The sequence below is a fragment of a genome, unplaced genomic scaffold (genome assembly GCF_019419815.1).
Source record: "Pyrus x bretschneideri cultivar Hongxiangsu unplaced genomic scaffold, Pyrus_bretschneideri_v1 Contig31, whole genome shotgun sequence".
NCBI lineage: Eukaryota > Viridiplantae > Streptophyta > Magnoliopsida > Rosales > Rosaceae > Pyrus > Pyrus x bretschneideri.
In genome coordinates, this window is record NW_025999624.1 from 3,883,964 (window position 1) to 3,945,000 (window position 61,037).

General features: G+C 36.8%; 4 protein-coding genes across 8 annotated transcripts in view; all 4 read right to left on the reverse strand.

The window, feature by feature from the left end:
- LOC103963789 (zinc finger CCCH domain-containing protein 55) overlaps nt 1–1,828 on the reverse strand; it is a 4,540-nt gene extending 2,712 nt beyond the window's left edge. Inside the window, exons 1-2 of one of the 2 annotated variants that reach the window (XM_009376639.3) lie at nt 670–1,828; nt 279–455 (exon numbers count right to left, since the gene is read on the reverse strand). In XM_009376639.3, coding sequence (XP_009374914.2) covers nt 279–455; nt 670–1,676 — 1,184 coding nt within the window. In that variant the 5' untranslated portion in view covers nt 1,677–1,828. The remainder of the gene's footprint in view (nt 1–278; nt 456–669) is intronic. The other variant, XM_009376638.3, reaches the window with a different exon arrangement.
- Nucleotides 1,829–15,299: 13,471 nt separating this feature from the next.
- LOC103963791 (zinc finger CCCH domain-containing protein 53) lies at nt 15,300–19,036 on the reverse strand. 4 transcript variants are annotated; one of them, XR_007260477.1, is made up of 9 exons: nt 18,173–19,036; nt 17,687–17,869; nt 17,429–17,608; nt 17,232–17,326; nt 16,873–17,142; nt 16,515–16,611; nt 16,198–16,418; nt 15,981–16,055; nt 15,300–15,726 (listed from the first exon to the last, which is right to left on the reverse strand). XR_007260477.1 is itself a non-coding variant. In XM_048590321.1 (9 exons), exons 1-8 carry the CDS (start codon nt 18,958–18,960, stop codon nt 15,997–15,999), a joined length of 1,869 nt encoding a protein of 622 aa, XP_048446278.1. In that variant the 5' UTR covers nt 18,961–19,036; the 3' UTR covers nt 15,300–15,726; nt 15,986–15,996. The 4 variants fall into 4 exon arrangements, 3 of the variants coding, with proteins under 3 accessions (XP_048446278.1, XP_048446277.1, XP_048446279.1); XM_048590321.1 differs by having other exon boundaries at nt 15,986–16,031; XM_048590320.1 differs by having other exon boundaries at nt 15,981–16,031.
- A 7,307-nt stretch (nt 19,037–26,343) lies between these two features.
- LOC103963792 (RNA-binding protein Y14) lies at nt 26,344–30,452 on the reverse strand. Its single transcript, XM_009376641.3, has 4 exons — nt 30,137–30,452; nt 28,559–28,695; nt 26,833–26,981; nt 26,344–26,718 (listed from the first exon to the last, which is right to left on the reverse strand). The coding sequence occupies exons 1-4, from the start codon at nt 30,411–30,413 to the stop codon at nt 26,673–26,675; spliced, it is 609 nt and encodes a 202-aa protein (XP_009374916.2). The 5' UTR covers nt 30,414–30,452; the 3' UTR covers nt 26,344–26,672.
- Nucleotides 30,453–54,261: 23,809 nt separating this feature from the next.
- On the reverse strand, nt 54,262–60,182 carry LOC103963818. Its single transcript, XM_018651513.2, has 10 exons — nt 59,315–60,182; nt 58,756–58,877; nt 58,559–58,621; nt 58,328–58,417; nt 57,959–58,127; nt 57,330–57,519; nt 56,045–56,889; nt 54,968–55,582; nt 54,825–54,890; nt 54,262–54,369 (listed from the first exon to the last, which is right to left on the reverse strand). The coding sequence occupies exons 1-10, from the start codon at nt 59,897–59,899 to the stop codon at nt 54,262–54,264; spliced, it is 2,853 nt and encodes a 950-aa protein (XP_018507029.2). The 5' UTR covers nt 59,900–60,182.
- Nucleotides 60,183–61,037: the final 855 nt, after the last annotated feature.

Below are 61,037 nucleotides of genomic sequence, written 5' to 3' on the forward strand. Positions count from 1 at the left end.
AATCCCTACTGATTTAGACTGTTGACAATGTATTCAAGTCAAACAATGCCAAAAAGCCCAAATTGCCTTCTCATACTAACTTAAGAAAACATATAGATTGTCATGCCACAAGATGAAATGCATACACCAGAATGCCATTATAGTTGACCGAAGTGCTAAGGAATGATCAATTCGAAAGAAACCAATTCCTATTTTGCCAATACTCAGGCATAACAACAGCTTCGAAGACTTGGCCCAACTAACAAATAATAAGGAAGTAATAGGATGTATAATTCTACCTGAAGTATTCTGAAACATCTTCATCTCTAAAAGTGCTCTCAGCTGGGAATGTCAAGTAGATCTGTCTTGAAGCTGAGTTCGCCTTTTCAACAGAAGCCATTGCCAGAAGTTCGTTTCTATCAGGTCGACACCGCCCAAACTTGAAAGGTTCTTCCCCCATCATCATGGCCGCAAATCTACAATGCAACAGATTCCACCGAGGAAACAAAAATGTTGAACCAAAAAAAGAGACAGAACCAGTAACCAAACCAAACCAAGAATGCACTTGTAGTCAACAACACTTCCACACAAAAGACATCAATCCATACAGAGCGAAATGAAAAATTTCAACATACTCTAAATAAATAACAAAGCAACAGAAAATAGCAAAATCGGCGACTTCCAATTTACCTCTGAGGGTCATTCTGCTGTTGCAATAGGAAATTCATGTACTTGTTGTACGAAGAAGGCGACCCTCCAACCATGAACTGAGAGGCAGCAGCCAATCTCTGTTGCTCAACTTTCAACCGCAACATCTCCTCCTGCTGTTCGAAACCAGTAAGATTACTGGGAGACCCCACAATAGCACCAGGAGCGTCCAGGGAATCAGCAAAACCGCCATGCACAAACTTGCAATTGCTTCCATTCTTGCAAAACCCTCTAGCAAAGTAAAGACAAGGCTTGAAGCCAACTCCCAAAGCAGGGTCCTCGGACCCCAGACAAGCATCGCTGGCCGAATAGCTCCTTTTGTGGAAATGGGTGTCACCATTGTTAACCGAATGAACCCAATCAGGAACCCCGGGACCCAATTCGAGCCTGGGATTAATGAAATCGCCCGGCCTCGAAGAGAAAGAGGACTCGTTGAGAAAGGAGAGGTACTCGCTGAGTTGATGCTCGTCGATGAGGTCACTTCCTGGCCACCCATCACCACCGCCCCCACCACCACCATCCTTACTGAACTGGTGCGAATGTACTGCAACGGAGAAGGACCCGGCCCGGATATTGTCATGAGAGAGTAAAGGGCTTGCCCTTGGGTTAATGGAGTTGTTTGGGAGGCCAGAAAGCGGCCAGGAATTCGAAGAGGGAGAAGAAGAGTTGTTCCCAAAGTCAAAGCCGTTTGGGGTTCTAGGAGAGGACTGAGAAAATGGGTTGGCGTTGGTTGGTCTGGCTATGGGATTTAGGGGTGAAGGAGAGGAAGGAGTGGAAGATGCGGACGAAGTGTTTGACGAAAGTCCCAACTGGATTTTAGCCCTCAGAATCAGCGAGTGCAAAAGGCTCTCGGGACCATACGCCAAACGAATCAAATCCTTCTCGGCAAGATCTTGAATGAGAAGATAACCCATGATTTTGATGGCATTTTCTGGGTCTAAGGTTTTGATCTTCGAAAAGAGTACATTTGTAAGTTCATATGAACCCATCAAGTTTTCTCTATCAGACCGGAGAAGGGGTGAGAAAATTGGTTTTTCAGTAAGGGTTTGAAGTGTATTTCAGTACACTGTGAAAAGCCTCTCTCTCCTACCTGTCTCTCTGTCTGTCTTTCTCTCTCATCCCTCTGGAATCTATCCTTTGAGGGAAGACCGGAAGGAGTGGTAGATTTCAGATCTACTTACTTCAAAGTTAATTGTCAAATACAACGCAACCACGCTGTGAATTATCAGTATTTCTCTTTATTTGTAAATAAGATATTAAAATATAATTTTTAAAATTATAATTAATTTTTAATTTTTGTTAAAAAAAATTTAAATTATATTATTATTAACATTCGCTTCTTAAAACAGATGTCATTTGCTATAAAAAGTCATACACAGACACTTCATCATAACCCTACTTCCAACGTTGTCCCACGCATCCAGGGTTTTTTTATATCTGTTTTAAGGATTAAAATTATTTTGAAAAAAGTCCTCAACTTTTTATCCAAAAATTCAAAATTTGAATATAAAAAGCAATTACGGTGCGAAACCCTGCAGAGTGCTAATTTCTAGGCTAATTTAAATAGGAATTAAATATTCTTAATTTATATTTTTCGTCTGGTGGGGTAATCGTGGATTATGAATCATATTATTATTCGTTAAAAAAAATCATATGATTATCTAGCTGGTGGGGTAATCGTGGATTATGAATCATATTATTATTCGTTAAAAAAAATCATATGATTATCTAGCTCACTTTAACTGTTTCTTGAATTTTCTTTTATCTTTATTGACAATTTCTTTACAAATTATTGCATTTATTCCTTTTTTCCGATGAAGAAAAAGAAACATTTTTACATTCGTTAATATTATCTTGAGTTTCAACGTTGTGTAGATTTACAGACAAAAATTATCCCAATATCAAAGTAAGGTACTTTTTACACCCGAATCCGTACGAGTCGTTACTCGTATAAATCAAAATAGCTTAAAATATTCTGAGAGAATGTTAAAGTTTCTTTGTATAAAAACTCGTTTGAATTTGCTTTTAAAATGATTGAAAGCGTTTTTAGTGAAAATATTTTTAGAACCAATTTTTAGTAAATATACAAGTAAATCCTGAAAAAACACTTAAAGTGCTTCCTGGAAAAAACACATAACTGGTGTTTTTTGCAGAAAACACGTAAAGTGCTTTTGGAACTCAAAAACATTTTTCTAAAAGCGCTTTCAGTCATTTTAAAAGCACATTCAAACAACAAGTTACAATTTTGCTGCACTTCTGAACCCTGACTTATTGTTTGTCATATGTAATGCCACCTATAAAATCATTATAGCAATTTTTTTTAACATACGATATTATCTACAGTAAGGTCAACTCCAACCGAACCGCCTAAAGGGTCATAGGCCAAAAAATAGCCCGTTTTGACATGAAAACCATCTCCAACCGAGGGCTAGGCCAAAGGGCTCGTGGGCCCTACCCGACCAAATATTGGAGAACCAGCCAAAGGGCTGGCCAAAAGCAGCCAACTAACCAACCCTATAGCCCCAGCCCAAATACATACCACCTAACATTATACTGACGTCAAGTTATTGTTGGATTTAACTTTTTTTTAGACGAAATTTTTTTTAAAAAAAATTCTAATTTTTTTCCTATAAATACCTAGGTCATTTCTACCCCATTTCTCACATCCTTTTCGTCATTCCATACTATCTTACCTCATTTTATTTCAAGTATTCACCAATTTTTCACATCCTTTTCATTATATAAAGATAAGAAATCCAGAGGCTTATTAATTTAGCGACAAGTGGCACTCAAAATATGCCTGAAAACCTTATTTTAATATGGTAGTTTAATTCAATTAACCATATGAATTCAATTAAAATAATAAATTATTGAGGGGGCTAAAAAATAGCCCCCTTCAGTTGGAGATCGGTTTTTTGTCAAAAGGCTATGTTTTGGCCTATGACCTTTTAATCCCCTTGGTTGGAGATGATATAAAATATGGCCTAACACTATTAATTAAAAAATAATTTCTTGCAGGACTATAGGGCTAAACTTGGCTCTTTGCCCTCCTTCGGTTGGAGATGGCCTAATGGGGAGGGGGTCAACTTAGCCTCAGAAAATGCTAGCAATAATGTGGTTCAAATTCACTCTTAATGAGAATCGAACCTAAAACCTCTCACTTACAAGTGAATGGGAATACTACTAGACCATATAGAGATTTTACTTTAACTCCATCTAGAGATTTTATTGTATATTGGCCTAAATCAACCCTTTATATATTGGAAAAATTTACATTGATGCAGTCCTGAAATTAGTTAGGAGTGATTCTATAAATACTTATGGGATTCAATAGTATCTTTTAGATAGTTTCTAGTTGTAATCTATTACTTGAAAGGTAAGGATTCTTCTTTTCTTGTGACTATAAATAAATGCACAATGGATAGGAAATCATTAATACAGAATCACCAAATTCTCTATCTCTCTCTATTTGCCACTGATCCTTCTCCCTCTCTTTGCCCTCAGTAAAATAGGCCTACAACACGTACACGTTCTTGCTACTGCTTTAAGGAAATAAAGGTTCTTGGAGGAGGTTCTTCTACAACTAGCATTCAAATACTTTCTTCGTCATCCAATTAAAAGTTCTTCTAAATCACATAATCGATATTTTATAAGCCTTAATAACATGAAAACATTCACCATGTTGCATGAACCCCCAATTTATCTATATTTTATATATTGCTTTATATATATAAGAAAATTGTAGCAATGGTCCCTCAACTTTAACCCAATTGGAGCGATGGTCCCTTAATCAAAAATTCATGACTATTGGTCCCTTAACTCATCAAAACCTGCAGCTATGGTCCTTTCGTCAACTCTATCAAAATTCCATCAAAATGACTATATTTGAAGGATCATTGCTACAATTGGGTTAAAGTTAAGGGACCCTTACTACAATTGGGTTAAAGTTCATGGACTATTTCTCCAATTGGGTTAAAGTTGAGGGACCATTTCTCCAATTGGGTTAAAGTTGAGGAACTATTGCTACAATTCTTTTCATTTAGCTTGCCATATTTACCCCTCGATTAAGCCTCATATGCGTGACACGTGACTTATTTTGACAGAAATTCTAACGAAGTTGACTTATTTTGATTTTGGATATGCAATATTATGATGTTGATTTTGCATATACAATATTATGTAGACCTGAAAATTTCTTACATAACATGTTAACACGACCCGAAATAACACGAAGATAATGGAGTTTGGGTCAACATGTTAACTAATCAGATTGTTATCAGGTCACACGTTAACAGGTTCTTAATAGTTTTGCCTGTGAATAACCCGTTTCAACCTAATAAGAAAAAAGTTAGTTTGATAATTTTAAACTACTAAAAAACCTTAATAAAATAGCCATCCATAAAAAATTCCAAAGTACATTAAAAATACCAAAGCAATTTAAAATTACTATAGCCCATTAAAAAAATCATAATAATTAAATTCTGGTGTGAAAAATATGTCAATGCTCATAATAAAAAATATATAATAATTAATGAAAATGTGTGAAAATGTGAAAAAAAATATATAAACGCTTGCGATTGCATTCTCTACACTTAAAAGATGTTTACATAGTCATTAAGATTTTTAAAACCCTCCAAACCCTCATGAATAGTGTTTTATTATTTGAGTGCAAATTAATAATTCATAAAGATCGGCATAGAAGTGTGAAAAATGAGAAAAGAATATACAAACACTTGTAATAACAAGCTTTACAACTTTTTTAAAGGAGTCATCTCTGAAATTTGGCACAAAACCCATAAATCCTAGATTTATATTTAACCGCTAGTGGTCGTTTACGCTCTATTCTTCTCATTGGATTTCATTTTTTAGATTTTCGTTTTGAAAACATAATCTTTTAGTAGATGCAAAAAAAAAACGGTTCGGATCGTTGATATCACATTTCGATGTTTACGATTAACTAAAATATGAGTCGATTATACATATATTCGAGGGACTTTAGAAACTCCAAGAAATATTTTCACTAACCGTAAAAATCTGAATGTGATATCAATGATCTGAACCGTTCATCTTTCTACTTCTGCTAAAATGTCATGTTTTTGAAAAAGAAAATCTAAAAAATGAAATTTAGTTAGAAGAATGGAGCAGAAACGTAAATGACAATCAATGGTTAAATTTAAATCTATGGTTTTATAGGATTATGATGGCGAATTTCAAAGTTGACATTTTCACAAAAATTGTAGAGCTTGTCATGAGTGTTTAAATATATATTTCTTCACACTTCTAGATTAATTAAAAAACCTTACTACAACAATAACCATAGGATTTAATCTCACTTATGTGAAATAAAATCCTTGCCGTTGGATTCTTTGATCTCACTTACGTTTTTAGTATTACGTTTTTCTTTTGATTATTTATTGGTTTAAAATATATTTTTCTTTGACGGGTAACGGGTCGAGTTCAAAGCGAGTCATGTTACCCGTTCATTTTAACAAGTGTTACACGACACGACCCATTAAGATATCAGGTACGTCATAAAAATGACATGAACACGGAACACACGATACGAATGCCAAGTCTAATATTATGTTTTATTATGCTATTAGATATTGCTAATGTGAGAGCATGATTTTCCAAAGCCGGAGTAAGGCGGACCGGAATTTGAATACTCATAAGTTTGGTCATGGACTCAATAGCCTCCGAAGCAAAGCTGAATAAATGGAGCATCAATGCCAAATCATTTTATTTTGGAATCAATGGGCGAAGTCTGACGACTTGCCAGAGATTGACCATGCTTATCCTGCAATATTTGCTTAATCCAACAAGGAATCATCAGGTTTTCTATAATCTTGGAGTCCTTACAATCTAAGGATTGGCATATGCCACAAGTAATCACACTTTTAAGAGGATGCAATATCTACATTCTAAATATCATCTAAGATTCTCTCAGTTTAATACAAATTCACTATCCTAAAATGTCTCATCCTTGAAGAGTATAAATATATCATTCTAGGGTTAATCTCTGGTAATGCAATTATTACCTACTTATGCTCTTACCCACTGCTTGAGTCTTGTATTGCTTACTAACTTGATCGTTGGAGAGGCTTTAATCAGCACACACCCCTGTTGTTTGGCTAATTCAAGTTTATGCCCGGTTTTACAAGTAAACATATTTGTGCATCTTCAACCTTCATGGTGGTGCGCAAATTTGGTTCCAACAATTGGTGATTTCATTAAGAGTTAATTCATATTCCTCATAATCAGACCACTTTCCCACAAACATGACTGAAAGCTCTATTAAAATCGTTAACATGGCACTGAGATACAGTTTAACCCCAAACGCACCCATTGCACTCATCGGGAATAACCATATTCCAGATGCCACCACCATTCTAAGGGCAAGCAACCAACCCCTGATGTTACAACCACCCCAGGGAGTAACGATGCTCTAATCGCAGGATCCCCTCCTATCATAGAACAAGTTTGAGAAACTTTGTTAAAGATTAACACCTCTGTTGATAAGTTGGAGAAAGCCTACATTGCTTATCTGCGGAAAGTCACACAAACTTCATGGACGTCAAGAAATATATGAAGGCTTTAGAAAACTCCAACGGGACCACTCCGCAGACCCAGATTCCTATCTTCTATTATGGTAGCATAAGTACCATAACCCCAGAAAGACAGCCATTTGTGCCAACTTCTACTCCGACCCCAGCAGACATTGCTAATCTGAGTACGTGACACAGCTTAATCCCAATATCCCCAAATACCAGGATAGGCATGTGCTGGCCAACACTTGAGGGTGGCGGTGCTATTTAAAACAGGGATGAAGCTAAAATATGTAAGTAGAAGGTGATATGCCAATGCAGAATCGTGTTCAGAGCATAAAATTACTCAAGAATAATGTGAAAGAATTATTATAAAAGGTATGAACAAAGGAATGGGTCATACCCTGAGAAGACTCGAAGATCACTACGTAGAAGTGCCCTGATGCCGAGATTATATGCCTCAATTCTAAATCCTGAAGAGGGCGCAAAACAAAAAAGGTGAATGGACCCAAGTTTATAATAATATTACTAATAATAAGAAAACCATTCACCTCATTGTTTTGAAAACATATATATATATATATATATATATATAAAATACTACATACTAGTTTTTTGAAAACTCTACATGCCATGAAAACATTCGTAAAACAAGTTCGAGTCAAACCATGCTCAATAATGTTGTTATCATCGCCCGAAGGCAAATCCATAAATCTCATTAATACTGTACTTTCTAGGGGTATCATAGTCGCCCGAAAGTAGTACCTTTCCATCACCCAAAGGTGAAGTTGTACGACACTGGGTTACGCTAGCAAAGAAACATGGTAGGCCCTATCACTTGAAGGTCAAGTTGTACGACTCTGGGTTACGCCAAAGAAGAAATATATAACATCACACACCGACACTAGCCCCAGGCTAGTGAAGCTGGGGGTATATCATCAATATCATCAACTCCTCATTTGCCCGAATGCAGTACCTGTCCATCACCCAAAGGTGAAGCTGTACGACACTGGGTTACGTAATGAAGAAACATGGTAAACCTCATCACCCGAAGGTGAAGCCATACGACTCCGAGTTGCACCAGAGAAGAAATATATACATATATATCCTCAATTGTGTCATATGGCCATAGACGTCTACATACCCGTGTTGTGTGGATGTATTGTATGATAACCTGCTAGATAAGTAGTGGATTAAATCAACTTCAGAGGGCAATTATTTATCCCTACAAGAAAAAGAGAAAGCAAGAAGATATTTGTTCCCCCTCCCTTAGCACCCTTCTTTGCTTACCCATACAAAGAACCTCCTTCTGTTGATTTCTTTGTCTTATCCGCCTGCACCAATGTAAGAAAAACTTAATGTTCTTTGTCTTCTTCTTGGGTGGTGCTGTCATGGGGCAGCCGTCGAGGTGGTGCGGTACGTCGGCTAGCAAGAGCCAGGAGTCTGCTTGGTATGGGCCGAGGAGGTGGTGTGGTAGGGGCAACAACTTGTATTGCTCGGCTTGACTGAAGCCAAAGGTTGGCTCGACATGGGTCGAGGAAGTCACATGCATGGGCCACAATTTGGGCTGCTTGCCAAGAATGAGGAAACTGTTTAAGTTTGATTTTTCAGCTGCCGTAGATGGAGAAATCAAGGACATAGTTGCCAAGATTGGAGTTGCTAAAGATAAAGTGTTGGATGAGCGAACTGTTGAGTACAAAGTGGTTGCTGCCCTCTGACCATTTGCTACTTCTCTGGTTTTCGAGTATTTGATCTTTAAAGCTGTGTGGCTTTCTCGCACTGGAGAGCAATTAGTTTATCCTCCCACACTAGAGAGTAAACCTAGATGGGTGTTGGGGAATTAGTTTACCATATCGCACTGAAGAACAATTAGTTTATCCTCTCGCATAGAAGAGTAAACCTAGATGGGGAATTAGTTTACCTTTACACATTGGAGAGTAATTAGTTTATCATCTCGCACCGGAAAGCAGACCCAAATAGGTGTCGGGAATTAGTTTACCCTCTTGCATTGGAGAGCAATTAGTTTATCATCTCGCACTGGAGAGCATACCAAGATGGGTGTCGGGGAATTGGTTTACCCTCTCGCACTAGAGATCAATTAGTTTATCCTCTCGCACTAGAGAGCAGACCTATATGGGTGTCGGGGAATTGGTTTACCTTATTGTACTGGAAAGCATGGAAATCGTTGTTGTGAGTGTAGCTGAGGAAAACTAGATTGTTAGACAACTGAAATAATCCTCAGCCTATAACGTCTTGTTCGGCGATCTGCTTGAGACTTCGAACTGCTTGTGGAACCCGCGTAAAGATGTACGTAGGAAGCGCAGTGATTTGCTTCCAGACTTTCTTCAAGTATTGCACCATCATTAGATGTTTCGTCGTGTGCCCTTTTAAGGCTTGGTTGGTGATCAGCTAAGAATCTGAATAAATTGTAAGCTTCTTCACCACTAAGTCTTTCGTTAGCAGAAGCTACTAATAAAGCATTTTCTTCTGCTCCATCGTTGAATACTTTGAAGTTTGGAGTGACATGGGTTTGGTCAGCATAAGCCACATGGAAAGATTGGCATGGCTGGGAGCAGTGGTGTAAGATTGGCACAGTTAGGAGCCATGGTGATAGATCAAAGGCTGTCGGGAGCCGTGGAGCAAGTAGGCATGGCTATGAGAGCAGAGCTAGGGCTGGCTTGGGCCAGGTTGTGCGCAATAGGAGGAATTGGACCACTAGGTCCGTGATGCTTGACTACTGGTGATTTGTTGTTTCAGTATTAAATCGTCTGGAATGTTGAGAACAAAGCATGCCGCCGGTTCTTAGTAGTTGGGCTGGTGTGTCCTTGTGGTGCTCGTTTGCCCCCGGTGCGCCATTAGGCTGAGTTGCTAGGTATTTTGATCACCTGACTCTTCCTTGATTGAGTCGTTATTGTCCGTTGCATCTGCATGTAAATACCGGTGTGCCTCGAGGGTAATTTTGTCCTTTTCACCCAAAAGTACATGTGTCACCTCCATAATTTTCTTGATTATTTTTTGCTCCACAGACATATCATACGATATCCTACACTAACCATAACTAGTGTAAGCTGGATAATATTATCATGTCATCACTAAGTAGTCTTGAAGTAATGACAAGCTAAATATAATAGTATAATCATGTTATTACGAAGTGATCTTGCCATATTGACAAGCTGAGAGTATATCTATATAATCATGTCATTACAGAGTAATCTTGACGTACTAACAAGTTGAGTATAACTAGATAATCATGCCATTACGGAGTAATCTCGACGTGACAAGCTGAGTATATAAGATACACATGTAAGTGAATGTCATGTAGTAGACAAGCTGAGTATATATCATACACGTGCAAGGTGAATGTTATGTCGGTAGACAATCTAAGTATATATATTGTACGAGTGTAAGCTAAATATGACAATCGTAAGTTGGTACAATACTCTAAACCTGTGTAAGGTATGTTTACCACAAGATAAGTAATAATAGAGAAATCAATATTTATATTTGACTAGGCACGCTTAAAATTTAATAAAGAAACATTTTTTAAAGTAAAAGTCTACTCACACCTTCGACTAGCTCTCTTCGGAGAGGCTTTGTCTTTGGTGAAGAATCTTCGATGCCAAAGTTAGAATTAAAGAGAGAAAGTGTTTAGGAATTTTTTGGAAGAGAATGAACTAGCATTTTAGTGGGCAAGCATGACTATTGATAAAAGAGTGACCGGCCCAATTTGGAGAATAGGGGCCGGCCACATATGGTCAAATTATGAGTGTAATTGCAAGATATTATGTGAAATAATATCTTGCAATTAACTTGGCAATTAATCCCAAATTGAATAGGAAAATTGGGAGTTACTTTTTGAGTGAGGATTTGATGAGGAGTGATGAAAGGGTTTTGAATAAATATCATTTTGATCATTTTTTACTCTTCTTTGATTGAGCCGTTATTGTCCGTTGCATGTGCATGTGAATACCGGTTTACCTTGAGGGTAATTTTGTCTTTTTCATCCAAAAGTACACGTGTCGCCTTCATAATTTTCTTGATTATTTTTTGCTTCACGGACATATCATACGATATCCTACACTAACTGTAACTAGTGTAAGCTGGATAATATTATCATGTCATCACTGAGTAGTCTCAAAGTAATGACAAGCTAAGTATAATAGTATAATCATGTTAATACGAAGTAATCTTGCCATATTGACAAGCTGAGAGTATATCTGTATAATCATGTCATTACAGAGTAATCTCGACGTACTAACAAGTTGAGTATAATTGTATAATCATGCCATTATGGAGTAATCTCGACGTGACAAGCTGAGTATATAACATACATGTGTAAGTGAATATCATGTAGTAGACAAGTTGAGTATATATCATACACGTGCAAGGTGAATGTTATGTCTGTAGACAAGCTAAGTATATATATTGTACGCGTGTAAGCTAAATATGACAATCGTAAGCTGGTACAATACTCTAAACCTGTGTAAGGTATATTTACCCCAAGATAAGTAATAATAGAGAAATCAATATTTATATTTGTCTAGGCACGCTTAACATTTAATAAAGAAAGATTTTTTAAAGTAAAAGTCTACTCGCACCTTCAACTAGCTCTCTTCGAAGGAGCTTTGTCTTTGCCAATTGGTAAAGTCATACCCAGCCCAATCACAAAAATGTCATGTCTTGAACTCCGAGATGTGGTATCAATTAATTTTTATTTAATATAATGGCTACATCTTTCGAGTTAGTCTGCCTACGTACTCTATGAATGGATCATGCTAATCGTAGTTCATCGTAGATACGAGAAATTCAACATACACTACATAAACGTTTGCATATCATACTTAGTAGAAACGAATGTTTCATCTCATCACAAGATAGAGTGACGATGGGTAGATTTTGCCCGCTGGGCTCTATTTGGCCTCTAGTGATGCTAACTTCAATATTTGAGATTCCAAAAATGTTGGCCACAAGTCAATCCTTGGTCAAAACGGTATCTGGTAAACCCCCCCTAACAATTAGTCTCATTTTGGAAGATCTGACATCAGATTTCCGATCTATAAGTTGTTTAAGGCAAACACATTACTTCTACAATAATATTATTACAATTTCATAATGATCTAATCGTCGGATCTCCACCTGCTACAAATTCAAGTGGTAGTCAATTATGGAACTGTGTTACGTTCCGTTTACGCGCACGCGTTCATATTGACGAGCATTATAATGTACTAAGATGTTATCATACATGTCATGACATTATGATCAACAAAAGTCAATTCTCTCCATTCTATGAGCATTTGGTCATTTCACACATTCAAAAGTATTTCTTTTAAATACCCTAAAGCATGTCACATAAACGACATGGAAACATCACCAATCTCCTAATTAGGTTGATTTGGACCCCACACTAGCCTAGCACAATATAAATCAAATTAATTAACACATCTAAATATATGCTAACAATGTTGAGTGAGAAGGGCAGCCATTTGAAAATTGTCAGAATGTGAGGGGCAAATGATGGAGACATCTTAACCACATTAGATTTAGAATTACATTAATGCAGTTATCCAACATGAATACCTTTTTGGTGGTCCTGCTGTGCTGTATCTCCACATGTTGGCCTAAACATCGGCAACGATTCCATCTTACAAATATGAACTTACTCGTACAAATTGGTCACTAATCCCCTTATGCTAAATACGTCCACGCATGGTACCACACTTCTTGCACTCAAGATCATAACGTTTGATTATCTCATTCTCTAATATCGTTTGTATAAATAAAACACTGATCCGTACCTAGAGAAAATTTTTAGACCGTATTTTTTTTTCTTTTATTTTTTTTTGTTATAATTTTGTTGTGAAACCCACAACATCCATATTGACTCTGTTTGGAGCACTATCGCACTGTCGTTTATAGAGAAGCAGTCCCCAAGAGTGGGACACAAATGCAAGACATACAACACTCACAAACAAAAATTTAAGCAAGAGCTCAAATCAAATCCACAATTTCAGGGGTAATTTTGAACTCACAAAATATTTTCACCATTAGAATTGAATTAAGTAACATTTTGTGTATTAAAAAAGAGCGTTGGACCATGGCACCTGGATGTCCAAAATGACCTAAATGCCCTCTATGTGTAATCATGTCAATTGCTTGACGTGCACAAATTTTGTTGAACTTGGATTATCTCCTCTCGCCTTCCCTCCTTTTCAATCTAGACTGTTCAAAAGAGATATGATGGCTTGAAATTGTCCCACATATTTAATGAGCTTAATTTTATTTTTTATTGCTTTTGTTCAACAATTCTTCCTCTTCTCCACTCATGTCCACACCACCATTTACTTTCCTTCTTATACATGCCAGGCATAATTGGCTCCTCAAGTCGATCTTGATGTTGTAGCAGAAATTAACCGTTATCTCGAAGGTCTCAAAGATATTAGGGATGTCGGAGGGACATCTTGAATTGCATTGTCGTTCTCATTGATTTGTTCAACAACCCTCACATGCGTTATACAACAAAACTAGATGTGAGGGAGAGAAATAGGAAGACAGAGAATGCTCCCCCAATTTAATTTCAACATATGTAAACGAAGACACATTACCCCTTGAAGAAAATTTTCAATTTATCAACCCACAAAAAATGTATTATGTTTCAACGTATCTTGTGAATCTAAATTCTCGACTACTAAATATTGGTCATTGAAACGACAATAAATTTCAAACTATGAGATCTACAACAACATACTGGAAATTTCTATCAAACCATGCCAAAACACGAGGACATCAAACCGAAAACAACTTACATAGAACGAGTTCAAAACCATCATAGTGTCTCCAAAAATACATTTTTATGTGAAGAAAACCTTACACATAACAATGTATCATTAAACCGTGACGTCACACAGCAGTGAACGCTTTCTATTTTACTCTCTCCATCAAACCCTATAAGTCAAAAACAAAAATTGAGAAGCAAATGTTAAAATCAGAAAGGGGTCAGAGAAGGAAGGTCCAAAAAAGTCACTGAAACTGAAGGGGAAAGGAGTGCGTGGTGCCCAGATCGGCATGGATACCATTCAAAGGGCTTTCAGAAGCCATGTGAGGGACTGACTCTGTGGCCCTTCCTTTATATATTAACCCTTGTTTAAAACAAAAATTACAAAATAAGACAAAAGAAAGAGTCCTCCAAAAGCAACCCCCTTTACTCGCATGAATGGACAACTACTTCTTTTCTTTCTTTTGTTATTATTTTTACCCCTCCTTTTTGTCATAATTTTCCAAATGCGCATAAAGTTTTCTTTTCTTTTATGTTCAGACAGCCTAGCTCATATAATGGAGAAGAGATCCTTTCAGGAACTCTTATACCAATGTTACCGGATCAAGTGGTCCAGACTTTCGAAATTTCATTCAACGGTTAAAAATTATTATAACTTTTAAATGGTCAAAACAGGTAGACCGTTGGATAAAATTTCAAAAACCCGAATGATTTGATCCGGTAACCTTGGTGAAAATGATCCGAAAATGAACCAAAGATAATTCGATTGCTTTAATAGAAAAGATCCGAATATGATCTCTTTTTCATATAATGTAATTCTAGATTAAGCCTCAAGATGGAGCCAGAGGGACTCAGCTTTTTACCCTCCCTCCACTGAGTCATCTCCTCTGCTGCTTTTTCCTTTTGGGGGCTCCATTTCAGTACAATTGTTATGCTTCTGCCACACTTGCTCACTACTTTATTGGCTATCCCCAACGAATATTCTTTTCCCTTCTAATTTATGTGCTTCGTGTTCTTTTTACTTGAATGGTTACATTAAATTCATATTAACATTTTATATTATTTTTTAACAAAAACACAAAAACAAAAATAAAAATATGAAAGAAGTAGAAGAAAGAAGAGAAGACAGAAGAGAAAAGAATCCTACTCCATCTACAACAATCACCTCTCAATCTGATCCAGAGTTTACGTCTCTCTGGCAAAAAAAGGGAGCCCCTTAAATCAAACATGTACGGTCTCACACTAATTGGTGACATTCTAATTTAATAATTTATCTTCATGCGGAAGAAAAAAACTTAAATATAAATTTATATTTATTTACTTAGCCATAAACCGGTTACATATAAGTCTGAAGTGGTAAAATAAAAAGATAAGTAACCCTAAATTAAAATATCATATGAAAGTTGATATGTTACATTGTTACAGCTTGCTTGCTGTGGTCCAGCCAGCACATACCTATGGAGATAGGGCAGAGAGTACTGAAATAGACCCCACTAAAATAAATCAGTCCATCTGTTTTTTTATGTATACAATTAGGTATTATTATTCTAAATAGTATACATACATACATACATACATACATACATATATATATATATATATTAATGACAATAGTGATCTTGCTGAGATCTTGTCTGCAAGTTTGCTTTGATATAGGTATATGCTTTTGGCTATATAGCTAGACGATCTTTTTCTTCCTTTTGTAATCCTTCTCAATTGTTTCTGCAAATTAAGAAAGTATACAAAATGTAATTACTACCAAGAACGAGGGATTTTTTATGGTGCTCTGGAGTGTTCTTTACTCTGAATTTTAAACTGTTAAGTTATTAGTTCAAGATATAATGATCAAGATTCTTGTTCTAGAGTATATAGATACTCCGAAGCACCATAAAATTTTCACATGAGTGATCACTTTGGCTAGAATTGTGTATAATAAGCTTATAAGAATCTTGCAAGAGATTGAAATGTATGCTTACCCTACCAGTAGCAAGGTCATTTCTCCCCCAATGCTGCCCATGCTTGACTTTCTTAATTACATTCCAAAAGAAAACCTAAAATGTTAAAATTAATAATTTGTTTATTTTTTATTTTTTGGTCTTTATATGGATCATAGCAGTGGTAAAGCAAAGCATATGTGTATGTGTGTGTTTTTGTTTGTATTTTGTTATATGGGGAAAGAAGAAGTGACAGTACCTGGACATTTGGAAAGAACAGATTTTGGGGAATCTGCATTTGGGGTAGAAGTGGTGGGCAGTAAATTATCATTAATATTGTTAGAAGAAATGGTGGTGGTTCTGGTGAAGCTTTCAGTATTGACTTGTGCAGAAGCAGTAGTTGAGAAGACATTTATTTGGTCTCCAGCAGCTGATTTCTTTGGAGATGCAAATAGGTTATCAGGGAGAATGTGCTCCATACTGCTTTTCAAATAAAAAAAATGAATTAACATTGATTCGAACATTATATATTTATTCAGAAATTAATTTGAAGGTTAAATTTATTCTGCTCAAAACCTTTCATGCAGGCTAAAATCATCGCCATTGTTATCTTCATTTTCATGATTAAAAGTTGGATTCATCTCCTGCTGCAGTTTTTCAGCTTCATCATATTCTGCAAGAACATGCAATGTGAACAAAGCATAAATGAACTAAGCACCACTAATTGGTAATGGAAACCGATTTCACCACACCCATTTTCTCTTTCTGCACACAGCTTATTCCCGACCATTGAGTCCCCTGTAATTTACTCAGTCCAATCATCAAAAATAAGCAGGGGTGTGCATGTGGATAAGAAGGGTGTGGAAATCACTTCCCTTGGTAATGCAACTATCTTTCTACATCAAGAACTCTAGAAACACATTGATTAGCAAACCTTGTGGGACTTCTTCATTATTGCCTCTAGGTGAAAAATTGAAGGATTGATTTTTGGATGCATGTGACAAAGTGGGTGAAGGAAATGGAGACCCTTCTGATAAACCATTGTAGTACTGATTCTGATGATGAAGATTGTTGGGTTTGATGCCTAGAAGTTGGAGGTTCATAAGTCTCCTTTCTTGGATTTCAATGGCTTGCTGCAACTTAGCCTGGTCCTCTAATTTCCTTCTCAAAAGCATGTCTTGTGTATTGTAAAACGTTCTTGATCCTACAAAGACATCAAAGAAAATAAGATTCATAGTGAATCCTCATTTTACATGAGCTGTTGTATACCATCAAAGGACCATGTTTTCTTACCAGGATTGAGATCATAATGCTCTCTTGAATCGATCGCGGACAGGCTTCTACACAGATGGTAGTCTTCCCTCTCAAATTGTTGGTGTTGTTGCTTCCTGGAATTGTCAATTCAAAGCAAAATTAACAATGTGGAAGGAGGAAGGCAAAAATTGTAAAAGCAAAAACGAAACCAGAAGACTCAAAAATGCACAACTTACTTGTCTGGGATTTTGCCTTTCTCCTTGTAAGGCTTCACAAGCACCCGAGAATCGCATACGAAATGAGGATTCCCTTTCGCCAAAATGATCTTCACAGTCTCGGAGTAGACGAATGTAACAAATCCAAACATCCTCTTTTGCTGGTATGGAATCCTCACATCTTGCACTGGTCCATAAATGCTTCAAAACCACACAAGTTCTCAGTTTTAAGTACTTCATCAGGTTGCTAGAAGGAGAAAAGAAAAACCATTTAATTACCTAAAATAATTAGAGACATCTTCTTCTCGAAATGTACTATCAGCTGGAAATGTCAAGTAGATCTGCCTTGAACTGTGATTGACATTTCCTCCCAAATTTAAAGTCGAAAAATCGTTTCGATCATGTTGGTATCTCCCAAACTTGTGAACTTCATCACCCATCATCAATGCAGATGCTGCTGACCTGAAAAAACACATGAAAAATCCAAACAAAATTCATTTAGAGGCAATAACTTTATGCAAAAGTTAAATTTAGTAAGAACCAAGCTTGAAGGACATTTTATTAGAGTGTGGTCAGTTTTTTTACTGAAAATTTGCAGCGGAAAGTATGGAAAGTTAAAGACGACTTGATCTGCTTTATTCGTAAAACTGAAGCGAAACACAAAGTAGATCGGAACATCATACCCCAAATGATTCCGGATAAACAACCAAAAACTGTAAATACATTTAACTACCACTTTAGTTAATATTACAAGTATATATATACCTTGGAGAGTCATTTTGTTGTTGCATAAGAAAATCCATGCACTTGTTGTATGGGAAGGAGGAAGCATCACCACCGCGGCCAGCCATGAAGTGTGACACTGCAGCCAGTTTCTGCTGCTGAGCAGCGGCATTGGATCTGATTATCTCCTGGCACTGTCCAATCACATTGGCATTGCCTGGAGAAACAACATTAACTGAGCTGCCGCCGTGGAGAAAACGGCAGGTGCTGCCGTTTTTACAGAACCCTCTTGAATAATACAAACATGGTTTCCATCCACCCCCAGAATTCAAATCTTCAGATCCATAAAACAAGTCATCAGTTTTTGGATCACTGAGAAAAGAAAGATTGCTCTGAAACTGGTATTTGTCAACAACTTCGCTACTAGAAGCACAGAGAGAAGTAGGGTTAGTGTTTTTGGTAAGAATACTGGCATAAGACGGAGAAGAAGCAGCAGAGGGGCTTACGGAATTGGAGAGGCTCCAAAGGTTTGAGGAAGAAGAGGAGGAGGAGGAGGAGAGGGACAAAGGGGTAGGCCTAGAGATGGGATTGAAAGTAGCAGAAGTAGTGGTATAAGTAGTAGTAGGGTTGTCGGAGGGAAGAAGGGAGAGTTGGGTTTTGGCGTTGAGGATGAGATTGTGCAGGAGAGTTTCTGGTCCAAATGCCAAGCGTATCATCTCCTTGTCGCCATGGTCTTGCAGCAGAAGGCACCCCATGATTTTTGAGGCATTTTCTGGATCCAAGCTTTGGATCCTTGAGAAAACAATCTTGGTAGCTTCATAAGAATCCATGGAGAAAAACAACACAAACAACTTGAATGTGTTTTCTATAGAGAGAGATTGAGGGGGGGGGGGAGAGAGAGAGAGAGAGAGAGAGAGCAGTGGATCAGTGGAGTGAAGCTGGCCCTTTTGTTTTTATATATACACATATACGTATATGTACATACAATAATAAAAAGAAGGGGAGCAATAATGGGGTGGATGATTATTTTAGTATAATGATTGTTATTGGGTATACAAAAAGGGAAAAGGGATTTTATCCGGATCCATTCTATTTAATCATTTTTATCAAATAATTTGGATTCTAAAATTTTGATCTAACGATTAAAAACACACACTCATTTTAAAAATTATAATAATTTTAACTATTAAATCAAATTTCAAAAATCTGAATTATTTAATAAGAATGATTAGATAAAAAGATCCGTCCCTGTCCGACAAAAGGAGAGGCAAATGTATGAGTGAGTAGGTGAAGCTTTATTTAAGGACTAGATTAAGCTGTGGTGGTTTCAACTTGAAGATGATTTGGTGGAACAAAAAAGAAAAGAGAAAGTATCAATTCAATTCAAGGGTGCCTTGATGACAGCACAAAAATCCTGCACAAGCTGCAGCCTTGGGAGAGTAAACTAGCTCTCACAGTCTCACTCACTCACTCACTCACTCACTCGTTACTTTCTCCATCCTCCATTCTCTCTCTCTCTCTCTCTCTCTCTCTCTTTCTTGAACATGGTAGTTTCTTCAAGGTTTTGTTGTCTTTACACAAAGAGACAAAACTAGACAAAGTGGGAGAACTGAAAATTGCTCCTCGTGGCAAAAAAATAGAAATTAAATCCTTGTGTTCAGATCTATTAGGAATCAAATTCAAAATTAAAAGTTTCGATAATTCTTTTGTTAATAGGTTGCACATGAGTCCTCACATGTGAGTTAAATCTGCCATTTTCTTGTACCTTTCAATTTTGTACTGAGAACAAAGAAAGAAAGAACTGAAACCTTCTCCACCGTCATGCGTCACCCCCAAGTTTTCCCAATCAAGATCGACGTACCCCACAGTCACAGCCAATTGTAGCTAGTTGATCCAACCAAGGAGACCAATCTTTTAAGATGCATCATGTTAAACCAATTATCAGTCGTATTTTTTGTTTTGCTGGTCCAACCAAGGAGACCAAACTTTTAAGATCCACCATATCAAACCAATTATCTGTCGTATTTTTGGTTTTGCAGGCGTTACTTGCTTTGGATTGGGATTGTTCATAAGAGGTCAGCCTAGTCGATTTCAGGTGGTAGAGAGAGAGAGTGTGTAAGATAAAACATATTTTTAGAAGTCGTGTTCTTCATTCATTCAACTAATGTATATGTAGTTACAAATACAGAGGGTTCAAACAAGATTACAACTCTTTTGAATACTATTTGATATGTATATCCGCAAATGACAAATATTTGAATTTAAGCTATAAAAAAGTCATAGACCCGATTTGGAAATAAGAGTGGAGGAGTAGTGACACGCCCTAATCCCGATGTCTGAAGGACAACGGTATGGCCATATGTTGGCCGACACCCGAGGGTGACACAAGCCATTTCATGAATGCATATGCTAAGAACATGTGAAACATGCATATAAATTTCGCACGTAACTACGCAATGTAATATTCAAATACAAACCTTACAAAATGATATAATAATATTCAACTGCCAAGTTAATAATAGTGATAATGCAAGACATGTTTAGAGCATACTACTAATTTAGAATACAAACAAAAGGTACAATAGAAGGTGCTATTACAAGAGATGTCCAACGCGGAGAAGAGGACACGAGTTCACTAATATGGGAATGCCTCGTAGCTCGGATGATATGCCTCGTTCTTAGGTCTTAAGGGGGCGCAAAACAAAACATGGGCGGACCAAGTTTATATATATAGTAATACTAAAACAGTTATTCATCAACGTACTAACCCTCAGTTTATGAAAACTCATATAGCATAATAAGTAATAGGTTTTCCGAAAACCCTAGCATGCTATAAAACCTTCATAAAACATAACTCATATATAGTGTGCTTAGTAGTGGTATCACAATTGCCCGAAGGCATATATAAATATCTTTCGTCTGAAGGCATATATAAATCTTCCGCCCGTAGGCACTACATTGTCTGCCCGAAAGCATACACAAATCTTTCGCTCGTAGGCACTAGATCGCCTGCCCGTAGGCACTACATCGCCCGCCCGAAGGCAATATATCATTTTCCCAAAGGCACACATGTATGAATATCCACTAAGCAAGCACATAAAATCATGAACATAATCCTTCCAAAATATATCACATCAGAGCTCAATAACTCAAACATCATATCATAAATCATATTCATAAATATTTGAGTAACATAAATTCGATAAAGCATGATATTTCATAAAGCATAAATCTAATTTACTCATAAACGTCGTAGTCATAAAATCATGCTTTTCATGTATGCATTTCTAGTAATAAAATCATGCATTTTGGAAAGGGTCCACTCATAGATACACTCTCATCGAAGAGCCATTCGAACTAGGGTGGACGGAAACGCCACTAACAAACGCACCTAAGCACATAAAGGGACCAATTAATAAAATTATACTAAAACGATTGAATTTGGAAAAATGGAGGTTGTAAACGGATTTAGGACGAAGAAAAACCTAAAGGGAACCTCGGGTACTGTCTCGCACTACCATAGGGTGGCGGCTTGGAAGGCCACGAGCCACAACACGTGTCGCCACACGCCAAGTTGGGTCGCTGAACAAGTTGTCAGGGTCGCCGTCCACAGCGACGGAGCACAGTACCTCCAACGAAGGCGCGTGTGTTCCATGTGCCAGCCATGGCAAACACCCAAGCGCGCCTACGTGTTGACCTAGAAACTGGGAATCGGTCGGGTCGAATCATATCCTGGTCAGATCTAAGTTTTGGGTTTTCTTGGTTGGGCCAGTTTCTGGGCTTGGTTTAGTGGGCCAAAGTTTTGGGTTGGGCCAGAAAATATGGTCTAAGGGTTTAGGTCGGGTAGAAAGGTTGGGCTAGGATTTAGGTCAGGTCAACCCGGTTTCAGGTTGTGGGTCAGCCGGAAATTGGGCAGAGCTTTTAGAGCTCCGTTCGAGCTTATTTCTTCACCATTTTCAACATACAAGCTATGGAAATTAAGCTTAGGACGAGAGGAAGAAGTTCGTACCATTTTGGAGATGTGTCGTGGCCGGAGTTGGTCAAAAAATCGTTTTGAATACACGGGTTCTCGTCGGAATTTGGGGAAAGCTCACTCCGAGCTATTTATGTGTTTAACAAGTATGTACAACTTAAAACAAGCTTCAATCTAACCTTAAAACACACCCCAAAGGTTTCAAGGGACTTACCCACGTCAGAAAAGCCACAAAACACGTTGGGGTTCGTCGGGAGAGGTGTGAACAGTGACTTTATCACTGTTGAGGTTCCACGGTTTGGCACAGGGGTTTCAAGGTCTCCGCATCCAGTTGGTGAGGGTTGTGGATGTTGTTGTTGAACTCGAGGAGGAAGAGTAGAAGTTGCAGAAAAGAGAGAGCTCGGGGTAGAACTTAAGGGAAAGAGAGAAAGTGAGGGGGAGAGAGAGTGAGGGATAAAGAAATCAGAAAAAAAGGAGGGAATCCGGATAAGGACAGGGATAAGGGGACAAGAATCCCTATGTGGGTCCCACGGTTTGCAATTTAAGATTGCATAATATGAAACACAAAATATCCGAAAAATGTTCGACGTTTCGAAGTAAAATCTTCGTTACAAATCCAATTTCAAATCCGTTCACGCTTACGCGTTCGTGGCGATGAGTACGATAAGAATAAATTATTAAAATTAAAACTACGCGTTTCGACGAGGTGGTCAGCGAAAGTCAACTCAAGGGTAATTCGGTAATCTAATAAATCCGATGATATGAACATACAACAAATTAATGATGGGGTTTCACAAGTAGAGAGAAGAAAGATAGAGAGATCACATGGAAGATGAGTTGGTGAAGAGGATATACAGGCAACCGGAGTTTCTATTACTGCCCAACCATAACCCTAACTTAGGCTAAAACTAAAAGGATGATGAAATGACAATTGTAGCCCTTCAATAGAAGAATTAACATAACTTTCAATTTTGGGCTTGAACCTAACGGATCTCATAAGAAAGGTTTAATTCCCTTTTTTTTTTTTTTTTTTTTTTAACTTAAGAGCAGTCTTCAGAATATCCTTGTTGAGGCCTAAAAATGTCACATGCAAGCCTAATGAAGCCTCAAAGCCTAATCGCTATACGAGCCTCAAGTCAAGCCCGAATACATGCAAAAGTGTGGAATCAAAGGAATATATTTGCAATCATGCCACGCTACGGTAATTAAGCCAGGAATTTATGTAAATCACACCATGCCCATGCCTATTTATCACGCCAAGCTCTATCACGCTAACTACTACTCACGCTAAAATAAGCCCAAGTCATATGCTCTGGGTTTGCCAAGTGAATTGTGGTGTGAATGGTTACGGAAGTTTATCGGGCCTACGTAGAGTCAAGATTATGAAAGGCTTTTGGTTGCTTGGGAGCCCAAAGATCCAAGCCCATAACCTTTGCAGTCCATGAGGACAAGTTTGAAAGAGATAATCAACTTAGTTTCCCCCTTTCCCTAGGAATTAACTTTACCAACTTAGTTAGGAGTGAACCAAGTTCTTTAGTCATAGAATCACGTGAAGAGCCAACAAAGCATGCATTAATGGCTGACTTTCCTATCTTAGTTCATGCAGAAGATCAACGCACAAAAGCCATGAGGTGCACAACCAGAAGTAGTGTCTGTGAAAGGCTGACCTGAGAAAACAGTGCCATGGGAAGAAGACATGATGCAGGTTTCATGAGGTGGTAGCGTCTAGCCATCTTGCACCAAAACAGAGGTTGCTAGAGAACTAGGGGAAAATGGGAGAAAGGACTAAGCCACAATTAGAGATTCCTTAGGAACCTTAGAAAGGAATCATTTAACTAGAAATATAGATCAGAAGCCATTAGAATGGGCTAGAACATCGTAACAGAAAACCTCAAAATCTAGAAAGCAACACCCCTGCAACCTCAATGTTTTTTCCATAGCTTTTCCTCTGAGTATTCTATCCATTAGAAACCTTGTTACCACCCTAGGAAACCCAGATTATCCAACCTAAAATACCATATAACCATGCAAACTCTCTCTCTCTTTCATGCTAAACTGATAAACTTCTAGCTTCCACACCATACCTCACTTAAGCAAGCCATTATTTGCTTAATCATGCTAATCTTCGAGTCATTGATCTAATGGGGATATTTCCTAAGATGAGCTAACTTTTTTGAGATATTCCAAGACTTGGTATGAAACCGAACGAAGGGAGACGAGAGAAAGTTCTCAAAGGCGACGTCCACCTTGACTTAAAAGTCCCCCAACAATCCTATTATCACGAGGACTATTAATCTGATTTGGCCAAATATATGTGTACAAAGAGAGTTAAGGTATAAAGACAATTGAAATAGGATATGAGTCATAACAAAAATACTACTATATAATACAATTCTAAATATCATGAAAGATAACTCGATTAGTGCTTCCATTTTAATTGGTGCATAGATCTCACGCATGTCCACTTGTTGAGCAGGTTGTAAAACAATCTACTCGAGCCTTCCTTAGTAAGTGCATCTGACAATTGATATTCGATCTTCACAAAAGGAAACATAATAATCTCAACTTCTAAATTCTCCTTAGTAAGTGCATATGACTTGTTAAGGATCATATAATAGCTCATGTAGCGTAATTTTTACTTAGAGTTGTATTAGATGGGCATTAAAACCATATTTTTCATTGGTGATCTACAAGAGAACATTTACATTACATAGTTTACTTGGTGACTTAACAAGCGTCACTATAGTGGTATCTCAAATTTGATTAGATAGTAACCTGATTCGATTTTGAAGAAAATTAGGTAGATTAGTGTTTTTTCTTTGATACTTTTTTTCGAATTTTATTGGGAAGAGGAAGGGTTCGAGACTCTTATAATAATTATGGAAAAGAGAAAATTTCGAACCCGAGACGTATGAGTAAAAACTCAACACTCTATCACTAAAATATTGGACCACAAGCAAGTAGATTTGTGTACTTACTTAAAGCTCAGAGTTGAGCCCAGACCACACTTATCTTGACCTTTTGTTGTATGTTAGGATTATTTCAATTAAACCAAAGTGTGCATAATAATTGGGTTGCTGGCAAAAAGTTAAAGAGGTATCTGCGAAGAACAAAAATTGCATGCTTGACTAACATGCTTATATTTTCTCTACTCATTTGGGAATAGACTTTGGGAGGTAATATCATTTTTAAACTCAAACTCAATTAATAGTACTTTGCTTCTTCTTAAACTCATTTAAGGATCATACTCCTCTATGGAAACCATTAGAAAGAAAGATTATGCTCATTATGTTCACTATCAAGTGATGAGAAATGTAAATACAAGAAAATAATCTAAGGATGCACGTTATCTAATTTTTGGATGTAGTTAGAAAGTAAGGGATTTGACTATAATACTTTCATGTATTTAATACAATCACTATTTTATTGATCGGATACTTGTATTAAATACATATGTTCACATAAATTATATATGCTCGTCGGGTAATAATTGTAATGCATACATAAAAGTATTGTAACCAACTTATTTGAAAACATTCTAGAGTCATTTCATATTAGAGCGAACAAATCATTTATTTTTAGAGTGTCACTAAAAAAAAGTATGGGCTGAAAGCCCACATCTTCAACATAGGGCTATGGCCCTGCTTCTGTTCACAACAGCACATGAGAGACAAAAGCCTCTACAAAGTAAAGGGTTTTCGACCGCGGTGGTCGAGATGAGGGATACGCCGCCGCCTTCACTTCCATGACTCTCTGACCGACTTCCCCCAGAATATCTTCAATACATTTGTCGCCGCCGCCGCAAGCCTTTCGAATCCATCCTTCAGGGAACTTCGGTAGGTCCAGACAGATTTCTCTCGATATATAACCAAAACAAAGATCGCCAATATAAACCGTCGAAACTAGTTCAATGCTTCCACCCATGACCCTCAAGTGGCTGCTCCTTATTGCAGCAGCGATGAGGTTTGTTTCAACCCGACATGACGGACGTTATCATACATTCATCATTGCATCTAATATGCAATGAGCCTCGTATTTTAATGTTGCAAAACAAAAGACCAAAAGTAAAACAGACAATAGACTAAAACCCTGAAACAACAAAAGCCTAGGGTCCATTTCCTGCGTTATAAGCACTAGCCAGCCTCTCCACACGGGCGAGAGGCCTTTTTTTATCTCATGACAGGATGACACTTTGATCTAATGTTCTGCCAATATACAACTGAGGGGAAAAAGAAACAAGAAACATAAAACTTGATACATAAATGAAGGTTAAACTACATTTAAAGTTACAAAATTCATGGTCTTAGCAAGCAGCTTCAAAGTCACATAAAAAGTAAATCACACTTAAGGAAACATCCACATGTTAACAAAAACAAATCCCTGAACCGGAAAATCATCACTTGAAACCACAGTAAGGAAAAAAGTGGCGGCTCCCGAGCATAATTAGAGATGAATCCATAAAACAAGTGAATTGCACACACCACCTCACAGCTCTAATAACTCGAGGATAAAACATCCTACCCCCTGTTTGAAATCGGGCCCCCTCATGATGTAAATGGGCACACCACATTAGTATCTCCTCCTAGGACTCCTTGAGCGACGTTCTCTTAGTGGTCTGCATAAATTAAAAATGTTAACACATGATGTTTAAAGAAACATGTGCCTTAAGCATTATTATAAAGTCCCTATACTGTACGAAAATTTCACAAGATTTGGTGTAAATTAAAACCTTGAGTTCTTCCTGGATCCATCAAGGAAGGATCCATTGCTGAAGGCCCAATCAACAGTTAAAACTTGTGTAAGTAACGGTTCTCCGTTCATTTTGTCTATCGCAGTTTTTGCCTCTTTAAAACTCTCATATTCAATCAGCGCATATCCCTGATACAAAAAATAATAATAATTCACATTAAGTCACCAAAGAACTATTATTTAACTTCTGACTAAGAAACCGGTCAAAACACTGTCTGAAAGCCTTCTAATCATCCACATTGTCATATGAATTTAACGGTGCATCACCAAAACAAAAGCATGAAATAAGCCCATTAGAATGTCAAATAGCATTCTTCCCATCCTATATTATTGTATGAATACAGAACTACTTATTTTTCTGAAAATAGAACAACAAAAACTGCACTTCCTAAAGAAATTTAGACTCGAGCAATATATGGATTTGACTGTTCAAAAGCTTATTGCGAGATGCAAATATACCGTGGCTCAAGAAAGATGACTGCTTAACATTTTGATACAAAATCATATTCTTTGCTTTTACTGGAACAATATTATCACAGATGTACATACGCACTTAACATCCGAGCGAGCAGTTTCAGCATTTTAACATTTCCATTCCACAATAGATTGTTTTTATTATTGGGTCCACTAGGATGTAAGAACTCCCAGTTTAGTTGCTTACCAAAATAACAGAAGGTCCATTATACGTAATAGATTTTTATTCAAACTTTTTAAGTTCATAAGGCAAAAACCAACACCCACACCCCCCTACTTCAACTCTATACCATCAGAGCACCTGATTAATGTAACAAAAGGTTCTGATCACACAGGTATATAAAACCCCCGTTTTAGGATTTGGAGCCTTTAGGTTTCCAGTTTAAATAAATAAAAAAGAATTAGCTAGGTAATACAGGGAATACAAGGTTTCTAGTATCCATTATAGAGCTTAAAAAGATTATGTAGTCTAGACTTGGGTCAAAATAGTGGCCAATATACCACATAAAGAAGGTGGGAACAGGATATGAGGATATATCCGTCCATCCTCTTACCATAAAAGCATTAAGACATTATAAGGCAAAAGCAATGTTTAATCAAGCTTCATAATTGATCTAATTAGATGAGGTGGCTTATAGAGTATGCTCTAGGAACCATGTAACATCGATAAAATGAATTGGCAGAGAGAGACCCAGAATGTGGGCTACTTTTATGACAAGAAAAGGCAAGTTTCTGACTTCCTCTTTACCCAATTCTTATTTGAAAAGAGAATGACCGCTTCTGAATTCCCATTTTAAACAGTCAGAATAGGTCATAAGCCTTTTGGCCTTCACTTCTTAGAGTTAAACCACCACCCTAACATGTTGAGCTCCCCTTGTTCTTGTACAATCCTTTTTGTGTGTGTTTTGGGAGGGAAAGGGAGGGGGGGGGGGGTGTGTGTGGTGTGGTTGGTTCTAGTTCCAATCTTGTAATTATAAGGATTGATAATCCAACAGCTCAATTCAAAAGCTCCATGGTCTTATGCAGATTCAGTCAGTTCTGTTAATTTTCAAAAACTTATTTCCATCCTTGTCTAGAAAAGATTTAAGAATCTCACCCACAACTTTTTTTTTATGTTCTGGTATTCTCCATATTCTATAACTGATTAATTACTTATTACCACTGTTTTTCAATAATTTTAGACAAATGCATATCCAAATTTCATGGTATAGATAATGAAAGTACTATCATACCTTCACAAACCCGGTGCGGCGATCAAGATTTAAATGCAAATTTTTTATCTCCCCATATTCACCAAATGCATCTTGTAGGTGGTCCTCTTGGGCCTCTTCATGTACCCCAGTGACCAGAATAATCCATCCCTCAACAGCTGTACACATTTACAAAATGAAAGAAAGAAACTGTCAGCGGATGCAAAGGTCAACTATATGTAAGTAAGATTAATTCCTCTATGGCTACAAAAATATAGAAAATTCTATGATAGTTTAATGAAAAGGTTCTCTGTAAACCACACAAGAATTTAATTCTTGACTGACCAAAATCAAAACAATTGGAATTTATTCTAAATAATTCGACTATTGAGGCCTTAGCATTACCGAAAGAAGTCTAACAAGCAATGGAAGGCAAGAATGGGCCAAATTAATATAATTGCCTTCATAGTTGAGATAAAGAATGAATTCATGACTTGGTACACATTCAAGCAGCTTCTTCCAGTAGGTAGAATTACGGGCCACCAACCCAATATCAATGAGAGAACATATTACCCACTAGAGGTCGAAATGAAACAGATTACAGTTGAATCTTAATGTTTAAATTTGAACTAGTAAAAGAAATAGCAAAGACGTAGGCGAGATAATGAACATAAAATGAGGCTATATACACACCAACAAGGAAAATAAAAACGGAAAACTTGATTTCCAAATAAGTAGGACACTATTATTTTTGCACAGAATGCTGAAGTGGATCTAGACTGCAATATGGTAGGCCATGCTTAACAAAAGAAGCCTAGTCCATAGAGGTTTATTTTAAATCTCTAGACAAGCATTTCAAGTTTTCAGTTAATAGAGAAAATATGATTTAACCCATCATTGCAACAAAGAATCTTCTTTTTCCGATAGAGGAGGAAAGAACATGAGGTTTAAAAGTCATAAGCTTTCAAGTGAGAAGAAAAAGAAAAAATAAAGAAAAGATATGGAAAATTGAATGATTTTCTGCCCCTTCGAGAATGAGCTTCCCATATTCTTAGTAGCTCCAAATAAATCCAGAAATTAAAGTCATAACCCACCCTTCCTACACATCACATCTTATGCATTTGCAGTGTTCCTTTCTAGTCATACCCACAGATGTTATACTCAGTCCCAAATTTTAAAGCATTTAAACACATTTTGACTGCCATTATGCTCCAAATTTCAACTTGCTGCCACACACACACACAGAGATATACCTAATTACCCCAATAAATCCGGACAAACAAAAACGAAGAATGCTACAAACCCAGCTACCAATCCAATCTAAAACCTGTTTCCATCACATAAAACTCCAAGAATCCTAAAACCCTAGCTACCAGAAAATTCTAAAAATTGAAACTTTCCCAAAACATACAATCCAAGCTACCAATCAATCAGGAATCTCTTTCCATCAGATAAAACCCCATGAATTCTAAAATAATAGCTACCAATCAATTCTAAAATTGAAACTTTTCCCAGTACCAAAATGCAACAAAAACAAAATATACATATATATATATATATATATATAGAGAGAGAGAGAGAGAGAGAGAGAGAAGATGGGTGGAGGGAGAGGGGATTTACATCGTTGGGGTTCAAGGCCGTTGGAGGAGTTGAGAGAGTCGAAGTGGGATGCAGTGAGGCGGCTGTTACGGTCGGCATTGAGATCTTCACGGAATCCGCGACCTTTGGTCTTCTTAGGGGCGGCAGACGCCGCTCCGACGCCGGTGATTGCGGACTTGAGCTTGGGGAGTGGTGCCCTGGGGGAGGCGGAGGGCTCGGCGTCGACGGCTCCGTCCTCGTCCATGAGGTCATCATCTTCGGGCTCGAAGTCCACCGTTTCTACATCTCCGCTCGCCATAGCTGATGCGCTAGCAGCTCTGGAGGGTTCTAGTTTAGACGAGGAAGCGAAAGGGCATAAGGGTTTGGGAATTGGGACGATTGGGATTTATGGGTTTTGCATTGGGCTTTTGAGGAGACGATTGTCGTTATTATTATTATTATTATTTTTAACAAACATATCATTACTTTAACCTTACAACGAGTTAATAATAATGTGGTTCAAATTTACCTATGATGAAAATTCAACCTAAGATCTCTCACTTATAAGTAAAGATAAAAATCACTAAACCGTAATACTAAGTGGCTGATTGTCATATTGAACGAGATATTTTTCAGTATAATCTATACACAGAATGATATACCACGTGTCACTTTACAAATTGTGAGATAAGTATGTTAAAAAGTTAATAACTTGAAAACCCACTAAACTGTAATACTAAGTGGCTGATTGTCATATTGAACGAGAGATTTTTCAGTATAACCAATACACTAGAATGATTTTTCAGTATAACCTATACAAATTATAAGATATGTGTTAAAAAGTTAATAACTTAAAAAATAAAATTTCTCACCACTTCTATAAAAACACGTGGTGTGCACCCATGTTCTTGTCATAATGAAATTTTTTCATATTGAACAAATTTTGGTTTTGATGATTGGACTAGTACGATATTCTTATCAAACAAAAACTGAAACCAATTTGAACAAATTAAAAAAAATTGAACCGAACCAAAATCATTTAATTTGGTTTCAATTTTAGTGGTTCGAGAATCGAACTAAATTGTATGTATATTAATGTTATTTATTTATTATGTTGAATATTTTAGTATTTGTTTGGTATCCCACTTGAGTTCAACTTTTTTAAAGTTTTAGGTTTTGAATTCTTGATTGGTAGGACTCTTTTTAAAAATTGAATTCAAAACTAACTTAAAAACATAGGTTATTTCTGAAAAAACTCTAAAAACTCATTTTTAGAGTTTTTATGTTCACTCCTCAAAATCTTTTTTTGCTCTCCTAACCTTCTCTTTTTTTCTCTCCCGACCCTCCCTTTTTTCTCTCCCCACATCACATCCTATCTTCTCTCTCTTCTCAGCCTTTGTCTCATCACCCTCTCTTTCTTCTCACTCCTCACCTTCTCACTGCAATTTTCTACTCTCTCCCTCACCTCCTCGCCCTCTCCTTGCCAACTATTTCGTCTCTCCTCTTTCCCAATTCTCTTTCTCCTCTAATTTTTGCTTAAGGAAGTTTGAATTCAAACCAAAAAATTCATTTTTGAAAACTCAACCAAACAAATTTTTGAAATTTTGAGATTTAAAAGAAAACTGTTTTTAAGTGATGTTATTTGAAAATTATTTATAGAAACAATCAAAGTTTTTTGGTAGGATACCAAATGGGCCTTATTTTTTAAACCCAATTTCAAGCCCAATTTCTAAACCCAAATATGTTAAAAGCTAAAATTCAAGTCCATTTTAAAAAAGGGTCTTCTTACTACAAACCCTTGCATATTCTTTTCTCCCTCCTTTCTTATTTTCTTTCCAAGCCGCATCTTCTCTCCCTCGTCTTTCTTCTTTCTTTTCTCCTTTTCTTTCTCCCCAACAGACCCATCTTGGTTATGTTTGGTTAATATTTGAACCTTAGGCTGCAAGTATGTGGAAGCCCAAAGATGCCTGATTAAAAGAAGACTTGCCCGAAGCCTAACATCAAGCCTAAAGACAAATTGGCGTCTTCCCATTAATGCATAGGTCATGTGCCTATGATTTAAATGTCAAGTGATGGGGACTAACTCACAATCAGCCAAAAAACATTTTTAAGTGGCAATACAAGTAAAAAGCTGATGACTTACTGCTCTCTAAGTGCTTTCGGGTAAGAGCAAAGTCACTGCAGTCGGGCTAATCTGCCTATAAAAGGAGGAAGGGCCCTAGAGACAAGGACACTTAACCAATCAAACAAGCAAACATACAAACTCTGTTCTCAAGCCAGATTTGCAACTAAAAGCTGCAATCAGCCTAGATCTCAGTCCTTTTCAGGACCGTTCCCTACAAAAGCCATCTTTTATCTAGTTTAAATCTCTACTATTACCCTTAGTGGCGTAGTATCGATTCCCTTGTGAAAACTTGTTTACCATCGATCCCTTTTTAGCGAATAAACCTTGTAAACTCAAAAGAGAAGTGATTGCAAGAAGTTCAACCTTGCCCGACAAGGTGAAATCTTGCTCAAAGCTCTTTGTTTGTTTTATAAGTTAATAAATCTACTGCTTAATGTCTTTTCCAGCATATTTGGTTAGTTTAATGGACATGCTATCATTAAAATCAATCAAGAACCAAGTAAATGACTTAAGGGGATATGGACTCCCTCCATTCGAGCATACAAGACCATGAACTAGAAGTCCTTGTTTGCAAGGCAAGAAAAAGAACTTAATGTGGACTTAACCCATCCACGACAATCATTTGATAACAATAAGTTCGAGTAACTTCGGGGGCAAGTAATTGACTAAACACAATCTTGTTCTACATCTGCTATACTGAAATAATAGTGGCATGCCTAGCTCTTGGTTAGTTTTGATTGCAAGTCTCAAGGCCTACACCTAAGGCCTTACAAAGGCACCTTTCAAAACTAACTTTATCCTTTTCTTGCAGCACATCAGCAGGCAAGAGTCCGACTACACATCTACATGCCAATCCCTTGGGAAACTGTGCTAAGAGCCGAGTAGCCCTCTTTGGAGAAATCTTCGCCCGAACGTAGTTTTGGCACGCCCGATGGGATTACATTAGTCTTGTATGCCAAGAAGAAGAAGGAATGAGAAAACCTTCAGGTGGAACACAGAGTATAGGTTACCCCAATATCCACCAAGATCAAACATGATAGATCGCCCAGAGAATGTTTCCTCCTTACAAGGACCAACTGTTCTGATAAGCTCAACCTCATTTGAGAAGTCAGGAGAAATGGTAACCAATGAAGACTTACAAGCCACCATGGTACAAGTGTTAAGAAGTATGGAGAAGATTTCCTTGAAAACCAGGGGAGAAGTAAGCAGACTCTGTTCTTTAACAGGGAGTTTGCAAAGAAGACTAGATCTGGAATATTTTACTCCAAAGAATGGTTATGTGAGGGGAGCAAGCCCTGAGAAAGAACCATTTATTCCATTATTTCCTTTGCTCGAGGAAAAGAATGGTAAAGATAAAAAAACAAGGAGGAATCTGGAGCTAGTCAACCAATTTTGATGGAAATCCTAGAAGCAAAGTTGCCTGACCCCTCACTATTTTCACTTAATAGTAGGGGGTAGAGCGGGCAAGACAGAATGAAGTATGGGATGCCCTAATTGATCAGGGAATCCAGTGAGAAAGGCGGGCCTACTAAGGCAGACAAACCTCCTCCTTATAGGCCCCCACCATAAGAAAAGAGATGCCAAATGGAGAAAGCCCAAACCAAGAAAATAGACTTTCTCAGACAATGATTGTAGCCCAAAATGGGAATCGTTGCATACTCTTCCTGATAATATAGCTCATCAATAACTCAGGGATGAATTAGCTGAGTTGAGGATGATGGTGGCTCGGAATGCTCAGCCACAAGCTCGCCCGCTGTTTAGGATCAACTATTAGAAGCCCTACCCTGAGTACGTTGACGAGCAGAACCCTTTTTCAGTCAATATCAAGGTGCCCGCATTCTCAACATTCAGCGGAGAATACGGCAATGTGTCTTCTAGATATCACATTTTCAAATTCTCTAATCACTATATGGCATTTGAAGACAATCTCAACTACAAGTTGAGATTGTTTGGGAAATTCTTGGTGGGCTTAGCATCTCAGTGGTACTCTCTATTGCCCACTAATTCTATTGTCGACTGGGGGCAAATGGAGATGGCATTCCATGAGCAGTTTTACAGGGTTGAGCCCGAGATGACTATTAACGATCTAGTTGAAGTCAAGCAGTATGAGCATGAGTTCACTGAAGACTTCACGATGAGGTTTAAGAGGACAAGGATTAGGTGCCAATTCCCTATAAATCATGCACAGCTCATATCAATCGCTTAGAAGGCATTGAGATTGTCTTTGAGGAAGAAGTTTTATGACATGCAATTCAATGAGTTGCAAGAGTTGGTGATTACTGCCACTAAATATGAGAAGATATTATTGGAGGAACGGCAAGTAAAGCACTCATCTAAGGTACCTCCTTTCTATAAAAGCAAAGCTGCAATCCACCAAGTGGAGTTCGAAGAGGTGGAACCAGAACAAAATGATGGCCACATAAGAAAAGTAATAGACATGTGCACAGTGGAGATAACTGTTTTTTTCAAACCTTTGATAGTGAAAGGGTTAGTCCAGCCAGCCAAGGATCAGAAATTAGTCATGAATGATGGTGGATTTGTCCCTATGAAGCCCCCAAAATACTTAAGTTATTCCTTTGACTTAACCAATGCCACATAGATCTATGAAGAGATGGCTCGGGCAAGAGTGATTGTGCCCGACAGCAGCAAAAAGTTGCCCAAGCCTGAAGAACTGAGAGGGAAGAAGTATTGCAAGCTGCATTACACTTTCAATCACTTCATAACCAACTGTATCCAGTTTAGGGATTAGATACAAAACCTTATAGTGAAAGGAAAGTTATTGCTGGAGAAACTGCAGGTCAATATGATGATTGACACTGACCCCTTCCCAGAAGCCCCAATAAACATGATCAACTTAACGTGGGCTGAGAAGGGGAAAGGAAAAGATACATAAGAGGTGAAAGCAAAAAGTAGGCAAGTTGATAGGTTAACTAAATGAGGTATCAAGTTGCATGAGAAGCCCAAAACATCCATAATTAAAGGAGTGGTGTGTGTAGCAAATGCCAATGTGAGTGTGAGTTGGAAGTCTCGACGTCAAAAGCCATTACTAATCAGAAGCTGATCAGAAGAAGAGGGAGAAGAGCAAGAAGCTCGCATAAATGTCATACGGGCAGTTGAAAAGAAACGTCTAGGAATGTTTTCCAACGGTTAGGAGGAGACTTTCAACCGAAAGGTTTGCCAGAAGTATTCAAGAATTACGAAGCTTTTGAAAAGGTAAATGATAGAGAAACCAAGGTGCCAAGATGGGTGGATGTGAGGCCACCCCAACCAAGCTATGTCGATGGAGATGTCAGAGTAAATGGGAGAACAGCGAATCTAATCATAAAGAAGAATCATGCCCGACTCGGGCGGAAATGGTATGTGGTTGGAAAGGATGGAAGGCTAGTCAAAGAAATGGGAGCCTTCATGATTAGGAAAGTCCTGAGGCAACACAAAGGCCGCATGAACTCATTGCAAGTCCCCACTGCCTCAAAGGCCGCATGAACTCATTGCAAGTCCTCACTGCCTCAAAAACCTCTGAGAATGTAAAGTTTGAGAAAGTACTTGATAAGGGAAGAAATCAACTCTATTGGAAAACCAAGAAGGAGGTTGAAAAGGCTAATAGCAAGACCGAAGGGGAAGGTGGCCATGTGCCGCAGAACCCTTATTCTGGGAAATATAGAATCTTAAGGAGACCTCAAGAGGATATGGTAATGATGCCAACCCTAAGATGGAGCCCATAACCAATATGCTTTGGAACTATCTCATCGGAGAGGGGTTTGCCAGCACCATTGTTGGTTGATACTTTTTGTGAAGTTCCACGACAAGTGTTAAACTTTGGCATAACCTAAGAGGAAGTGCTGCCTAAACTAATGCTGCCCGTGGAAGCACATGCCTAGTTGGATGAATTCACAGGCCACATTGGGAGCAAGAATGAAGACTTATCCAGACCTAGCAACTTCCACGTAAACATGACTTATGTTTTATCTGCCCTGTTTTGTGTTGAGCATAATCAACCTGCCACAATGGAGGGTGACTACATAGCAATAGAACCTATGATGACACATGTTAGTGTTGAAGATGCGGGAAAAGAGGAGTCGGGCAGAGAAGATTTGCCCAAGCCCACAAAGAGAGAGCCCGAGAGAGTGTACATAGACATGATGGTCTTTAGTCGTTCGCGTTTGACCCTAGCCAACCACTTTAAGCCTATTTATATAACGGCTAATCTGGAGGAAGTACCCTTCAAGAGGGTTCTGATTGATGGAGGAGCTGCAGTCAATGTGTTGCCCTTCAAGTAGATGAAGAGGGTATGTAGAGGTGAGCAGGATCTTATCCGCACGGACTTAACAGTTTCTAGTTTTTCTGGAACCATCACCTAAACTCATTGGATCTTGCACTTGGAAGTTAACTTGGGTTCCAAGCAGATCATGCTAGCCTTCTTCGTTGTGGATAATACTTCCACATATGAAGCTTTACTGGGCTGAGATTGGATTCATCAAGTCTCTTGGTCCCATCTACCCTGCATCAACAAGTGGTAGTTTACCACGAGGAATGAGCCATGAGACTAGGATTTTGGGAGATAATAGAAGCTAAGTCACGACTATTCCTTCCCACTGCCAATGCGGCAGAAGCCAACTTTTATAATCTTAGCATTAAGATTCTCCAGTGCTTAGGAGCTAATGAAAACGGCCGCCCGACTAAGGTGACGGCCCAAAAGCTTTTGGAGCAAAGATTGTTCCTCACCGGGGAAGAATGGGATACACCCTATATTGTCCTAACTCCCCGACACCAATAATGTCAGAACAAAGAAGGAAGGACCAAGTGATGGCATTCAGGTCCTTAATCAAAAGATTGTTGGTGTAGGGAGGAAAGAAAAAAGAAAGGGAAAATATTACTTGACCGATTTTGGGAAAAACTTGCAAGACCATCCAGTTAGTGCTAAGTTTTAAGAAATATCATCTAACTGTCTGGGGTGTTAGAGATTGTTATATTAAAGAGAGTTAATGATTTCGAAAAGAAGTAAAGTCAGAGGAGACAATAAAAACACAATAAAAACTTCAATATAATGCAAGAGGAGAAACAAGTCAAGATGAAAAGAAGTATGTTTTATTTCATGAAAAAGGATTACATTCAATCTTAACCTAACAGATGTACATCTTCACCAAGAGTAATTATTCTGGAGTAATAAGTCTACATAAGTGTGAAAATTCTGCTAGGCTCGGCTAAAACCGTGTTGTTATTGATAAGTTGAGACTCGGCATTTTCCAGTTCCATATTTGCTTTCTTCACTTCTTTAATTTGCTACTAAAGTTTGCCAAGAAGAGTCGCCTGTTCGGTCTTCAACACAGCAAGTTGCTCCTCTAATTTCTAGATAGCAGAGGACACCATCTTGATCATCTCCTCCGTTGCTGAACCTTTATCCATTAGTTGCTGAAATTGAGTTGAAGTGCTGGATTGTTTCTCCTTGAAGTACTTTACTCGATTGGCTTGCCTCTCAGCTCGACAATGCTGATCTCTAAGAGCCCTCAAGTTCCCAAAATATGAAAGGAATGACTCGTACTGAACTCTTGATAGTTGATCAGCCTTGAACAAGTCAGTCACAACTTTCTCTACATCATGAAGGGCCTTGAGGTTGAAGGATGTTGAGAAATCCCTCCTAGAACATTCTTGGAAGACTCGGCGTTGATCTTGAAGGCTTAAAAACTCAAATGGATGCCTTGAAGATCTCAGCTTTGTCTTAAGCTGCCCGAATTCCTTAAAAAGCTCGAGCAGAAATACTATTGAAGGAATCGATACAGGAGAAGAAGGTCGTGCTCCAACTACTTCAGAGGGTGTAGTAAGGGAGAATGTTTCAACAGAAGGATGAGCCTCAGAGATATAAGCAATAGTGGTTTTGGTCTTCTTCTTGGGCCTAGGGATAAGAGTCCTTGTTACCCCAGAAGCTGGAGGAGGTCGAGGAAGTTCTGTTTTGCGCACCAAGTGCGATGGAGACTAGCCCGATCCTTCCCTAGAGCCCTGTTGCAACCAAGAGAGATAAGTTAAGAAAAAAGTTTATAGTTCAAAGTAGAGGAAGGTGAGACAAGAGAGGTATATATACCTAAGTTAAGTTCAGAACCAAGGAAGAAGATGAAGGAAGAGTTATTTCTTTTAGTTGTGGAGAAAGACCATCGTTGCTTGTTGAAGGAGGAATACCGCTCGAGCCCTCACCAGAGGCCTATAGATATCAAAAAGACAAATTTCAAAAGGGTAGTGTAAAAAAGCAAAAACCAGAAGTTTAAATAATGATATACTCGAGGTTGAGGGATGGGTGCTTTAGAAACAACAAGTATATTAGGAGGATCTGTAGCTTGAAATGCCTGCGGGACAGTGACCTCTGAAACCACATGAATCTTATGGACTACAGGCTCCCCAAATGTAGATGTTGTTGATTGGTGAAAGGTTGGTGTAAGAGAAGACTGGAAAGAGTAAAAAGAAAATAAGCATAAAATGAGGGAGGCTTCAAGCATAAAAATGCTGAAATAATAAATACCCACCAAGTTAGTATCCTCGTCTACAAAATGCAGCATTTCCTTTGTCTTTAGATTGAATTAGGAGGTTGGAGTCACCGCCAACATAGGTTCCCCAACCTTAACCTACAAAAATAAAAGACAAGTGTTAAAGCTCTAAGATTGGTAGAAATACAAGCCAAAAGAATGAAAAAGAGATGTACCTTTGGAGACTTAGCTCGTGGAGGGGGAGTTTGTACCATTCGGGCTAAAGCTGAAGAGGCCTTGGGCGGAAAGTGTCCCGGAGCTCTTGGTCGGAAGTTTGGCCGGAAGTTTGGTCCTTCCGTTAAAAACTCCATTAAGTGTCCCAGAGCTCTTGGCCAGAAGTTTGGGCAATTTTCAAAGCTTCGTAACTCAATCGTTTTTTAACCAAATTCGACCCATAATATATCAAAATGAAGATAGGAAAGTATAGAATAAGATTATACCTATTTGGAAGCCCAATGGTTGCTAAAGATGGCTGGAAAATAGCCTGAAAGGTGACTGGTCTGCTGGAAAACTGGAAAACTCGCCAGAAATTGGGAAAAACTTTAAACGTTCATAACTTTTTCAATACTCAACGAAATTGAGTGATTCAAAAACAAAAATCATACTTCTCAATGCAATGAAGAAAATAGTACCTTTTTGATGGCTAAATCACCTAGGTTTGACTGGATAACGGCTTGAAAGTGGCCAACTTGATGACTAAGATAACCATTTTCGAGACATTTTTTGGAAAAACCACAGCGAGTTTGCCTTCGAGAAAGGTACCATTCTCTTTGTCTTGTCGAGAAGTATGATTTTCATTTTTGAATCACTTTGAGTATTGAAGAAGTTATGGACGTTTAAAACTTACTCAGTTTCCGGCGAGTTTTTCAGTTTTCTCGCTGACCAGTCATTTTTGAAGCTATTTTCTGGCAACCATTAGGCTTCCAAATTGGTATAATCTTGTTCTACACTTTCCCATCTTCATTTTGATAAATTATGGGTCAAATTTGGTTAAGAAACGATTGAGTTACAAAGCTTTGAAAATTGTCCAAACTTTCGGCCAAAAACTCTGGGACACTTAATGGAGTTTTTAACGGAATGACCAAAATAATGGATGGTGGACAATCTCAGGGACCAAAGTGATGTGTTATGCAATCTCACGTACTATTTCAGATAAAAAGCCATTTTAGAATTAAAAAAAAATGTTTTAGTAAAAAAAGAGAACTGAACCAAAATCGAACTGGAAAAAATTGAAATGTAAAGTAAACTAAACTGAAAAAATTGAACCAAACCGAACCGAACAGTAACTTTGGTTTGGATTTTGATTTTGGCAAAAAACTGAACTAAATGGAAACGAACTCATTCCTACGTGAACTTAATATGAGGAAGTGTACGCAGAAAATACTAAGCATCATTCACTACATTCCCAATCGGAGAAGTATCATCCACTGCCTCCAAATTTAACACAACAAAGACTAGATGGGCATCAACTTCGAATTCCACTGGACTTGCTGACACTTCTCGAGCAAACATGACCGCTGTTCTTACTACTTCCATCTTAGCCTGCAACGATGATGATATTCCAGCCATTTTCAACGCCATCGCAAGCACAAACATTCCCGTATCATCTAGTATTACTACACCTATTCCCTCTACACAACTGTGCTCCTCCCAACCCCAGGCCCCATCAAAATTCATTTTGACCATCCAAGTTCTGGCTTCTTACAGTTTACATAACATGTTGTGTCGTTATCGTCTTACCATGCCATTTCTTGAACTTCTACATATTGAATTTCCATTGGATGCGTGGAAGAGCCATTCTAGAAGAATGCATTCTTATCTTTCTAAATGCTCACATGGACAAGTACAAGATCAAAAATCTCATTGGACAACTTCGCCAGACTTGCAATCCAATCCTTCTAACCACAGTTTTTAGCTGCATTCACTCGAAAGCACATCGGGCTCAAAAACCAAACTGCAACGGCCTTCGGGCAGTCTCTCAAAATGTGTTCTACTAATTCATCCACCCTAACATAGAACATACACGCAGCAAGTGATGATTTTTCGCTTCATCTGGTTTGCCCTAATTGGTAAAACATTCCAGCAATTTCACCATCCACAAATCGTAAACTTATTGGCACACAAGATCTCCATAATGCCTTCCACATATGTTTTATCTCAACAGCCATCAAGGACCATTCCTTTCCACATGTCAAATCATATCATCCAGTGGTAGAAGAAAACTTAACGGAATACTTAATAATAAGTAATGCTAGGTAGATTAAAATTTTAAATCATGTTATGTGTCACCAATAGTAAATAAGCACATTAATAAATACTTAAATAATAATTCAATCATCAACCACCATGTTATATGGTTTACAAAATTTAGCCTAAAAATTTGGTCTCCATAGAATTACCCTTTAATAATTGTCGAATTAAAAAATTTGTAATATCATAAATAAAAGCTTAAATAAACTAAAATATTTTTCTAGAATTGTTTAGGACAATGCTTTATATTTTTTAAGTTCATGTCAATATGTTTGTTAGTACGTAATACCTCGTCAATATAGACACCTGCTTGTTGAATCATGTTGACCTTAGAAATTATAAAGCTTGCGTAGTGCACAGATCGAGTAACTATTGAGCAGTGGCAGAGCCAGAAATTCATGTTAGAGGGGCACACTTTAAATTGAAATTGGCATATAATACATATAGAAACATAGCCTTGTTCTTTTGGTCTCCTTGTGACCAAGGATACAGGTCAACTACTCGTGAATTTCATATTAAGGGTGGAGAATAAAACATTAAAAGCATATCTATTTATTGCACATTCTTACTAAATTCAAATATGAGTGATCATACGTTCATTTGTAAAAACATTAAGGCATAAGAGAATTTTGAAAGGGTTTATTCACAAAAAAAGTTGTTCTCTTCTTAATTTCATAGATGATATAGAGGGAAATAAGAAACTAACAAAAATAATAGTCTGCAAGCAAAGGAAAAAAATTGCATATAGGCAAAAAACAGAGAATATGATCAACTAATATTCTTATATTTTTAAGTGAAAATTATAAGCTTTGTATTTGTTGGATTGAAAACAAATTCAAGTTAATGGTGATCTTATAAAATTGATCAATGGTAGACATATAGTAGAGATTGCAAGAAAAAATAATTAGGGTAGACCTCAGCCTACTATGGTCTTAAGATGGCTCCGCCATAGCTATTGAGCTAACTACATCTTTCTTATGAATGCGGGCGTGTCAACTTTCGGCCGAGCTTGATCAAGTGAGTAGAATAAATGTGGTGGTGGTGGTGACGAATTTGCTGCTGACTTTTGCACTTAAGCGATTATGGCCGAGGAATGAACACCTATCAGGGTTGTAGAACCTGAAGACAAAGCTGATTAATTCACTATGAAGCTTAGGATATTCTACACCAGGCTTGACAGCTTCAGCTATATTCGTGAGAATATAAGTGCGCCGAATCAATATCATGATTTACGGGCAAAGATATCCAAAAGAGATGAGTGTCATTATGGTAAATGTGACTCAACAGTCTGAATGTCAAAATATGAAGTGTACCTAGGAGTAACCAATCATATGAAACTTTACTTCGCTGGGGAGCCAATGAAGTGACTTCTTTAGGTGAAAGAATTGAAAACTCTTTGCTAGTCAAGACTTGGATAGATAACCAACCAACCAGAAGCAGTGTTGTTAATCCAAACTGAAGATGCACCTAATGTAAGTCAACTATAATATGCACACTAAAAGTACTAACCTTGAGAAGCCATTAAATCCAAGCATAAAAATGAATCACGAACACATCAACAAGCAAAGATCTTCTGCTATCTCTACATGCCTTATGCACTCCTATGTAAGGTAAATTTTATGCTAGAATTTTGTAGATAAGAGTGGGGACCTAAGCCTTATATTTATAAGTAAGTATATTAGGTTTCTTGCCCATAAAGAAATCCCTAATACATATCTTTAGCACCTCCAAAATTCATGACCTAACAGGAAAGATATTCCCAATCATTATAGGTTTACTTCACCACCAAGTAATTCGGGATAATCAAATATTTCATCCTATCTTGTAATCTTAATCAAATAGGACTCCTAAATAGATGTAAGCCCAATAAAAGTCTTACATTCTCCCACTTGGGCAATATATCTATTCAAAAGCTTTCTTTAGGATCAAGAATCGATTTCCTTATACGCGCAACTTTTGGAAGATTATTTTATAACAGTATCTTTTCAAACTTAGTGTCAAATATCATTAGCTCTTAGAACTATAGACCATGATATCCAATAGAGCGAATACATACCTCTATAATCACATACAAGCAACAATATTCACATAAAGTACCAACAAGTCATGGACAAACATATATATATATATATATATATATATATGATAAGTGAGCTTAACGGTGAATATCACACTTTACACATATGGTCCTCTTTACGATCACAAAGTGATATTCCTTAATGCTTAAAATTAGCCCTTATGTCAAACGGACAATCTTGATATATAGCAAAATAAGCTAACTAGAATGAAATAAGTATGTAGAAACAAAACATATTATTCTTTAAGGCATATCCATGAAAACTCAATCAAAAGAAAATTTTCAAAACTGAAACAGATAACTAACAAACAAGAATAACTCAAGCTCCCACTATTCTAAGGCATTTTCGAGACTTGACAGAACTCCCATGCTTGTGACATGTTGTAGAAAACCTGTATTAAAGATAGCTTTATTTAATGGGTCTACAATCATGTCCACAGTACTAATATAATAAACAGTAGTGACTCATTCGCGCATATTCTTTTTAACCTTCAAAAACTTTATGTCAACATGCTTGAGTCCTAAAGATCTCTTGTTATTTTTGCAAAAGAAAGCATCTCCCTTGTTGTCACAATACAACTGAATAGGTCTTGATATATTATCAACAACCTGCAGACTTGATATAAAATTCCTCAACCAAATGCCATGCATTGTTGCTTCAAAACATGCCATAAACTCGACATGCATTGTCGAGACAGCCACTGTTTTCTGTTTGACACTTTTCCAAGTATTGCACCACCTCAAAACATAAACACAAAATTGGAAGTTGACATTTAAGTCATATGCATATCTAGCGAAATCGGAATCAGAGTAACCTACCAATTCTAACATGTCAATCTTCTTGAAAACGATCATGTGATCTTTTGTTCTTTGTAAATAACACATAACCTTCTTTGCAGCTTTCCAATGTGCCACTCCTGGATTAGATTGGTATCTACCGAGAACACTAACAGAAAATGCTAGGTTTGGGCGAATACATACTTGAGCATACATAATGCTTCCAACCACTGAAGCATAAGTCTTGTTCTTCATCTCCTCCCTTTCTATATCATTCCTTGGACAATCTTTGTTACTCAATTTATCTCCCTTAGTGATTGGAACTTCAACACCGTTACTTGTCAACATGTTAAATCTCTTCAATACATTCCCAATATAAGCCTTTTGTGAGAGACCTAACAAACCACGACTTCTATCTCGATGATTTTCAATGCCCAAAACATAAGAAGCCCATCCAAGGTCCTTCATCTCGAAATTCTTGGACAAAAAATCTTTGGTGTCATGTTTCAAATCCTTATCATTACTGGGAAGTAGTATGTTATCAACATATAAAACAAGAAAAATAAACTTGCTCCCACAAAATTTAACATATATGCATGCATCAATTTTATTTTCCTTGAAACTATACAAAGTGACAATCTTATCGAATTTCAAATACCACTGCCTTGAAGTATAGATTGACCTCTTCAACTTACACACTAAGTGCTTTTTTCCTTCCTCCATAAAACCTTCGTGTTGCTTCATGAATATTTCTTCATCCAAATCTCCATTGAGGAATGCAGTTTTAACGTCCATTTGATGCAAATATAAATCAAAGTGTGCTACCAAGGCCATGATAGTTCTAAATGCATCTTTTGTTGAAACTAGAGAAACAGTCTCAGTGTAGTTTACACCTTCTTGTTGTGTGAAAGCTTTAGCTACTAATCTCGCTTTGTGTCTTTTGATGTTGCCTTTAGAATCCTTCTTAGTTTTAAACACCCACTTACATCCAATAGGTTTAAGTCCTTGCAATGGTTCAACTAGCTCCCACACTTTATTGTTTTCCATGGACTTTAATTCACTTTGCATAGCTTCAATCCACTTTTCTCACTTTACACCAGCGACAACCTCCTTGTATGTAAAAGGATCTTCATATTTTGAAACATTATAGTCCATCTCACTTATGTAAACAAAATCTGGTAATGCATTTGGTCTTCTTTCTCTGAGATCTCTTAACTTTTGTGTCTCATGTTGTACTATGTTCGCAAGTTCAACGTTTTCTTCCACATATGGTGTTTCATCTTGTACAATTTCTTGATTCATTGGCTGAACAACGTGCTCAGCTTGTGGTAGAGGTTGAAGTAAAGGAATGGTTATTATTGGTTCAAGAATAGTGGGATTTATTGGTTTAGTTCCAATTTCTCCTTCTTCTTCAAAAATAAAGTTCTTGTTTGCTCCTTAAACAACATCATCATACTCAATGAACTTGGCTTTTCCAATCTCTACAACTCTAGTGGTGTGATTAGGACTATAAAATCAAAAACCTTTTGATCTTTTTGCATAGCCAATGAAAAAATAACTAATTTTCTTGGGATACAACTTAGATAACTTTGGATTGTAAACTCGAGCTTCAGCTTTGCATCTTTATACATGCAAGTGATTCAGACTTGGTTTTCTTTTATTCCACAACTCAAAAGGTGTTTTGGGAACTAACTTGCTAGGAACTCTATTAAGGATGTAGTTGACAATTTTAATCACATATTCCCATAGAAATCTTGAAAGATTAGTGTTACAAATCATGCTTCTCACCATATCTTTCAAGGTCCAATTTCCTCGTTCAGCTACTCCATTATGTTCTAGGGTCCTAGGGTTTGTGTATTGAGCATCTATCCCACAATCTTGTAGACAACGTGCAAAAGGTGTAGGATCCCTTCCTTGCTCATCATACTTGCCATAATATTCTCCACCCTTATCGAATTGAACCATCTTAATTTTTAGGTCAAGTTGGTTTTCTAGTTCAGTTTTAAAGACTTTGAAAACCTCAAAAGCACTAGATTTAGTTGGGATTAGGTAGAGATAAAAGAACCTTGAGTAATCATCAATGAAAGTGATGAAATACCTATGACCATCTAAAGTTTCGATTGGAAAATGACCACATATGTCAGTATGGATAATCTCTAAGAGATGAGAACTCCTAGTTGACCCTAATTTGCTTGAGTTAGTTATCTTTCCTTTAATGCACTCAATACAATCACCATAATCTGAAAAGTCTAATGGTGGAAGAATTTCTGCCTTGACTAGGCTTTGCATTCTTTCTCTAGACATGTGACCTAGACATTTGTGCCATAACCTTGATGAACTAAACGTGCCATAACCTTGATGAATTATCTCTGATGAGAGGACGTTTTTGACCTATGGTTTCAACATTAAAAGCTAATTTTTCTTTTCCATGAACATTTCATCAACTAACAAACCATTCCTAACACGAATAGAATTTAAAAGCAAATAAAAACCAAATTCATGCATATCAACTTTAAACTTCAACTTGACAAGTTTGGAAACTAAAATCAAATTCCTTCTCATGGAAGGTATATAAACAATGTCATTTAACTATAAACAAAAACCAGAATCTAGATAACGCTTAACGATGCCTATTGCATGGACTCGAACTCTTTTGCCATTCCCTATAACGACTTGAACTTGGTCTTTATTTGGTGTTTTCTGGCTTATGAAGTCCTGCAAGGAATTAGCAACAGAGATAGAAGATCCACTATCAATAATCCAAGTATTGGAAGGAATAGACACTGCATTTGACTCAAAACAAACTAAGGCCATATTAGAATTACCTTTAGTAACCTTTTTCTCTTCCCAACACTTATACCTATTGCAATTTCTCTTTGTATGACCTAATTTGTTACAAAAGTAACAACCAGGATTATTGGTTTGATTTACACCAAGAGCAGATGTCTTGGAGGAAGGGTTAGGTTTTGCAGCCTCTTTATTGGCAATATGAGAGCTCATCTTGAAAGGACAGTTTTTCTGAGCACTAATGGTGAGATGCACAAAGTGAATCTCCTTCTTTTTCTTGTATCTTTCTTCTTCTTAAACACAAACATGAATCAGTTCATTCACACTCCATTTGTCCTTCAAAGCATTGTAGATAATCTTGAGTTGATCATATTTGGAAGGAAGGAAGTTAAAGACCAAATGGACTAAGTACGAATCAGCTATAAGACTGTTTAGCTTGGTTGCAACATCCACCAACTTAAAATGTACTTCCTTATACCTTTAACTCTATCATATTTCATGGTTATGAGCTTACTCATTAGATTTCTGGTTTCCGCTCTCTAGGATTCCATAAACTTTACACTCACAGATTCTAGAAATTCTTTGGCATTCTTAGAAGCTGGTATTCCACCAAAAATAGCTTCAATGATGGTCTTCTCCATGATCAACATGCATAATGTATTAGAGTTCTCCCAATTCTCGAATTTGAGCTTTTGTTCATTGGTGTTGGTTTCTCTTCTTTTAGAGCAAAATTGATGTCCAATAAACCAAGGATAATCTCTAAATTTTTTTTCCACTTCTTAAAGTTGTTACCAGACAAAGGTTCAATGGAATTGATGGCAGATAGGTTAACTACTGAAAGAGAAACATGGAATATGCAACTTTATTAATCTTTAACCCCAAAATCTTTATACATAATTGATAAACATCTGCGGACAGATTATCAACATGCTTTTAATACTTTCACAAGGCTACTATATGAACTTAACATGAAAAACTTTTATCAAAACCCTTCACATCTATATATTGAAAAGAGCCAATATTCACATAAGTTAATGCAATACCTTGTTCCATTATAAAATACTTCCAATTAAAAGTTCATATCTGTAGACCGAAAACCCTAATTGGCAATGTCTATAATACAAATTTGTCATTATAATCTAAGATTGAAAAGATGGCTGGCTACTCTATTGAATGGTTGTATGCTATACAATAAAATAGAATATCACTTCAATCTTGACATCTTTATAGGTCTTCAATATTTGCAACGGAATTTAACATATTCATGCTTTATGTAAGAGGGGAAGAATATGCTACCTTGTTTTGGAAAACCCTAATCGAGTTTGTGATTCAATTAAATAGCATATACACAGAGCTATAATAATAATACTACTCGAAATAATATATATATATATATATATAGCTGCAATACTACATGCTGCAGATTAATATATTGACCTATAGATATATATACAAAATACTTTCATGCCTTTAATCATCAGGCAGTCTTGATATGCTTCAGGGGTTGTAAACAGCATATAGTATAAACACGGTATAAAAACATAACATGGATTATATGTGGCAGAGGTGACTTTGAACAACAATCATGCTTCACGATTTACTTTATAAGTATAATCTTGGTTTTAGACTTCTAGATGCATATAACATGTGCTCTAATGACACGCCCTACCTAGATGTTTGGAGAATATCAGGGTCGAGCATGATTTAATGATCACGTTTTAGATAACGTTTTATGAGATATTATGCTTACTTAAAATATTTTGAAATACCATAATTTCTATCGAACTCATGTTCTTTCTAGGATATCTGATGGATGATGATATACTATTTTGAACATGCTTGTGCACACTTCTTTATAGTATAGATGATGGATGACTTTATACTATGAAGATGTTTTTGAGATACACACACACACACACACACACACACACACACACACACACACACACATATACCTATGTTTGGAAAGACCATATTCAATGTTTTGTGCGTATCTAGTGGTCACTGTTCTGCCTCCGGGTAATGATATTATATTGGCCTTCGAGTCGGGTGATGTAGGGGCCTCCAGGTCGATTGAAGATATTATATTGGCCTTCAAGTTGGGTGATGTAAGGGCTTGCAGGTCGATTGAAGATTATTATATTGGCCTTCGAGTCGGGTGATGTAGGGGCCTTCAGGTCAAGTGATGTAGGGGCCTTCGGGTCGATTATGATACCATTAGTTAGCATACTTTATACAAGATACGTTTTTGAAAGGTTTTATCGCATGCTAGGATTTTCGAAAAACCTATTACATATTATGCTATTGATGTTTTCATAAAACTTTGGGGGTTAGTATGTTGATAACTGTTTTATTATATATATACACACACACACACATATATATATATATATATCAACTTGGTACACTCATGTTTGTTTTGCGCCCCCTTAAGACTTAGAATCAAGGTGTACAATCCTAGTGTCAAGACACTTCCGCATCGGCATCTTCGAGTCCTCTTGGTGTAGGACCCATCCTTTTATTCATTCAATTTTATATTATTTCTTTTAGTGTTTTAGTTTAGTTGTATGCTCTGAACACATTCCTCATTTGCATATTAATTATATTTAAATTCTTTTATCTTATTCATGTTTTCAATAAAAGGCTTTCGACATCCTTGGGTGTCGGCCAGCACGTGACCATTCCGATGTCCCACAGATATCGAGATTGGGGCGTGTCATCTAATACCACATGTAAGCCAACTATAATATGCACACTAAAAGTACTAACCTTAAGAAGCCATTGAATCCAATCACAAGAATGAATCATGAACACATCAACAAGCAAAGATCTTTTGCTCTCCCTACACGCCTTATGCACTCCTATATGGGGTAGGTTTTCTGCTATAATATTGTGTATAAGAGTGGGGACCTAGGCTTTATATTTATAGGTGAGTATATTAGGTTTCTTGCCCATAAAGAAATCCCTAATACATATCTTTAGCACCTGTAGAATCCATGACCTAACAGGAAAGATATTTCCAATCATTATAGGTTTACTTCACCACCAAGTAATTAGGGATAATCAAATATTTCTTCCTATCTTTTAATCTTAATCAAATAGTTGTGCTAAATAGATGTAAGCCCAATAAAAGTCTTATACCCAAGTCTCCTAATTCTATAGTTCCAATGTTGTTAATTCAAATTGAAGATGTCACCAGTTGTTAACACAATGTTGTTTATCCAAACTGAAAATGTGTTGACGAGAAGGTTAGGATAATTAATATTTTTCTCCGGATTGTGAGAAGGGTTTTGCGTAGAGCGAGGATTTTCGCATTGAGAGTTTTGAGTTGTTTGTAAAGTTGAAAAGGTTCCTCTTGTTGCACATCGTCTTGTATTTAAAGCAGTAAAATATTTGAATTTGCTTGATAAGAAGATAACAAAGCTACTCTTGATAATGCCATATATTTTCAAGTTGAACTATTGAAAGACCACGTGATATTGCCTAGGTCATGTTTCTTATTACATTCAGAAGACTTCATTTCCATGTTGTTTGTCCAAAATGCATCCATGCAATCATAAAGCAAATTGCAGTCAATTGCAATGTCACTCTAAAATGCAATTACAATTAATTGCATATTGCAATCAATATCCCACGTTTTTCTTTCAATTTGATCTCTGACCAGCCAGTGGCTCTGATCAAACGACCAATCTTTGCATGGTAATACGTTGTGGCCAAATAATTAGAATATCCTTGGATAAGGAGAATGATCATTGCCAATCTCTGAAATCCAATTCTAAAATTTTATCTTGTTGTGTAGGGTGCAAAAAATCTGCAAATACAATCCTTAACGGATAATGCATGGCGTGCATGGTCTCTATATGAGATTCAAATCAATCCAATAACTCGGTTAACTCCAAATCAATCCAATTAATCAACAATGGATAATGCATGGCATGCATGGTGTCGGACAGGGCTGGGCTTTGCCCAGTGCAAGCAGGGCGACCATCCGGGCCCAAAAAAAATAAAAGGGTACTTTTATATGAGTTTATGTTATATTCATATAAATAGTAAGTTTGATCAATTTTCAAGGTTCTTTAGTAGTTGTGGTATTTGTTGCATTTATTATTTATGAGTTTGCATGTTTGATCACTCGTAATGTCTTTCATTTTTTATTTTTTAAATTATTTGATAGACGTGAGCAATTTTTTTTTTTTTTGTTTTTACGAGCACTAAATTGTTTCCCAATTATTTTTAGTCATATATATATATAGGGATAAGATCAAGGGACAAATATTTTTATAAATATTTTCACATTCTTTTTAAGCTTTTTGATTACATAACATCCAATGGTTCTTATTTATTCATTAAATGACATGGATGCTTATGTGGATTTTAACTAATATATATTTGTGTAACAAAACAGCCCCCTTTATTATTATTATTAATTAAATGGAATTCCGAATCAAGGAAACCCTAAACAATGCCGTCGAGCAGCAACAACAATACACCCAAGCCAATCTTGATATTAATAATATTACAAAAAATAATTAAATCAAATCATTTAGGTGCAAATAAATCTAGTTCTACAAATTATGGACTTGCGAAACCAAATCTAGTTCTACAAATTTGACTATGTAGAATTCAAGGGTGAAAATATGAACCTGCAAAATGGGATTATCGCATTTTCAATTTCCTGAGTCCAGAGAGAATACTCCATTTGCACAGAAGTGATGTGATGAACGGCATAAACCCTACTACTCCATTCCAGTGTATCTTATTATTCTTCGTACCAGCTTTTAAAGTTAGTACGCAATGTATCTTATTTTATGTAACAAGGACTGCATACAACTAGGTTTTCTTCCTTTTTTTAATTTTAGTTTTAATTTTTCAGATTTTATGTTTTTTTTTTCAGTTTTATTTTATCTTTAATATTAGTTAAAATCTATATAAGCATCCATGTCATTTAATGAATAAATAAGAACCATTGGATGTCATGTAATCATAAGGCTTAAAAAGAGTGTAAAAGTATTTGTAAAAATATTTGTCCCTTGATCCTATCTCCCATATATATAAAAGAGTGTAAAAGTATTTGTAAAAATATTTGTCCCTTGATCCTATCCCCCATATATATATACTCAAAAGAAATTTGCAAATGAACAGTCTTCCCTTTTTCAATAAAATTAGTAAATAAGCAATGCATCTTTTCTAAAATAATTTAAATTTAAACTTTCTTTCTTCATCTTATTAGTGATTCAACACCAAATTTTTTTCATGAATCATCAAATTAACATCCAAACTCAAAACCTTGTCATCTTGATTTTTGCAACCGTGTTGCCACCAAAAGGCGTTAGTGTTTTGTTTTCAAATTAGACTTTGATTTTAGAAATTGAAAACTGAAAATGAACGAGGAATTGATTTAGCTGATCAATGAAGAGAGAAGATGGAGTGCGTTGCTCTTCTTGGATTCGATTAATCAGCAAATAAAAATGAGCAAGATGACTGTTGCAAACCCACACATGCTTACAACATGACTCAACTCACATGCGCGTGTCATTTATATAGTCTATGAGCTAGTTCTAATATTAGCCATTCATTACAAACAATAACATAAGAACAGATAAACTCATAAATTCAGCATTTAAACAAAACATAATATGCACAAATGCTTATATCTTTTGTACAATTCTAGAGTTTTGAATGTTAGAAGGTATTCATCTCTCAATCTATAGCTCTCCAATTTATTTTATTTTTATTTTTAATTTTGGCATCATTTATATATTCAGTTGTTCTCTCTAGATTGCATAGGTTTTCTCCCCTTTGGCTGTTATCCTTTTTTAGTCCATATATATTATTTTCTAATCTTGATATTTTATCATTGTTAATAAAATTAATTAATTTGTTAAAAAAATGTGTATTAATCAATCTACAAAAGGCATCATTTGAAATTTCGCACCGGGCATTCGAAAATTCAGGACTGGCATTGCTCTTCGAGATAATTACTACAATAATTAAGATTAGTAGTAATATCCAGAAAAAATATTAATTCATCCAACTGCCTCAATTAAACGGGTTAATGGTGCAAAATCGGGCACAAAGATTGATTTCCCTGCAATGTGACTTTCAAGCCCAAACAAAGCATGCTTACACTTTCTTTGTATGAAACTTTTTGTATGTTTTTAGAGATAAGTTGTGTCTCCTTTTCCAATGTTATATCTTGAAAATTGTCATACTTCACTACTAATGTAGTCCTTTGTAGCCATATAATTTTTATGAAGGATAACTATTAAGTAGTAACCTCTTTACATTTATAATAATAATATGGTTAGGTCCCAACATTATAACTACACAAAGGTTTTACTATAATACTATTTGAGAGTGTTTTCACTATTGAGAGCTTATTTTTACATACATTTTCTAGTCTCACGGTATCTTTTTATTTGTTATCATTAGATTGAATAAATTTAACAAAAACAACATACTCTGGTGCATTAGAGGAGAAAAGTCATTTATCATTTCCCTTTCCATATTTTGTTTCCACAAAAATCATGTCCATGATTGATCACACTTTATTTCGTCAAAGGTCTTCATAACTACTCTTGGAAGGAAAAAAAGATAAAAGCTTTTTATGATAACTAGAAGAGCTTCTGATTATGTTTAAAACTTGATCTTTAATGCAAATTTAGATATGTTTCTCATATAAAGCACATCTAGTTAAACACTTTTGAGTATAAATGCTTCCTACTAAAGTAGTTCAAACGGACATTAGGTATTGTGGTTAAGGAGCATATTACTTTGTGTTTTCAAGCTGGGCATAGCCTATGTACATAAATGTTCCCACAGTCGCTAAATAGAGAACAACTTACATGAAACTGGTTCACTGTCACTGAAACGTCCCGTTTGAATAAGACAATAACATGTGTAAGATTTTCAACATATGTAATAATTTTAGTGGATTATCTTGCCATGTGATGGTGAAAGGTTGCATGTAAGTTGCTTTTCGCTAAATGAGCAAGGACTGCATGATCACTTACCCTTAAATTTGATATCAAATGCTAAAATTAATTCATTAGAATTACATATATTTATTCTTTCCGTTAAAGGTATATAACCATAAATTTTTAATCACGTGATGACTGAAAAACTGAAATGACTTAATCCTATAAAAAAGAGAGAGGAATTATATTGCCTTTCGAAGTTTTGTTTCTATTCTAATTGAAGGACAGAAGACTGAGGGAAGTGGACAAAGAATTACGATGCATGATCCTTTTATTGACCTATATCCAGGATGTCGCATATTGTAGCTGTCTTATGGAGGTGAGACCAACATAAGGTTGAGTGACACCAAAATACAGAGAGTCAAGTCACTTCCACACAAGATATTCCCCACACCACTTGAAAGAAATGTCCAAAATCACTTCCAAACAAGATATTCCCCACACCACTTGAAAGAAATGTCCAAAAGCTGTTGGATTTATTGGCCTAATATTGACTTATGTAGCTTTGGACAATGAATATTGTTATATTGGTAAGTGTAAATTATGCTTTACATTGGCTTGTAAGACTTTGTTACTTATGTATGTTACAAGGACGTCGATATTGTAGTCTGTACATATGATGCGTGATCTGTACATATCATGTGTTGAGTTATGCCGTTCTTTCACGATGCCAAAGCAGTCCAGTAACTTGCTGTGCATAAGCTTGTCGGAGTGGCGATGATTCGGGACCATATCCAATGCCCGCCTTCTATCCGGCGCATTTCTGCCAACTGCGATGAAATATCAAATTCAGAAATACCGTTACTAATTTTTGTATATTATCTGGAAGAAATGCAGATGTCAGTGCAGGCTGAAAAGTAAGTTGAATAACGGGGGTAAAGACCGTCCTATTAATTCTATAGGAAGAAATTACAAACATCTTCGAGACATCAGATGCTTGATGACATGGAACGCTGGACGGGCAAGAAACAGTAGACAAAGATTGGATGGATGAGTCGGTAGTTTACATCGGTAGAATCTAGTTCTTAGATATGGCCTTTTCCTTGGAGCTAAAATGATGAAATGAATTTCTGGGAAGACTTTTTTATATAACTTACTATAGAATATAGTCATATGGTTGAGCTGAAAATTGATGCTATCTGTATGATTCCTATATTGTACTGTCATTTTGATCTTCTATTAGGAAAATGATTAACATAGGTAAATTATGATAGCGATTTCTTACTCTGCCATCTCGTAGCTCAAAGATTACTGAATCTTGAGCAAAGGGAATTGGTCGTATTGGCGCCACCTGCATTGTGTAAAACCAATGGTCCTTAATAGCTTCGCTGAGTAACATATTAAAGAATAGTGCATTTTGTTACTAACCTCAGGGTTACAGTCACTGCTTAGGTCATTATCTCTTTCATAATCCGTCTTTGAACTAGCTGCAAAATCTATGTCAGTACAGAAATATGCTTTCTTGTCATTTCCTTCCTCTTGTCTATGATCTTCAACAATCAACTTTCCCAAAAACGGAAAACCACAGTTTTTCCACCTCCACGTCATTTCTTCCATGTACCTCAGGTAAACATTTCCATTGGAGCCAATAAGAAACAGTTGATTACCTTCAAAGGATGGACCGGGAGAACCAACCAATGTCACAACACTATGTGGACTTCCATGTTCCACCCAATTCCATCCTTCGAATGTATTCCAATGATATTCAACTAGTCCTCCGTCTACTGAAAGCATGAAAAGTGATCCTGTTAGTGAAAGCGATGATGGTCTCATAGCAGTTCCAGGCAGTCTTGATAGAGTCAAATGCTGAGATTGGTAATGCTCATGCCACAAATCAGTCACTTTATTATACTGATATAGCCGACCGTTCCTTCCAACAACAAACACTATGTTTTCCCTGAAATGTTCCTGATCTACTATAGAGGCAATCTTCGTATTTGGAGGGTTTCGGCAATCTTTCCATTTGAATTTCCTCAGGGCAACCTACAGAAGAATATAAGTTGTCAATCCATCACCAACCGTAGATATATCATTGTTTGTGGAAATTATAGATAAATGAAAAGGTTTATTTCCCTTTGTATCTCATCCTTTTTTCTTTTCAAAGTTTACAGATTGTTAAAATATATTCCAGCATACTCTTACCTCTGCTGTATTATTTTTAGCATAACTGAGAAAGAGCAAGTAAAACTTTTGTTTACACTTATAAAACATGGTTTTGTTCAGATCTATGAAGATGACAATGGTGACATAAATGTAATGTATGACGATCCTGCATTATGGCAAGGATCATGCTTTAGTTTCATGGTGCGGTAATCTAACATCACCTTAAAAGAATCCTCTAGATATTTTATGTCAATAGGTGTGTGTTCATCTTTTTCGAATTTAAGGTTATTTAAACTTCAGAGAATTTGACATTTATTTTTTTTGTTCCTTTTTAAACTTTACCGTGAATTGGAGTAATCTGCCTGTTCTGCTCACAAAGAAGAGGGCGTCTTCTGCTGTAACTTTCATAGTTCTACCAGGAATTCCATCCCATGGAGGGCCTCCGATTACCTGCCTTCCTTTCCTCAGTGCAGTACAGTTTATCCATGCTAGATCATTGCTGCTTCTTTCCCTAATAAGCAAACTCCCATATGTGTCAACTACATACAAGCTTCCGTTGTAGTTCCCTAGTGCGCCCTTGATAGCTGTTGAGTGCTCATGCCTGAGCCATATCCATACACTTTCAGTATAAAGATATTCGAAAGTAAAACCGCCATCTGTTATGAGGAAAAATGATCTGCCTCCATGCATCGCTCTCAGATGGAAATTTGTGTTAATCCAGTTGTATGGGAAACTATTATCTTCCGAAAATTTTATTGTTCCGCTACCTGATGCCCCTGGAGTTAAGTAATGTTGCTGTGCTTGGCTTCCTTTTCTCCTTCTTGTCATTGTTCTTCCAATTCCTAAAGCATTAGGCTCATCTTTTATGCCCGTGACACAATTTGTGGGTCCACGCTGTTCTGAGCAGTACTCTGCATTCCAGCCTTCTGTCTCCGGCGTATCTAATATTGACCACACATATTTGACTGTTGCTTTTCTACGGAGCATTACTTGATGAGATGGACCAGAGTTTTCGCCACCTAAGCCTGATAGATGCAGTTCTGCAAGTCTTCCATCATCCAATGGGAACAGAATCCTACCAACATGAATTTGTAGTCCAGCAATACCTCTGGCAACTTTTGCATGAAGAGGATGCATATGGCTTACCCATGCTTCCGAAATTTGGTTCTCTTGAGCTTGAGCAATACCTGTAGTAACGAGGAAAACTCTTAGATCTAAGATATACATTCAGAATGTTTTTTTCATAAGTTTCTGTGGAACTTATTTGAACTTGTAGTCTCCTTGCAACCTCTGATGGAAGTTCTACAGTACAGATAAGTGCACCCTGTTTGCTAATACCTATTTCCAGGATTAGGTTGACCGGCTTCGTGTTGAAACTGGTTTATATTCCAGGAAGGATTTTTAATTTTCAAGTTCCTCCTAACTGTGATCCTCAGTGAAGTACAACTAATTGAAGCAATCTTTTGTTAAGTGGAAACGATATAATATGAATGTGCTGTTATCACATTGGTATCCTCTTGAATACCTCAGGTGGGAAGAAGATTGAAATTTTGAGAAACTCTTCAAGTTGTATGGTTTAGAAGATGAGAATAATTGATTTTTTCAATAATTCCTCCTATAAACTCACCTGATTGTTTTGATATTTGATATTCGAAAACTGATCCAGTAGATGTGGTGAAAAACAACGAGAATAATCTTTCGTTTGTGTCATCTTGCAGCACTGGTGTGATTGATGTCAGCTGCTGATCCTTTGGACTTCCATAAACTACCCATTTCCATTTCCTCTGGTGTAGTCGTCTCTCGACCAGTTTACCATCCTGCTTATATGCGAAATGTTGTAAGAGTTTTGTTTCAAAATTGGAAAGAAATTTGAGACACAAATTCCAGGTTTATCCAGGTTTTGGGTTGAGGACTTGCAAAAGCTTTGCAAAACAATTATCTGTCTTCTCTAAATGGAGGATAACTTCTAGCCCACGTTTGAACGTTTTGAGCATTCAGTTAACAGGAAAAAGAAAGAATACAATGAACAGAGGTTCCTCGGGTTTTCAAGATTCAAAATTCTGCAAATTCATCCCAAGGTTCGATACTACAATTTAATAGCTATGATAAGACTTGTACTTAAAGTATCATGTGTTGTTTCTTGATTACTATTAGGGTATTCCATCATAGCAAAGATGCTTAATTGTTTTTTCATCCCTTCTACACCTGTCAAAAAATTTCACTTCAATGTCAAATAAATATGGCAACACTGCGTACCTTTGTTAGAAGAAAGAGGGATATAGAATGATCTCCAGTCACACCATGTAAAGTATTCCCTGTTAATGGTATTAGAGAAGCATTATAATTAGTTGTCCCTTCTCTCCATATATGCTTCTTCCATGATGGTTTTGAGCTCCTATCATATTCATAAAGATCACCTGCAGAACTGCATTTTACAGTTACAAGTTATGAAGTGTTTGATAATCTCTAAATTGAGGATAAAGCATCCTTTCTTTTGAGTAACCGTGAAAGAATCCTAAATGCTGGATTTTGAGGATTTGTCGAGTTTAACTGATATGTACGATGCTCTGAGTAGGCAAAGATATGTGTGCACGTGCAAATGAAAGCGGGACCAAGAGGAATCACCTTATGGTATAAATTACATCTGTTCTAATACTAGCAGCATCGGCAATTGAGGCAACATTGGCGCCAGGGGGTTGTCCATGATCTATCCATCTGTTTTACGTTTACAACACAAACGTCCAAGTGAAGTTAGAGTCGCCCCATCGTTATCTACAGTATAAATAGAGACTGAAATTCAAACTTACAACTTAGCATATGCTGTGATGCTATCACTTGTGAGTTTGTGGTTTTTACCTTGGAGGCTCAATTTCGCTAAGTTCTAACAGTGTCCCTTTTTTTGTGCAGAAATAGACTCTCCTGGCAGCAATGCAGCAAAATCAACGAGTTGTTAGGAGATGTTCAACTTTCTAAATTCTTTCAGTGAAGGGATTCACATAAGCTTTTTTTTAGTATGTAAATTTCACTCCATTAAAAGTGAAATTTATACTCACTCTCCATCATATGAAACGAGACCAGATTTAATTAGGATCACAGAACTTTGATCTCCTTCGTTTTGACTGAGAGTAGGTGTGATTTCTACCCAAAGAGGGTGTGAGCTCTCGCTGATTTGCATCTGAAAGTGGGAAATAAAACATTTGATGATATATGATAGATCAGCAAAAATACAAAAGTAACAAGAATACATTTGCAGTAAATTTAAGTCTATTTTAATTGAAAGTTTATATCTTTCTGGTAATGACTGCTACAACTTGGTGTGTAGATAAAGGGAAAGGTGACTTAGAACCGTCATGATGAATTTGACATGTGTATATACGTGCAGCGAAGGAGGTTGTGAAGCGGGGACGCCAAGGTGGTGGTGTCTCAAACCAATTACGTTACATAATTGGTTTGGGACACCACCACCTTACTGTTCCCATATCATATAACTTTTTCTCACATGATTCGTTTTTAAACGATGTAATTTTGGACATAAGCACAATATCAGTAGAAGAACATGGTATAAAGCTTAAAAATTGATTTCAAGTTTTCGTAAGACAGAGCAAATGGTACCTGAAACAGATTGCCTGATTCAGAAAGAGCAAGAATGGTGTGATTGACAATAAAAAGAGAGATAGCATGAGCAGGTGATAAAGGCAAATCATGGGGTGCAATCACCCACTGGACCCCATTCCAAAACCTCTCATAGATTGACCCACTTTCCCCAGTCACCCAGATTGACATTTCTGACATCCTTGTCAATGAAATCCTCTTTCTCTGAGGCAAGACCTCAAGCAACTTATGATCACAATTCTCCTTGTCCTTCTTTTCTGATCTCTCCTCCTCCCTTTTTCCTGGAACATCATCCGAATCTGGACTCTGTTCCTGTCTGCTGTTGCTTGATGATGTTCCTGTTCCCTCAATTGAACCCACAACAGTACAGTTGTCATCGAGACAGGAGACTAAATCATAGGGCAATTCAACTTCAACCCATGTTTTGGTTTGCTCCTTAAACTCCCAGAATCTGTCTGTTTTCTGCTCAAATTGTCTGCTGCTCTGTGCAAGAAAGTGGTGGTGGTGCTGCTGGCACCATGAAGAAGCAGAACCATCAGCCACCAAAAATCGAGTCACTAGGACCCAGATGAAAAATAGGGACATGTTTGGTGGCCCTGACACAGAACCTTTTAAAAGGGTAGAGAGAGAGAGAGAGAGGTTTTTATGGCTTGAATCTTTTGTGGTGGCTTTTCATATCAGATGGACCATATCTGATAGTTTAAAAGCTGCCCAGAGGACTAACTGCCAGTTCTGGAAACATGACTGTTCTTTTCCATGGCTTCCATACTCACAGGGCATTAGAGAGAGAGAGAGACGGAGAGGGAGGGGAAGGTTGAGCTTGTGAAGGTCCACATGTAGGGAAGGAAGGTGGGTAGTTAATAGGAAATGGAGAATCTTGCATCAAATTTCAAGCACACCATTATTAATTACAATTTAATAAGCAGGTGAGATATTACCTCGATAAAAGTAGTTTAATAATCAATACCACGAGCAAACTAAACTCTTGAACGAAATTTCGTTTGCTAAATGACGTGACGTTAATGAATATCGTATCTCTTGGTGTAATTTTGAACTTTCTCTTTGATGATAGTAACTTTTAACATGTTTGGTACGGGTCATTTTTTTTTTTTTAGACCAGGTTGAAATTCCTAATAAGATTTTTATTGAGGACATTTATATGCACTCTATCCTCACCGCTTTGTATGTATTTCTCTCATTAATAAATATCGTACCTATTTCTCAAAAAAAAAAAAAAATTAAGTGACAGCTTTTGGTTGATTTAAGTTTGAGTTTACTTAAGGGAATTGTTATTAGCACTTCAAAAATCTTATTTTACACTCCTCACAAGTGTATTTTTCTTTCTAATTATAAAAAGTTTGGAATGCCAAATGAGATTTTTAGAGTACTAATAACAATTCTCTACTTAAAATGCTACTTATTATAGACATGTAACATTTTTTTATTTGAAAAGATAGACACGTAATGTATTGACATGCATGCTTATTGATTGTTCCGTGAACAAATTAATGACAAACATGGTTGTTCTAGCATTTTTATAAAGGTATTGATGTTCATGCATAGAGACATGCAGCAACAAAATGAGAGTGTAAAAATCACGTACACCTACGCTTCCGTAGTTGCAAATAGGTAATGGCTTTTAAGTTTTTTCTTACCTTATTAAGAAGACATTTTGCTAGTGTTTTATTCCCTTATATAAAAGGACAAATTGTCTAAGTACTCC

Bases quoted from the DNA above. Each gene is read 5' to 3' on its own strand.
- LOC103963791 (XM_048590321.1), bottom strand. From the start codon at position 18,960: ATGGATTCTTATGAAGCTACCAAGATTGTTTTCTCAAGGATCCAAAGC. The intron at 17,609-17,686 runs GTAATTAAATGG...GTGGTTTTGAAG, and splicing joins GATGTCTCTAATTATTTTAG to CATTTATGGACCAGTGCAAG. The intron at 16,612-16,872 runs GTTTGCTAATCA...ATGTTCTTGCAG, and splicing joins TAATGAAGAAGTCCCACAAG to AATATGATGAAGCTGAAAAA.
- LOC103963792 (XM_009376641.3), bottom strand. From the start codon at position 30,413: ATGGCGAGCGGAGATGTAGAAACGGTGGACTTCGAGCCCGAAGATGAT. The intron at 28,696-30,136 runs GTAAATCCCCTC...AAATGTGTACAG, and splicing joins CGGCCTTGAACCCCAACGAT to CTGTTGAGGGATGGATTATT. The intron at 26,982-28,558 runs GTATGATAGTAC...TTTTTGTATCAG, and splicing joins GCCGCACCGGGTTTGTGAAG to GGATATGCGCTGATTGAATA.
- LOC103963818 (XM_018651513.2), bottom strand. From the start codon at position 59,899: ATGTCCCTATTTTTCATCTGGGTCCTAGTGACTCGATTTTTGGTGGCT. The intron at 57,520-57,958 runs GTACGCAGTGTT...GCATATAAGCAG, and splicing joins CCCTCTTTCTTCTAACAAAG to GATGGTAAACTGGTCGAGAG. The intron at 56,890-57,329 runs GTGAGTTTATAG...TCGTTACTACAG, and splicing joins TCAAATATCAAAACAATCAG to GTATTGCTCAAGCTCAAGAG.